Below are 72,089 nucleotides of genomic sequence, written 5' to 3' on the forward strand. Positions count from 1 at the left end.
TATTCCACTGCTGGATATTTATCCAAAGAACATGAAAACACCAATGTGTAAAGATACATGCACCCCTGTGTTCATTGCAGCGTTATTCGCAATAGCCAAGATGTGGAAGCAACCTAAGTGCCCATCAAGGCACAAATGGATAAAGAAGATGTGGTATATATACACAATGGAATACGACTGAACCATAAGAAATGATAAAATCCAGCCATTTGTGACAACATGGATGGACATTGAGGATATTACGGTAAGCGAAATAAGTCAGAGGGAGAAGTTCAAATACCGTATGATCTCATTCATAAGTAGAAGATAAAAACAACAACAAACAAAACACACAGAGATAGGAATTGGATTGGTGGTTACCCAAGGGGAAGAGGTGAGGGGGGAGGGTTTAAGGGATGATTAGGCATATGTGCGTAGTGATGGATTATAATTAGTATTTCAGTGGTAAACACGATGTAATCTATGCAGAAATAGAAGCATAATGGTGTACACCTGAATTTTATACAATGTTATAAACCAATGTGACTGCAATAAAAAAATTAAAAAATTAAAAATTAACTTATCTTGAATGTCACAACCCCCATGAAACCTTCCTCCATTGTTCCCTACAGCAACTTGTAAATACCTCCTTGATAGCACTCATCATGTTGTTTTATTATGTTCTTTTCTAAAAATCACGAAACAATTTTATTCAACACAGCCAAGGAAAGATTCAGAAAACTTCAAGACAAGTCCATAGAAATTACCCAAACTGAAACACGGTGTGTGGGAGGGGACTAAAAAAGGAAAAAAATCCAGAAGTGAGCATACCAAAAAATTTAACATACATGTCTTTGGACTCTCAGAAGGGAGAGGAGAGAAAATAGGGCAGAAGAAATTTAAATTTCATTTAAATTGAAGAAATAATTTTCCGAAAATTAATGATAGACACCAATCCACCGAGAAGAGAAGCTCAGAGAACACCAAGCAGGGTAAATACAAACACAAACAAAACTTCTAAGAATATAATAATAAAACTGCTTCAAACAAGAGACAAAGAGAAAATCTTGAAGGCAGCCAAAGAAAAAAGACACACTATATACAGAAGAACAAAGATAAGATTCCCAGCACACTTTTTTTCAGGAAACTTGTGAGCCAGAAGGCAGTGAAGTAACACCTTTAAAGTGGTGAGATGTAAAAAAAAAGTCAACAAAGAATTCTGTGCTCAGTGAAAATACCTTTCAAAAATGAAGAAATCAAGACTTCCTGAGACAAATCAACACTGACAGAGTTCGTTGTAGCAGATCTACAATACAAGAAATGTTAAAGGAAACTCTTCAGGTGAAGGAGTATGACATCAAACAGAAACTGAAATCCACACAAAGAAGTAAAGAGAGCTTGAAATGCAGTAAATGAAGGTAAAGGAAAAAAAAAGACCGCACACCACAGAATTTAATTAATCATACTCCTTTGTTCATAACGCATAATCATTGGTCCATACATGTACATCTTTTACTTTATTTTGTTTATTTTACTATTTGTTTGCTTTTTTTTTGATGGGGAAGATTGGCCTTGAGCTGACATCCATTGTCAATCTTCCTCTTTTTGCTTGAGGAAGATTGTCCCTCAGCTAACATCTGTGTCAATCTTCCTCTATTTTGGATGTGGGATGCTGCCACAGCATGGTTTGATGAGTGGTGTGTAGGTCCGTGCCCAGGATCCAAACCTGCGAACTCCGGGCCACTGAAGCCAAGCATGTGAACTTAACCACTTTGCCACCAGGCAGGCCCCTTGTCTGCTTTTTAAAATGGTATTATAAACCCTCCATAATCCCACAACTTAGCCTAACAATGAAAATATTGCTAACAGCATGCATTTATCAACAGACTTCTCCTCATCCCAAACAATATCACTGCCAAATATTTCACGTTTTTTTTTAACCCACAAAATAAACACGAATTTTATTATATTAGTGTAATTTGGGTTTACCTACATTTAACCACTTATGCGTTAAACATTTCTTCTTGCAAATTAAATATCTTTGGGAGACTATTCTCCTTCTTCCTCAAGTACTCTCTGCGCTAAGTAGATTCCAAATGACTCTCAAAATGGAACATGCCACTGACAACAGACTTCCTCACAGAGATCTTTCATATTCCCCTCCAGATCTCAGTGCGTTAGAGACAATCTACTAGCATCACATGGAAACGTCCTGAAAAAGTATAGGATATACACAAGGGTCAGGCCTCCATCTCCTGTAGTGTCTTCAAAAATGCTGTTCATATTTTTACCTCACGGAATCTCAAGCTTACTCTGTGTGCCTCTGTCCTTTCACCTCCTCCACTCAATAGGGGGACTCCATTTTCTCCCGTTGTTGGGTGACTTACCTTGACAACTCAGAGCTAACCTAAAATAGAGAAGCCCCCACACATACCTGCATCTCCAAGATCAGTGTGGGGTGAGAAAAGTGAGTGAGAACGTAAGGAGAGGTAGAATCGTTAGAAACACGTGAGTGCTCTCTTTCCTTGAGTTTCAACGGGGAAAAAGACGATAGGCTTTTTAATTCATAACTCTTTTCCTTCATATATTTTACCATTGTCTTGTTCTTAGCTATTAGCCAAGGAGATAAGGAAATTACTGTTTACTGAGCTGTTACTATGAGCTAGGCATGATACATGAAATTTTCAAAATTTTACGTCTACATGACAGTTACTCCTCTACAATTTTGATAAATAATTCCATTTTTCTTGTAATTTGTCAATTCTTTAAAAGTATTTAACTATTGATACTCTAATTAGAAAACAATGCACTTTTACTTTGGAAAATATGAAAAGTTTTGAAAAGGATAAAAAGTCAATATCACCATAATCCTAAAGTGTTGTCTGTGGCTCTTTCTTTCGTATTCAAGAAAGTAAAAATAAAAATATATCCCCCCTTGGATACATATAGAAATATTTACAGATATTCCCTTGTACACAGCTTAGTACATGTGTGTACTAAAGCTCTGTCAACTGAGGGGGTCTAAAAGTAGCAACAGGCCAATAGCAATGAGCACATTCGCTGCCCAGAGCTTGGTTTCTAAGACCATTCTCCAATAAAAGGGACCAGTGCTACATGGAGAATTGTCTGATTCTAAGGCTGTGGCAGAGGAAATACAATATGAGCCTGAAATATCTTGTAGTGACAGAAAATAAGGAAGTACTCAAAAAAAAAAAAAAAAACCCACAGTGATGGGAGTATGTTAAAGGGACACAGGAGTCAAGTGAAAGATCTCCCAGTAGCTAAGGATGGAACAATTTGAGCAACGTAGTATTAGATTATAACCAAAATATTAAAATAAATACCCATTCATCCATACTGATATAAATAAATAATTAAATTAATGTGGGAGAATAGACAAGTCTCCCTTTCAGAAGAATTTCAAGTAATTTATGTAGAAACTGCACTTTCAATAAGGTGGAACATAACTGCCCACTTCTTAAATGTGGGCTGCACACAGTGACTCCCGTCTAAAGTATAGAAAGGGGAAAAACGTGGAGAAACCTGATAAATGCTGCCTAAGCCAAATGACCAAGCTTAATATCAACAGTGGTAAGTCATGTGGATAGTATATACTCTTAATATGATGTGATGACAATGGCCTTTACCTCTGTGGTCCTCATCCCAAAAACCCATAACCCTAATCTAACCATGAGAAAAACATCAGGTAAAACCAAATTGAGGGAAATTGTACAAAATATCTGACCAGTACAGCTCAGAGCTGCCAACATCATCAAAAACAACATTTGAGAAACTGTCACAATCAAGAGGAGCCTAAAGAGACACAAAATTAAATGTAATGTAGTCTGTTCCTGGATAAGATACTGGAATAGAAAATGGACATTAGGTAACAGCTAAGGAAATATGAATACTTATGGACTTTAGTTAATAATAATTTATCAGTATGGTTCAGTAATTGTGATAAATGTACCATACTAATGTAAAAGGTTAATAATAATGGAAACTGGGTGTGGAGTATATGGGAATGCTCTGTACTGTTTTTGCAACTTTTATGTACATCTAAAACTATTCTAAAATTAAAAGTTTAAAAAAACTTTCTCCTTCCCATCTCCAGTCTCATCATCCAGAGTAATCAATGTTGTGACCGGCATGGATCAGTTCATTCATAATAAGTGCCACAAAGTCCAAGGTGTTCTGAATATTTCTCCAGACTGTTCTGGTAAGTGGTGAGATGTTCTTACTCTAAGACCTAGGAAGATGCTTTAAGTCTTTAAAAATATTTAGAGTAAAATATCTAAAAAAATTAATTCTTTTCCAAAAAGACTGCTACCCCAAACTTAATTTTCATATTTCATTGTCTTTAAGAACATTTCTCGCTTTTTACTCTATCTCCTCTGTGATAGTTAATTTTGTGTCAATTTGGCTGGGCCACAGTGCCCAGATGTTTGGTCAAACTTCATTCTGGATATTTCTGTAAGGATGTTTTTGAATGAGATTAAATTGGTGGATTTACAGTAACGCAGATTGCCTTCCATAAAATGGGTAGGCCTCATCCAATCAGCTGAAGAACTGAATAGAACAATAGGCTGACCTCCCTCAAGCAAGAGGAATTCTGCCAGCATATTGCCTTTGGACTTCATATGCAACATCAGCTCTACCTGGTTCACCACCTGACTGCCTTTGGCCCTGAACTGCAACTCTTTCCTCTGTCTCCAGCTTGCTCAGCCTCCCCCATAAGATTTTGGACCCACCAACCCTCCACAATCACATGAGGCAATTCCTTAAAATAAATCTCATTCTATACATACACAGTCACGTGCCACATAATGACATTTCAGTCGACAACAGACTACATATAGGACGGTGGTCCCATAAGATTAGTACCATATAGACTAGGAGTGTAATAGGCTATACCATCTGGGGTTTGTTTAATCACGCTCTATGATAGTCACACAACGATGAAATCGCTTAACAACACATTTCTCAGAATGTATTTCTGCTGTTAAGCAACACATGACTGTATAAACATCCTATTGGTTCTGTTTCTCTGAAGAAGTCTGACTAATACACCCTCCTAAACAAGAGAAAGAAGAAGTTCCAGCACACTGTTGGAGCAAAAAAAAAAAAAAAGAAAATCCAAGACTGGATGCATTAAAGAGGGTAAAAGGAACAGTTGCATGTTACCCATGTCACCCCTCCCCAAGGTGGCACAGCTCAGTGTCAAGAGAGACCTTCTCAGCCTGCAATTTCTCCCACAGAGGAAAATAGGAGCATGTGAGTGATCACCTGGTTTCCCCAGCTATGTGGGGACACTGCCAAAGAGGCCCACTTCTTTCTTGCCCGGTCCAGAATACAAAGGTGTGCTGTATGACTGGGGGCAGGGAGGGGCTTGGAGAACAGTAGCCAGGTGCTCTCAGAGGGCATCAAAGGGAAACGGATCCCACTAACTACTTATCAGACTCCATCCATAAGTCAACCTTTGAGCCAATGGTGATGCCTCACCAGCCGATCCCCCTAACTGTAGAAAACTATAGGCTAATATTCCTGATGAACGTAGATACAAAAAACATCAACCAAACATTATCAAACTGAATTCAAGAGCACATTAAAAGGATTTTACACCATGATCAAATAGGATTTGTTCCAGGGTTGCAAGGATGTTTCAACGTCTGAAGATCAAAAAACATGCTATGTACCCCATTAACAAAGAGGATAGAAATCATATGATCAGCTCAATAGATGCAGAAAAAGAATTTGACAATATTCACATCCTTTCATGATAAAAACTCTCAAAAAATAAGATACAGAAGGAATGTACTTCAACACAATAGAGGCCATATATGATAAGCCCACAGCTAACATCACAGTCAATGGTGAAAACAGAAAGTTTTTCCTCTAAGAACAGGAACACGACAAGGGTACCCACTCTCACCACTACTATTCAAAATAGTTTTGGAAGTTCTAACCAGAACAATTAGGTAAGAAAAAGAACTAGAAGTCATCCAAATTGGAAAGGAAGAAGGAAAATTTTCTCTGTTTGCAGATGAGATGATCATATATATAGAAAATCCTAAATATTCCATCAAAAAACTATTAAACTAATAATGAATTCAATAAAGTTGCAGGATACAAAATCAGCATACAAATGTTAGTTGCTTTCCTATACACTAAGATCAAACTATCTGAAAAGAAAATTAAGAAAACAATTCCATTTACAACTGCATCAGAAACAACAAAATACTTAGAACTAAATTTAACCAAGGAGGTGAAAGACTTGTACACTGAAAACTATAAGACATTCATGAAAGAAATTGAGGAAGTCACAAATAAATGGTCAGATACCCCACGTTCATGGATCAGAAAAATTAATATTGTTAAAATGTCCATGCTACCCAAAGCTATCTACAGATTTAATGTAATTTTTCTCAAATTCAAATGGCATTTTTCACAGGTATAGATTTTAAAAGTCCTAAAATTTGTATGGAACCATATAAGACCCCAAATAGTCAAAGCAACCTTGAGAAAGAAAAACAAAGAGGAAAGCATCACATTTCCTGATTTCAAACTGTATCACAAAGCTATAGTAATCAAAACAGTATGGCAGTGGCATAAAAATAGACAGACCAATAGAACAGAATCAAGAGCCCGAAAATAAACTCATGCATATATGGTCAACTAATCTTTGACAAGGGCACCAGGAGTACTCAATAGGGAAAGGATAGTCTGTTTGATATATGGTGCTGGGAAAACTAGATATCCACATGGAAAAGAACAAAAATAAACCTCTATCTTACACCACTCACAAATATTAATTCGAAATAGATTATGGACTTAAACATAAGACCTAAAACCATAAAACTCCTAGAAGAAAACGTAGAGGAAAAGCTCTTTGATTTGGTCTTGGAAATGATTTTTTGGATATGACATCAAAAGCACAAACAAAAAGAGAAAAAATAAACAAGTGGGACTATAAAACTTAAAAGTTTCTGTACATTAAAAGAAACAAGCAACAAAAAGAAGAGGCAACCTACAGAATTGGAGAAAATATTCACAAACCATACATTTGATGTTGGGTTGATATCCAAAATATGTGAGGAACTTATCCAACTCAATAGCAAAAAACCAAATAATCCAATTAAAAAATTGAACACAGCACCTAAACAGACATTTTTCCAAAGAAGACATACAATTGGCCAACAGGTACATGAAAAGATGCTCAACATCACTAATTATCAGGGAAACACAAATCAAACCCACAATGAGATATCTCCTCACACCTGTTAGAATGACTATTATCAAAAGACAACAGATAAGTGTTGGTGAGGATGTGGAGAAAAAGGATCCCTTGTACACTGTCGGTGGGAATGTAATTGGTACAGCCATTATGGAAAACAGTACACAGGTTCCTCAAAGAATTAAAAATAGCACTACCATATGATCTGGCAATTCCAATTCTGAGTATATATTTGAAGGAAATGAAATTAGTATCTTGAAGAGATACCTGCATTTGATGTTCATTATAGCATGATTCACAACAGCAAAGATGGAAACAACCTAAATGTCCATCAACAAATGAATGGCTAAAGAAGATGTGGTACATATATGCAACAGAATATATGCCATGAGAAAGAAGGAGATCTTGCCATTTACAACAACATGAATGAATAAAGGGAACATTATGTTAAGTGAAATTAGCCAGACAGAGAAAGACAAACACTTTACGATCTCGTTAATACATGGAATCTAAAAAAAAAAGAAAAAGACAAACTCATAGAAACAGAGACTAGAGTAGTGGTTACTGGGGCCCGGGGGTGGGGGAGATGGGGAGATACTGGTCAAAAGGTACAAGTCTTCAGTTATAGGATGAACAAGCTCTGGGGATCTAATGTACAGCATGATGACTTTCATTAATGATACTCTGTTGTGTACTTGAAATTTGTTGAGAGTAGATCGTCAAAGTTTTCACCAGAAAAAAAAAAAAGGTAACTATGTGAAGTGATGGATGTGTTAATTAAACTGGTTGTGGTAATAATTTCACAAAGTATATGTACATAAAATCATCACGTCATAAATTTTAAATAGATAAAATTTTATTTTTCGATTATAACTCAATAAAGCTGAAAAAGAAAGAAGGAAGGAATGGGGAAAGGGAGAGAGGAAGGAAAAGAAAACACAAGACACCCAGGAGTCCTCATCCAAGGGTTTCCAGTAAGATTTCAAAGTCAAGTTCTGAAGCCAACATGGGAGATAATCTCCTGTGTTCTTACAAACTGCAACTTTCCTAATTAACTCATGTAATTTTGTCTTCAGGCTGTAACTCCAGGGAATAAAGGGCGTTGGTCCATCTTTTTCTTGAGCTCTCAGGTTTACCCAGCCAGTAAGCTAAGTGCATGAACACTACTTGCTTTTCTGAGAGGTTAGAGCTGAGATTCACTCTCTTGCCTGTTTGGTTGAGCACAATATTTACAGTCACAGAGGAAACTAAATGAGGAGATACCATTCAGCTGGGCCTGAGACCATCTGAGAGAAATCTCTCACCAAATTCTACTTATTGAGGATTTGAGGATCTTCTCACTGTGGTCAATGGAGACACGGATGACCAAGACTTCAGGACAATCTAGATCTAGGACATTCTGTCTTCCTTTCCTCATTGTGAGTCCCAACTGGAAAAATAAAAGTTGCTCTTTTTCCTAGAGTTATTTCACTGAAGTGTTGGTTCTTAGGGACCACAGATAAATTCTTCTACCTGGAAAAAGGCCAGCGCCTCAAAATGTCTTCTGTACCAGAAAAATACAAAAGCGTGGTAATATTTTCTATTATTTTTCTGAAAGTGTTTCCCAAATCCTTTCCAGTCACTTTACAGTTTTATTAACATCTCCTTGTCAGACCTTCTCTCTCTGGATCTCCGAGACACCTCTTCTCACTTTCTCACTTCACTTTCCACATAGTAGAGAGTAAACCTTTGCATCTTGGGACTCCCTAAACTGTGTCTGTATTTCTTATTATGTTCCAGTGGGCTTTTGTCCTCGTGTTCTCTGGTTATCTAATGAGAAGGTCAGTGTTTACTTATGAATAATGTTAATCTTTGGGAAGGGGGACTCCTTGAGTTTCAGCAGAAAATATTGTTGTCCTAAGTTATGCTCTCTTTTTCCAGGTCCTCAATCATATATGTGCAGAAAATTCATTTTTCTGCTATTATTACTCATTCCCAATCTGATCCCTGCTGAAATAATTAATGTAAGGAACAGTGGGAGATCTATTTATAACCATTCATTCTGGTCACCAGTCCCCTCCTGTAAGTACCGAAGCATTTCAGCTTCCTCTCTTCCTAACCTCACTTATCTATCTATTAATTCGTTTAAGACCTTAACATTTTCTGAGTAGCTATAGCAGGACAAGTTTTAGGCACCCACAGAAGTAAATCTCATATTCTGATTATTGGTCCTTGACTACTTGTCACCTTGGAAGGCATCGATGGTCTCATTAGACCTAAAGACTTGATACTTAACTGTCTAAATGTACAACTCTTACCAAAACTGGTTGATTTTACACTGGCACATACTTACTCTGGTAAAAGCAATCTCCAGTGTTGAAACTTGAGTGGAAAGGAAGATGGTGATTATTTGATGATAGTTGATTTCAACTTTATATTCCACTTCTGTCAAAATGGTCTTTGAAAAAAAACATGTGAAATGCTGAATGAGTTTCTGTTTTTGTTCTGTGTGCAGTTCAAGGAAAATTGGTAAAGTAAACAGCTTTGGGGGAATCCCTTGGGCTCCTCTTTCTACCTCTACCATCTCAGGAATTACCCCATGACGATTTTTAGATATGGAACCACTCACTCAAACTTTGAGCTGAATTGAATTCATTGTGTTTCTTCTTAGAGGTAAGTGAGAAGATTTTAGTATTAGCATTTAGCCATTTCTTTAAAAATTAACATAAACACATTGTCCTCCCTTAAAAAAAGGTATTATTAGTCAGAAGGTCTGTGCTTGGGATCTGGAGTGAGATGGATCATAAAGTCACATAATGTAGCTGTCTCACTGACAGATTATGGTGCTTCTATTTCAGGATAAAAGTGTTCAGGTTTTGGATTCATAATAAATAGCTTCTCTAATATCTTCTGAAGATTCTAGAGTGTTTTCAGGCTAAGAATTGGTCCTCAGGGCCAGGTATATATTACAGAGTAAATGTGAAAGAACTGGACCAATTTCTCTGACTAATTTGGATACGAAATTCCAAATTCTTAAAAATTTTCACATTCTTGACAAGAATGACTTTTGTTTGCTACATTACTTTGTTAGTACAAAATCCAGAGAAGTTTTTTCAAAAGTATTTTATAGATTCAGAGATAAAACTGACTTTTGCAGGCAGTGGTTCTTCATTGCTGAATCTTCATTAGTTTGGACCAAGCCCCTGGACTACAGATTATACACTGGACAAAACCATAGGTAATTCAGATATATATTCTAAATAAGGGCTTAAAGTTTGGGAGTTATGTGAGTGTTTGATAGGCATAGTGGCAGGGGTGGGGTAGGGTAGAGAGGAAGTTCAAGGACTGGGAAATTTACCTTCTGATCAGGATCATACTTTTTATTGCAAGTCCTATGAGAGACACCAAAATTAATTTTGACTGGAAGACACTAAAGCTGGAAATCTCAGGAAAGATTCAGAGTTCAAGGAGTAGATCAGAGTTACTGTAATAAGTAGCCAAGCAGACACGTGGGCCCCAGGAAAGGCTGAGACTGAATGTATAACCACAGGTCAGGGTTCCATCTGATGATGAGGAAACAGGCTAGGGGGATTGGTCACAGCTAGATAATGGAAAATAGTCGCTCACTAAGTGCATTCACACAACAGTACAAAAAAAGTACAGTGCAGAACTGTCTTCAACTACATATACAACACAGTACATAACAGTGAACAGAGACACAAAAATGTTTGTTAAATAACTTTATGGATGGATGGATGGGTGGATGAATGGAGGCTGTATGTTTAAGCAAAGCGTGGGGTGATCCCTCTGAAGCAGGAATCTATAGGTGTTGGTGATTTCAGAATGAATGAGACCTCTGTCAGTGTACTATAGCAAAAAGTAGATAAGCATTCCACCTCCTCCCTTTCTCTCCTAATTTCAGGACCCCTAATGCTTTGCCCTTGACTGTAACTTGAAGTTGACCTTCTGAGCCTGGAGATAATCCCCAAGAGTTTTACTACATAATCTGTCTAAATGTCTTAATTTTTGTCTTTATTTATTTAACAATAATTGATTGAGGGTCCATTATATATTGATCAGTGTGTGTGAGAGAGTATGTTTGTAGGCATAGAAAGTAATAGCCAGATTCCTGCCCTCCATGAAACTGCACTCTCATTGTAGAGACAAGAAATGACACTCACACATATCACTAAATGATAAAGCAAGATGGTAACACAAATGATGGCAAAACTTACAGTGTGCTGATGGATTGTTAACACAGCAAAGGGAAGAAGACAAGGTTTTAAGTCCATAGAATAGAAAGAGATGAATTAGAATCTTGAATTAGCTTATTTAGCTTTATTTTCATCATCTGAAAAAATGAGGTTAATAATAATTTTCCCAGAGATTCACGTGAGAACATAGAAGGGATTGATCAAAGAATTCACAGAATAGGTAGTAAATAAGGTGAGAATTTCAAATAAGGTGTAAATCAATTAATAGGAGCACAAAATATATCAGCCTGAACCAAGTCAGAGAAAATGGGAAGGTTCATAGGGAGATCAGGAACAAGCAAAGCTATCTGGCCTCTGGAGCAGGGCATCTAGGGAATCTTAGGAGATTAACGCTTTGAAATACAAAATAAGTAGTTTGGCTTTTTCTCTAAGCAGGTGGTATGGTAGAAATGCTCTTGTTTTCAATCAAATGAGGCAGATTCAAATCCTTACTGCTCAAAGAACCGATCAGTGTGGGGATCTAGACAAGTCATATAATCACTGGGCTTAAATTTTCTCACCTGTAAAATCAGTTCGGTCTCTTCCTTCACCATCCACTACACATACACACACACACAGTGGAAAATGTGTGAAAGTCATTTGTACAAGATAAACTGCTACACAAGCACCATGTGCCATCATTAGTCAGCTAAAGAACCATCAGAGGGTTTTGAATAGGGGAGTCAAGACCAGGTAATGGAGGTGAGCAGAGATCTGCATCAGCCTCTCCAGGATGTCTGCTGGAATTCCTAAAAGATGATGATGAATCCAAGGGCGCAGCTAAAGGACATGGCATAATTTAGTCATGGACAGTTCTCCAGTAGGCCTGTACAGTCGATGATGCCATTCTATATGGGCATTATTAGAAAAAAAGTCTGTTGGGGCTGATCCAGAGCTCAGAGATGGCACAGCAGAGAGCCAGGGAAGAGAAGGACTCCATGGAATGACTGAAGGAAGATATGAGGGCTATGAAAGTGAAGATGGGACCAGGCAGGAAGGAATATATAGGGAAAAAGAACAGAGCGATGCCTTCTGGCAACTGCTGTGGAAAGAAGTGATTTTAGTCCTTTTCCTAATTTTTCTCTAAAGAACAGTGACCGTAAATGGCCTCAGGAAATCACAGCAGCATCACAGAGTTCATCCTCCTCGGGCTGTCTGCCGACCCCCAGGTCCAGGCTCTGCTCTTTGCTCTGTTCCTGATGATTTACCTCCTGACTCTGCTGGGGAACCTGCTGATGATACTCATGATCCATACAGATTCTAACCTGCACACACCCATGTATTTCTTCCTGAGCCATCTCTCCTTTCAAGACCTCTTCTATTCTTCAGTCACTGTACCCAGGATGCTTGAGAACCTCCTGTCTCAGAGGAAAGCCATCTCAGTAAAGGGCTGTCTGGCTCAAGTCTTCTTTGTGTTTGCCACTACAGGGATTGAGGGCTGTCTGCTCTCAGTGATGGCCTATGACCGCTATGTTGCCATCTGCCACCCTCTGCTCTACAGACAGGTGATGGGTAAACAACTATGTCTGAGGTTGGTGTGGGGCTCTTGGGTCGTGGCCTTTCTGGATGCACTCATCAACATCCTCCTTGCTTTGAGTTTGGACTTCTGTGAGGTTCAAACCATCCACCACTACTCCTGCGAGCTGCCTTCCCTCTTCCCTCTCTCCTGCTCTGATGTCTCCAGTAACTCTGCAATGCTGCTCTGCTCTGTCCTCGTGCATGCCATTGGGACCTGCCTCCTGATCTTCTTCTCTTATGCCCGTATTGTGTCCACCATCCTGAGCATCAGCTCCACCACAGGCAGAAGCAAGGCCTTCTCCACCTGCTCCTCCCACCTCACTGCAGTGATCCTATTCTATGGCTCAGCCATTCTTCGCTATCTCATGCCAACCTCAGGTTCACCTCTGGAGTTGATCCTCTCCATACAGTACAGTGTAATCACTCCCCTAGTGAATCCTCTCATCTACAGCTTGAAGAACAAGGAGGTGAAAGCAGCTCTGAGAAGAATAATGCTAAAATATTTACAATGTCTCAGATAGCACAGAAGAGAGATAGCATGAAGGAAACATAGAACAGAACCGCAGCAAGAAATCTAATGATTGACATTAAGTTCCTGATTTCCTATTTTGTCACATGTTGCAATATTCCTTGCCATCTCCCTTTGTTAAAAATTATCAAGAAAAGTGCTAGGAGCTATTTTGCTTGCTGTGAATCAATCCGAGCAATTTTATTGCTCAGAATCAATCCTATTCAGAGACAGAGCAAATGAGTCAGAAAACTTTCTCAGTTTCATAGATTTAGTTAATAACATGTCAATTCATGATTCACATTTTTGAAAATCATTCAAATTAGAATGGACGCTGAAATATTTTGTGTGCTGAATTTTTTATTTGAATTAATGTAACTGGGAAAAGTTTTTCTAGGAATAAAAGATTCTGGGTCTCTGAAGAAGGGAAGACAAAGAGTTGGGCTTATGGGCTGGAGGAAAGGGTATGGGAGGTGGTAAGGTCTCTGGAGACAGGTAGAAATAGATAAATGTGATCAATAGAGGGAAGTCGCAACTTGCCAGGTATGCTGATTCTCTATTGCTGTCATAATAAATTACCACAAATTTAGCCAATTAAAATCACACCCATTTATTACCTTACAGTTCTCTAGGTCAGAAATTTGGGTGGACTCTATTGGGTTCTCTATTTAGGGTCTCACAAGACTGAAAGCAAGGTGATGGCTGGTTTGGGCTCTCATCTAGAGGCTTTGGGGAAGAATCTGCTTCCGAGCTCATTCAGCTTGTTAGCAGAATTCAATTTCTTGAAACTGTGTGGTTTCTCTGGTCCCTGTGTACTTGTTGGCTGTCTGCTAGGGATCACTCTGTGCTTATAGAGGCTCCTTCACATCTTCTCACGTGGCCCTCTCCATTTTCAAAACAGCAATGGTATATTACGTACTTCTCATGTTCCAAAGGCTCCTGTGATTAGATCAGGCCCACTCGTGTAATCCCATATCTTAACATCAACTGAATTGGGACTTTAATTTACATCTAAGAAACCCCTTTGCAGAATGGCAATGGGGGGTTGGGTCTTTAGAATTCTGTCTTTCACACCAAGCAAACATATAAACTTGACACTGCTACTACAAGAATAGAACATAAAGGGACTAAGGCTAGAGCGATGAGCAGAGAAGGAATGTGAGAAGGATGTGAGATGTGGAAGGGGAAAGGATTCCATAAGAAGCTCATAGTGTTAAACAGTGTTAGCAAAAGAGTCAGTCATGAGAAGGAGATAATTGAAAAGCTGTCAGATGCAGAACTTCTTTTTGTCCCAGAATAAGTATGGATCTAAGGAATTCACTGCACCAATGCTTGCGATTGATAATGAAGAAAGATTTTAGCCTTGGACTTTATAATGAAACAAAATACAGACATATGTTTCTACACAAGGCCTGCGATAACTTCTCTCAAATTATGGGACCTTGAGAACTCTGGGAAGCCCTGTGGTCCTTCTTCTCTTTCTGCGCGTCTCCCACCCCTTTGTGTCCCTGTGCCCACCTGGTGCCTTCGAACTACCTTCTGCAGGACTCTTTTCACTTCACCTAAAGGATGTTTGTCTGAATGCCATTTTTGCCAATTATCAATTCTTCTTGTAAAACACTTTCTTAAAATCTATAATTATCAAACTTTAGATTTTCATGTAAGATAAAGATGTTTCAGCCCATTTCAACATTTTGTTTCATTTTCAATCTATTTCCCTGTTTTGCTTCTTTGGGGAGATTTTGGCTAATCTATCTCTCACTTTTTTTTTGTGAGGAAGATCAGCCCTGAGCTAACATACATGCCCATCCTCCTCTTTTTTCGCTGAGGAAAACTGGCCCTGGGCCAACATCCGTGCCCATCTTCCTCCACTCTACGTGGGACGCTGCCACAGCACGGCCTGACAAGCGATGCGTCCGTGCATACCCGGGATCTGAACCGGGCCGCCAGCAGCGGAGCCCGCGTGCACTTAACCCCTACGCCCTGGGGCGGCCCCAATAACTCTCACTTCTATTGGCACTTTATTTTTCACTCTTTTAAATTATAAATAATCATTGAGTCATACAAATTAACACTACTTGGCATTTTTGACATGTAAATAAATATTTAAATAAGGAAATATTAAAAAGAGATCACCTAAATAAAGCTAGTAACAGAAATAATTACATTTCTATCTTTCCAAATTCATTACAGAAAATGTTTTTGTATGTATTCTTTGATGTATTTATTGGCACATACCATTTGAATTGACATGAGTGAAGCCCTGATGGCTGCTCCGTGACCCTCAGAAACCATCTGCACTGAAAAAATACAAAGCGATTGCTTATGATGGGAACTGGCCCTTCTCCCACAATGCAAACTGCAATTGTTTATGTCTCAAAACTCGAGGAATGTCAGGAGCAAACACAGACTGGCCATCTGTGTTGGCTCTGGACGATTACCAGGAGTCACAGTGCACATACACACTAGGTAACACCTAACATCTGAAGAAAAGAAACACCAGATGTTCCCATATGGGCCCTCGATGAAATCCTAAATAAAACCCCTCGCCTAGCGTTGCCTGGGCGGGAGTCTCACCTGCGGAGGAGGCGCCTTGCCCAGCATCCTTTCTCTCAACCGGCACTCCCCGCCTGGCGGTGCTGTCGGGACTTCCCCGGCTGAAGGCATGGATGTTGTGAGTACTTTCATTTTCCCATTCTTGTATTCTCATATTTTACTGATTTTCTTTTGCTGTAGCTATTTCACCCTAATTTTGTATATCTCTATTAATAAACAATCATTGCTTACTTATTAGATATTTCCTCTGAGTGGTCCTTTGGGCAGGAAAGACGCTATTCTTTGACCGATCTGATCCCTTTTGCCCGGTTAGAACACCATTATATCAAGAATGATATCATAAACATTTTCCCATTAATTCCAATTTTCAAAAACCTAATTTTCAACTATCATCCAGTGTCCTTAAGCACACACTCCAAATTTGATGTAAAAATCCCACTATATTAGACGTGTTTTCCGCCTTTTACCAGGATACCAATTTCTTTCTTTCTTTATTCCTTAGGTTGTTCCAAATTGTATCTAACAGGACAGAGTTTCACTGTGATAAACAATACTGCATAAACAATTTTGAGCGTGAACTTCTCCCTATTTAGGATTATTCCCAGAGCTAAGTAACTGGGTCAAATGTTATGAACACCATTAAGATTCTTGATACTGCTCTATTTAAATGAGCCAGGCCTCAAACTCTCTAAGGAATAAATCCAACAGATTCATGGATTTTGTTTTTATCTCCAGCATGTGAGAGAAGAAAGAAGTTCCAATTATCCTCTTCTGTCTTAAGAAATGAATATCAAAAACTTATATAACTTTCAAAAGCAGAACGTCACTCTAAATTTTATTTCTGAGACAACAAACCCCTAACTAAAACAGCCTACCGAAATTACAGACTTTTCGAGATTAAAGTTTACATTCATACACCAGAGCAGCAATCTCTCAAGTTCTGCAGCCTTGCAAGGACACGTTTGACATAGAATAGTGCCTGTTTTTCTGCGGCTGTAAGGTAAGCACCATCTTCTGCTTTTCATCTCCCTGAGATTTCTTTCACCAACTGGAAGGCCTGGAGTTTTTAAAGTGTTGAAATTACTTTAGTTAAAGCCAAGAATAGGATTACTTACAAAATGAATATGAGCCATGCAACAGTACAATAGTGCTGCTTCTTAGATACACATCTTATATTTGAATCTGCATGATATCTCATCTCCTGTACACATGATTTCCTTTTACATTGTGCACTAGTGTTTAAAATTCGGGTTAGAGAGTTTGTAATTCACCTCTTTTTCGTTACAAATTATACAACATTTTTAAAACATTATTGCTAAATATGAAATTTATTTCTAGAATCACCTCAAATCCTTATAAAACGTTTCCCCTAAATTCCCATGTCAGCGTGCTCTCTGTTTTCAGTGTACTTCCTCTTGTCAACTTCCTTTTGGATGTGCTTTATCATGGAGGACTAACGCTTCGTCAGGAACATAGATTGAATACCTCTAGTTGTTAAGATCACTACCCCTCCTCTGCTAGCTAACGTGAAATCTAGAGCCCTGTGAACCTATAGGACTGTATTTCTAATCATCAATGGCTCTCAGCAGTAAACAGGCTTAGGGAATGGTGAAATAGTTACTGACTAGTTCTAAAGGGTTAACCGGGTCTTTGAGCTCTCCGATAGGACATGCGACTTCATTTCTTAGGAACTTTATTTCCCCAAATCAAGATGCTTCTCTCATGTCAAGGATATTTGTACTTATCCTTCTGTGAGCGTTAGTAAATGATGCATGACGGTGGTGACAACCTCCCGTGTTGCAAAAGCCATGCCAACTGCGTGACGACCATAGGTATCATAAGGTTCCACAAATGAGAAAGGAGCCTCTATAACTTACCATACCTTCTTCCTTAGAGATGCAAATTTCACCCAGATATACAGTGATATTAAAATCATACCTAATTGTGACTTATTATCCTCTTTATTAGCATGTTCCAGCCTATGGGTTACACAAGCAAAGTAGGGGAACAAATCTATAGATTGATGATTTCAGTCTTAAACTTGCTAAGACTTGTAGTGTGACCTAACATATGATCTATGCTGGAGAATGTTCCATGTGCAATGGAGAAGAATGTGTATTCTGTTGCTGTTGAATGGAATGTTCTTTGTATATCTGTTAGATCCATTGGTTTAAAGTATAGTTCAACTCCAACTTTTTTTGGCTGGATTTTCTGGCTGGATATTCTATCTTTTGTTGAAAGCGGGGTATTGAGATCTTCTACTGTTATTGTGTTGTTTTCTATTTCTCCTTTCAGAACCATTAGTTTTGCTTAATATATTTAGGTTTTCAAATGTTGGGTGCATATATGTTTACAATTGTTATATATTCTTGGTAAATTGACCCCCTTGTCATTATGTAATGACCTTCTTTGTCTTTTGATAGAGTTTTTGACTTCAAGTCCGTTTGTCTGATATAAGTATAGCTACCCCTGCTCTCTTTGGATGGGGCTAGAGACTGTACTCTGTGTTTCAGCAGGGATGCCGTCTGGGCTTCCTCATCAAGTGAGGTTACAGGCTGTGTTCAGAAATTGGGCAAAACTGCAGGCTGCACTCTTCTGTGAGGCAGGACTATAGGTTGGTCTCCACAGCTGGGTGGTACCATAGGCTGGGTTCCAGGGTTGTCCAGGGTCGCTTTTAATGCTCCCTGGTCACATCATGCCAGAGGCTATACTTAACAATTGGGCAGGACCTGGCTTGGTTCCCTGAACAAGCATGGCTGTAGGATGGGCTCTGTGGCTGCCTAGATTCTTGGTCAGGCTTCCTGGTTGGGTGGGACTCTAGGCTATACTCAGAAGTTGGATGGGGCTGTGAACTTGCTCCCTGCCTGGGCAGGACCATAGAGCAGGCTCCATGGCTGGTATGTCTCTGTGACTGAGGACCTGAATCAATTAGAACTGACACCAAGCTCCCTATCCAGAAGGGGCCACCAGCTTGGCTCTACAAATGGGCAGACCTTCTCATTAGAATCTCTGCTTTGGTGCTGCTGCCAGCAGGAATGTTGTCCACTAAGATCTGGGCACTGGTTGCTTAAGCCCTGGCCTTCTTCTCTGTCTCTATCTGATCCTTAGTGGTCAAGCTTTATGGATTGCCCCAGTGATCCTTGTGAGGCAAGACCTGAGTGGGCCACCCAGGAAGCATGCCTCAACACTGGAGGAGCTGGATATCCACCTTGGGCATTCTTTTTCCCAGTGGAGACATTGTAGGCCCAGGGGACCCTGTTGGTGTTATGTTTTGTTGGCCTCATGGAGGGCAACGTGGTCAGAGTGTAGTAGTTCCTTTTACTTTTCTAATTTAATTCTTCTTAGTCTCTGAGTTTCTCGGGGGTGCTTCAGTCTCACACCCAGGTTCTGGGATTTTCACAGTGAGTGTCTTGTCTATGCATAGTTGCTAGTTGGTCTTCTTGTGAGGGGGACAACTGTCAGGACAGACCTATGTTGCCATCTTAGTGACATCATTCTTGCTTTCATTTTGATTATTTCCAACTGTTTGCTTACTTCAGATTTAATTTGCTCTTCTTTTCTTTGTTTCTTAAGACTGAAGCTTAGATGATTTTTGTTTTCTAGTACAAATATTTAAAGCTATAGATTTCTCTGTAAGCACTGCTTTAACTCCTCTCCACATATTTTTATATGCTACAATTCAGTTGAAAACATTTTCTAATTTTTCTTATAATTTCTTCTGTGACCCATTTGTTATTTATGAGAGTGTGGTTCAATTTGCAAATATTTGGGAGATTTTCTGGATATCTTTCTCTTGTTGTGGTTTAGTTTATTTCTAGAATAAACTGTAATTTTTACTTGATGTCAGAAAACATACTTTATACCACTTCAACTCTTTTTTATTTGATGAGTTTGGTTTTCCTCTAGAATAAAACATCTTGGGGAGTGTTCCACGTGTTCTTGAAAAGAATGTGCGTTATGCTGTTGTTGGGGCGCTCTTCTCTAAATGTCACCTGGAACAATTTATTTTATAGTATCCTTTAGGTCCTTTCTACACTCGTTTCCTGTAGTCAAGCAACAGATTGTTTTTCTATTTTTACAAATGATTATTGAGAGAAGAGTGTTGCAATTTCCAGCTACAGTTGTGATTTTCTCTTTATATTTAACCTGTCAGTTTTTCCTTCATTGTTTTGAAGCTCTGTTTTTATGTGCGTATATTTTTAGAATTTTTATGTCTTCTTGACGTGTTAACCCATTCATACTTATGAAATGTCCCTATTTATCACAGATATTATTTCTTGTTCTGAAGCTGAATTCGTCTGATATTAATATAGTCACTTCAACCTTATTTTATTTAGTTTTCATTGTTTATTTTTTTCTCCTTTTACTTTTACTATATGTATGTGAAAACATATTTTTTTATTAAGACTTTAGTTTTTTAGAGCAGTTTTAGGTTCACAGAAAAATTGAGGCAAAAGTACAGAAAATTTCCGTATATTCCTTGTCACCACACATGCATAGCCTCCCCCTTTATCAACTTCACCACCAGAGTACTACTTTGTTACAACTGATGAACCTACATTGACACATCATAGTCACCCAAAGTCCATAGTTATTAACATATTTTCAAAAACCTTTTGTTCTGAAAATTTTAGAATCACATACAATTTGCAAAAATAGTACAAACACTTCTTGTGCACCTTTCACCTAGATTTCCTAAATGATATGATCTTGTATAGTCATAGTATAGTTATCAAAACCAGGAAAGTGACAGTGGTATAAAACTATCAAGCTACTTCTGGTTGGACCAGTTTTCACATGCACTCAGTTTTAGGGGTTTAGTTTATTTCTAATTAAAACCATTACACACTTATTAGAATGGCTAAAATTAAGGAAAAATACAATGCCATGTTCAGGCGATGTTGTGAGTAACTGAATCTCTCATACATTTCTGGTGGGAGTGTAAAATGATACAGACATTCTGGAAAACATCTCAGAAATTTGTTTTTATTAAGTTAAACCTACACTTGCCACATGCCACAACAAACCCTTTCCTGGGTATTTACACTCAAGAACTGAAAACTTATATTCACACAAAACCTGTATGTGAATGCTCTTAGTAGTTTTATTTGCAATAGCCAGAAACTGGAAATAACCCCAATGTTCTTAATCTGCTAATAGATAAGCAAACTGTGGAACAATCATACAATGGATTACTACTCAGCAATGAAAAGAAATATTTGTTTCTTTCATTCTTTTTTTTTTTTTGGTGAGGAAGATTAGCCCTGAGCTAACATCTGTTGCCAGTCCTCTTCTTTTTGCTGAGGAAGATTGGCTCTGGGCTGACATCCATGCCCATCTTCCTCTACTTTATATGGGAGACCATCACAGCATGGCTTGATAGGCCATGCGTCATTCCACACCTGGGATGTGAACTGGCAGAACCCGGGCCGCCAAAGCAGAGTGCCCGAACTTAACTGCTACACCACTGGGCCAGCCCCATTATTTCTTTCATTCTTGATATTGGTCTCTTGAGCACCTGGCTAGCTCTATGAATTTCTAAGACTCCTTTCTGCAATCATTATCTGAAGCAATCAGGAAATTCTCTGATTATCGCCAAACCGGAATATTTTACTCCAGTAGACTAATTCTCCATGGTCTTCTGACTGTGGTCAGCTACCTGAAATATTGGAGATATTTTGTAAAGGTCCTTCTCACAGCTGCTTTCACCTCATTGTTCTTCAAGCTATAGATGAGGGGATTCAGTAAGGGAGTGACCACACTGTACTGTACAGAGGAGATCAACACCAATGGTGAACCTGTGTTTGGCATGAAATAACGAAGGAAAGCTGAACCATAAAACAGGATCACTGCAGTGAGGTGGGAGGAGCAGGTGAAGAAGGCCTTGCTTCTACCTGAGGAAGAGCGGATACTCAGGATGGTGGAGACAATGACAGTATAGGAAAAAACAATTGGGACACAAGTTACAAGGGAATGCAGGAGGCTGGAACAGAGCAGAACAGTAAAATTGATAGAGACATCGGAGCAAGACAGAGGGAAGAGAGAGGGCAGCTCACAGCTGTAGTGGGGGATGGACTGATCCTCACAGAAGTCCAAGCTCATAGCTAGTAGGATATTGATGAATGCATCCAGAAACCCCAGGCCCCATGAGCCCCATGCTAGCCCTTTACAGAGCTTGTTGGTCATCTTCTGGCCATAGAGTAGAGGGTGGCAGATGGCAACATAGCGGTCATAGGCCATCACTGAGAGCAGGCAGCCTTCTGTGCCCCCAGTGTCAAACACAAAGAAGACTTGAGCCAGGCAACCTCTGACAGAAATGGTTTTCCTCTGAGACAGGAGATTCTCCAGCATCTTGGGCACTGTGGCAGAAGACAAACAAAGATCCAGGAAAGAGAGGTGACTCAGGAAGTAGTACATGGGTGTATGGAGATGAGAATCCATCCAGATCACCAGCAACATCATCAGGTTCCCCACCAGAGTCTGAAGGTAAATCACTAGGAACAACACAAAGAGCAGAGCCTGCACCTTGGGATCAGCAGAAAGTCCAAGGAGGATGAACTCGGTGATGGTGCTGTGGTTCCCCAAGGCCATTTAGAGAATCCTTTGTTCCTTTGAAATAAGAACAACTCGGTGATGGTGCTGTGGTTCCCCAAGGCCATTTAGAGAATCCTTTGTTCCTTTGAAATAAGAACAGGAAGTGGACTGAGCCATCCTGTGCCCCCTGCCAATGTCCCAGACATCTCCATCTTCTTCCTATATATTCCCCTCTCCTCAGTCTGCATGGTATTATCAGGATTTTAAAGCTGCGCTCACTGATCTCCTCTAGGCATTTTTCTTCCACCTCACAGGTCACGAACCCCTCTGATCAGTCATGCAAAATTTTGATTCTCATAATTATTCTACTCTAATAGCTATGTTAATTTATTACACCCTCCTAACTGGGTCCTTGCTTCTGTTCAGCTTCATCATCTCTTATACATTCTAGCACACTTCTGAAAGTGGCTGCCCCTTATCCTTTCCCTGCTCTTTCTTATCCTTCATTCTTTTTTTTTTTTTTTTTTGTGAGGAGATCAGCCCTGTGCTGACATCTGCCAATCCTCCTCTTTTTTTTTTTTTTGCCAAGGAAGACTGGCCCTGGGCTAACATCCGTGACCATCTTCTCCACTTTATATGGGACGCCACTACAGCATGGCTTGCCAAGCAGTGCGTCGGTGCGTGCCCGGGATCCGAACCAACGAACCCCGGGCTGCCACAGCGGAGCACGCGCACTCAACCGCTTGTGCCACCAGGCTGGCCCCAAATCCTTCATTCTTCAATTCTCTATTCAAACTTTTCCATAATTAATTAGTGATTAATAATTGCATGTTGTGTCATTCATATTCTGTTATTAACATGGCACTTTATACACAGTGTCTTTTTTAATCCTAGGGAAAAGATTGAGATGCTGGTGTGTATGATTATGTGTGTGGAGATGTGGGTCAGAATTTGGTAGGAATGAAAGAGAATGTCTATTTTACAGATGAGAATATTTGAGTTCCCTGAAAAAATATGTAATCTCTCACATTATTGGGTTTGCATTTATGTCATATCTCTGTGTGAAGAGATTTGTTTTTCATTAAAATGGCTCTCAGTCACTACCCATGGAATAAGTCAAACTTTCTGCTTGATATTTAAGAGCCTCCTCTATCTGACATTAAATGCATTTCCAGTCAGATCACCCACCACCCCTCAATGGCCTTACTGCCATCCCAAATAAGGGTGATTCAAAATAATCACCACTGACAATGTCTAAAATTCAGCCACTAGATGTTCATTCTATAAAAATAAGTGTCTACCTACAGATAAATTGAACCAACTGTGGGATACACAGCACGTGAATCTGGGTTTCAAATTTAACTCCTTTATGCACATGTGATTTAAATTTTTCCCAAGGTGACAGGTAGGTGAGGCTTCCTTCTGAGAAAATGAGAAATATAACAAGTGCTTGCTACTTGGTCTACTTCACTGCAATGACTCAGAAAGTGCTTAGTGCCTAAGTGGATGAATTGATAACTGAATAAGGGTCTGGAGGCTAAGGAGGATGAGAACACCACTGCTCACAGATGGAAGGACTAGATAGGTTGACCAGAATTGAGGTTTCTAGAGATGCAGTGCACATACCTAAGTTCATGGGGCAGGAAGCATAACGAAGAGACAGATGAGGAAACTGGTGATAAGATGCACAGAAGACAAAGTTTCATGCAATAGATTTCCAACCCCCCAAACCTACAGTAGCTCTTACACTCTTTCCTGTTCCCTCCTCCACCTACCTCAGCAGAGTCCATGGTGGAGGTGCAGTGGTAGTTTTGCAATAACATCAGAATTTGGGTTTTACAAAGAGGATAAGCGTAGGCCACCAAGAAACCACTATCTGTTCTGAAGTGTTCTCCCCTCTTTTTCTCAGAAAAGGAGTTGAGCTTCTGCATTTTAGCTTTCTCTAATCGTCCAGGGCCCCAGGCCAGGCAGAGTTTGTGTGCAGAATGCAGAATCTCTATTGCCAATGCTCATGACTACTCAGAAAAGAAAAGTAGTCTCTCTGGGCAGCTGAGTACAAGATCCCACCAAAGGGGAAAGGCAAGGAGCACTGATGCAGAGACAGATGGTAACAGGAGGCACAGCAGGGAAGAGATTCAAACTGAGAGGATATACCTTAGAGGAATGGGAAGAGAAGATCTGAAGAGGAGAGAGAAACAACTGGAAAAAAGCTGGAAAGACAGAGGAAAAACATTGAGAGAAATCATATCTGACCTACCAAGTTGCTGGCTTTTTTGGTATAGAACACTTCCGTTTCTCTCTCCTGTCCCTGATGAGCTTGTCTGAGGTCAGTAATTCTTCACACAAAAGAACCAGTTCTTCTAATGGGATATAGAAGCAGCACACAATATTTTTTTTTCTTGTAGAAAGCCACAAATAGGCAAGAAAATAGGGAAGGCGAAATTCTTGATATGCTCAGAGGAAAATCTTCATTATCCTTATCTTTGGGACACGTCCCCACAGTGAAAATAATAAGTGTAGAATTTCTCTCATTTGATCCTAAGCCCTGTCACTTAAACCTCTCTTCATTTATTTCTCATTGTACATCTATCTACAGTACTAAAGCAACATGAAAATGAGTGATTTTCAGATCTAGTCTTTTAGAATGACATCTATATGTAGAATGCCAGTGTGTTTGCCAGTGGAACCTGGCAATCTAAGAGACATCTGGCCAATGACTGTATTCCCTGAAGTCACAGCCTCAAGCCAGATTTTAACTCATTGTCTAAGTAAAGTTAACTTCTAAGCCACAGGGAATTCTTTAGCATGTGGGACTCTAGGATCTTCTGGGTTGACACAGTATTTTTAACTCTTGGATGAATGTTCCTGAGGGTCTGTTGCCCCTCAGAAAGGAGGCAGAGCTGGAGAATTTCCGCATTTGATACTTACTGGCTGGAAACCTTGTGTGTGAATTCCTGGGAGTTGTTCTGTGTACTATTCCTTGTTTCTGTAGATTTTCCTGTGGTCACTTGAGCTGCATTTCTGAACATAAACAATTTGATGATAAAATGAGTGAAACAACAGAAGAAAGAAAATTTTTTATGTGGATATTGTATTGGAGGAGTCTGTGAACCCTCAACCTACACAATGGGCCTGAAAAGGGCTAATGTGAAGACCGGCTTGAAGCTAACACACCTTTTCAGGTGCAGTTTTATCTCCAGATGAATTATCAAGAAAAAAATGCAACTACGTGGTCAGCATAAAATAAATTTCTAGAATTATTTTTGACGTGACTGTTTTGATGGCAGAAATGTCAAAATGCATTTTATATGATTCGTACATAGATCCATACATAATAATTAACACATAGAAGACCAGGTTACTGCATTACTTAAGAGAGAGAATGGAAGGTTAATTTTTTAAATATTAGCTAAAGAAACTTATATTTTCTTTCCTATCAATTCTTGGTACTGAGACATAGACCGGAGATTCTCAGTAAAATAAGATACACTTCTTGCTCCTGAAAAACTTACAATCTAGGCAGGAGTCTGACACACATCTCTAAAATGTTCTTCTTCATGAGAATAAATTCAGTCCCAATCTGCTGACTGTCTGACTTTATCTGATAGTATTGACTGAATGGATTAGCTCAAAATTTTTTCTATAAGTGGTCTTTTTAAAAAGTGCTGCCTTGCTGTGAATTTTACGTCATGTGATGATTATTAAGCTTTGGAGATGGGTACCACCTTTGTAAACTGTGCTATGCAAAAGGGCGATTCCTCTACAATCATTTTGGAAACTTTCAAAGGATTGAACTTGCTTACAGCATTGGCCTAGTCCAGCCAGGCCTGTTGAGTGAAGAACTGGCTCATAAGAACCTGGGAGGGATGTTTTGGAATATTGATGTAGTCATCTTCAGAGATGACCCAGTTCAACTTCTGTTCAAGTTATTCAAATAAATATCTTGGATCTAGAGAGAAGAAGAGAGACTGACTCTAAGTTATACAGAATTTATGACAGAGCTAGGACAACATTTTCTTACATTTTTCTTTCTAATTTTCAATATGCCCATTATATGCAAAGAACTATGCACAACATTTAGCTGCCTCCAGGTTTAACTCTGACACATTTGGATGTATAAAACTAGTCAAACATTTATAATGTTTTATTGTTATTGGTAAATATCACACTGATAGACACTAGAAGAAAGAGGGAAAGATTAGGTAAATATTTGAAACAGAATAGAGAACGTGTATGAGATATATAAACATATACACACAGACATATACATATATCTTTCAGTATATATATTATCCTTATGACACAAAAAATTATCTTTATCACAATTAAGATACTGAAGATAACGTCTGAAGTCTTCCTTAGATAGTAGATTTTGATAAAACTATTTGATTCGTAGACTTGAATAAACTCACAATGGGCACAAAGTCTTGATGGCTTATGTGTATACTAATGAGAGTTTAGTCAGAAGTCCTATCTAAATATTTGCGGTTACCATTTTATATTAAAATGTTAAACTACTGTATTAAGAAAACCGAAACTGGATTATAGATAGTGTAAAATTTTGCTTTAATAGCACTTTTTAATTCATTTGTTAATAGTTCTGCACTTTGTATATAGTTAGAGAATTTAACTTCTATTTAGAAACATAAAGATATATTTTTTGATTCATATATGTGAAAGCAATTTATTTTCCTATTTCCTGTGGCTGCCAGAATATTGCCCTGGGCTTCTGCTTATCAAAAGGCATTTTAAAAGCCCAGAACGAGCTACAAACATAATTATGACAATGATTATGGGAAAGTCGCTGGTCTACAGAGATTTTGGCCATCTAATGAGGGTCATATGTATGACAGGGCAGTGATGGAGCAATGTGCTTATGTACTGAAATGGCAGTGTGCCAAATGCAATATTGATGTAGATAGAAGACACCTCTTACCCAGCATGCTTGAAGGTGAGTGGTCAGGTGGGCAATTTGAATAAGTTAAAATATATGAAAAATAGCATAATTCTTCTGTAAAAAATCATGAATTTAGTGATTCAAAACTGAAATCCATTAGATATGAGACTCTAGAGGTAGATTATCAGTGGTTTTATATTTCACGCTAAATAAAGTAACCTGGATTTAACTTCTCCAAGCACTGGACTTAAGATTTTTAGCTTAAGGGCTTTAAGGGCTGAATTCCTTTGCTACTTAATTTTTTTCAAGCCCAACTTAAAACCTGACCATCACTGTGCACTCAGACCCTACTCCTCCATGAGCTGTCTTGTCTTACTTGGCAACTCCTTACAGTAATCTTGACCTGTCCAAATGAACTCTTAATCTACCCCAGTTCCCCCAGAGTTTACCTGATATGACAGTCTGACACTGGTCTTGCCAACAGCATTCACCATAACAAATTCCCTTCCTGCTGGGCCCATGAATGTCTCAGTTTCTGCTTTTCAAGGGTTTCCCCTCTTTCTCTTTTAAGTATTTAGTCAAGTTTCCATATTCCCAATTCTTATCAGAACCCAAATTCAAGTTACTTCTCAGTTTCGTCTGGTGTAATCTGCAGCCCAGGGTGGTGACTCAAAGTAATTCCCATTCTGCAGTGAAGAATGACCAGGTGAAGAAACCATTTTTTCTTAAATGTAAATTTGTAAAATTCTGTTGAAATAAACAGTTACTTTATATTCTTCTAGCAGAGAATTTTCTCTGCATTTGGAATTTACTGTCTGTTTTGGCCTAGATATTTGCTCCAATTTCTTCATATTTAACTTTCAATATAGACCTGGATATTATCCCCCCAGGAACCTGAGCACTCGGTGTAAGTAAACTCCAGCATGTGCAAAGGATATTGAAAAAGCTGTTATTTGAAATATTTTAAAACCTCTTTCCCATGCTAAAAGCCCGCACAACCAATCAACAAGGCAAGTGGAAGCCCAAGTTGTGAGATGCCATGATCTGCTAACCCTGGCCCCCAGGACAGATCCTCTGACTGGAGACACGTGAAGAGAGGGCTTCGTTTCAACCTTCCAATAAAAGGCACGCGCTAATTCCATTTTCTGCTCCCTTATTTTGCAGGAGGAAATACTGCTGCTTCAATATACATTGAAGTCAAATGCTTATTTCTAATTTTACAAAAAGGAAAGGAGAAGGGAAATTTGGTGCTTACATAGAGAAAAATAGATGAAAAGAAAGTGGAATCTAGTGAGATCATCTTACTAAGGTCTGTAATTTACCCATTAACTTGAGTAGCTGTGTTTGAGTACTTGTCAAACAGGTCACTTTTTGGTATCTTGTGTATGTCTGTGAGATACTGTATTAAAGAGAAGTAGAACAAGACATGGCATTTTCTAGATCATTTTTTTAAAAATCCCAAATAATAGTCACCGTTCATCCTATGATTTATATCTAAATTTATACTACTGTGAATTCATTCCTCTTAAATTAATATATGCCAAAATTTAAAATTCAATTATTTCTGAAGACAAAGCACATTTAATCCTTTTATAAATTATTAACTCCTTTAGATCCAATGATCTTATATAATTTCCATTAAAATTGGTAACTGAGAACACTCCACAAACAAGTATTTCACGATTTATCTATTCTATCTATTTGCAACCACACAGAAAATGTTAGTTAATTGCATAAATGACTGGATAGGTAGATTAATGAAAGGTAAGTCTAATGCTACAAGGCAGAAATGGTCTTGGTAACTGTTATGGGGACTTTAAGTCAGTCAGAAGAAGATAAAGACCCTGGGTATCCCAGGAACATCTGAAATGGGGAAATGGGCCACAACACTTGCTGCCTGTGTGTATGAAAACAAATTCCATATAACTCAATATTTTCCTTGGAAACTTGCCTGAAATGTACTCTTCCCCCTTCTCTTTTACGTCAATAATTTTGTTGGCCAGAGTTGATGGTGTGGTTAATAATAGCAGAAAAATAAACTATTTTTAGCTTGTGCATTTAGGGTCTAGAAGAGGAGGAGGACTCTAGGTTACTAAATCTCACTATCTACTCTGATGTGATTTTACTCACTCCTCCCAGACTGGGAACCTCTTAGCTCTCGGTCTCAGCTTCCCAGATCCATGCAGATTTTACAGTCAGTGTACGCTCAACACTTCTTAGAGAGCATAAAGTGGATTTATTTAATAGATTCCAAGAGCAGCTGAAGATAAGAGCCTCACAGTAGGTAAAGACCCATAAAGCCACTTAGCTGCCTTTGTGATTCCAAGTGCTGAACAAAGAATATCAATGAAGCAGGTGAGGTTCAGATATAATCTAGTGGAAAGGAAGCTAGTAATTTGGCTGACACAGCTCAGAAGCTCAAGAGAGCAGTATTCCCTGAAGTCACAGTCTGAAGCCAAACTTGAACCTCATTACTTGGAAGAATTGAGGTTTCTACTAGTCCTAGGGCATTCTCACAGATATAGGTTTTGCAACTTTAGGGTTGAAGCTCTAACTGTAAACCCTAGGGTCTGGTGGACTTTAAAGTAGGCAGGATGGATAGTATTTTCTTGTCATCCACTTTGGAAGGAGTCTTCATTTGGAAATTATCTAGGGAGGTGTGTAGTGAGATATGGTTTGCCAGGCAGGTTTGTTCCCCATATTCACATGAACCGTGTCTTTAAACACATTTGGTCTGAATAATCTGAGGATAAAATGAGTTTAAAAATCAGAAACGGTTATTTTTGTCTCTATCCAATTTACATCTGACACATTCGTGAGCCCTCATCCCACACAACTGTGTTGCAAAGAACAGTGTAGAGACTTCGGCAGTCACAGGATCCTGCTTTGAGTTAATGAATCTGCTTAGAGGAGGCAGCCTCATCTTTAGAAAAGAATTGTTTAATCAAAATGAGTATCTACTAAGGCAGTGTGAAATTTTTGTTTTAAAGGTTATTCCAAAAACAGAGACAGCACCGTTCACCTCTGTTGCAATAGGGAGAATGCCATAACATATTTTATATGATGACAAGTTTATTAATACACACAGAGGACTGGAGTCAGTGACTTTGGTCACTCAGAGGAAAACTTATTCAAAAGTCAAAAATATTTATTTACTTCTAGTACATTGTTGAATAGAAGTGGTAAAAGTGGGCATCCTTTTATTGCTCCTGATCTTAGAGGAAAAATTTCAGTCTTTCAACATTGAGTATGATGTTGCTGTGGCCTTTTCATATACGGGCTTTGTTATGTTGAGGCAGTTTCCATCTATTCCTGGATTGTTGAGCATTTGGGTTTTTTTTTTTTTACTCATGAAAGGGTGTTGAATTTTGTCAAATGATTGAATTTTGTTAAATTCTTTTACCACATCGGTTGAGAATATCACCCGCACTCCAAACCCTCCCGCCCAGTCGTTCTAGAATGTGTTGAATTGCGTTGATTGATTTCTGTATTTGAATGCAACTTGCCTTCCTGGGATACATCTTGCTTGATCATGTTGTATAGTTCTTTTGATAAGCTGCTGGATTCAGCATATTTGCTAGTATTTTATTGAGGATTTTTCCATATATTTATAAGGGATATTGTTCTGTAAGTTTGCTTTCTTGTGATGTCTTTGGCTTTGGTCTCAGGGTGATGCTGGCCTCATAGAATGAGTTAGCAAGTGTTCCCTCCTCTTTTATCTTTTTTAAGATTTTGCGAACGATTGGTGTTAACTGTTCTTTAAACATGTTGTAGAATTCACCAGTGAAGCCATCTGGTCCTGGGACTTTTTTAGTTGGGACTTTTTAATACTGATATAATCTCTTTGCTTGTTATAGGTTTGTTCAAATTTCTTATTTCTTTTTGAGTGAGTTTTGGTAGTTTGTGTGCTTCCAGGCAATTCTTCATTTTATGGCAGCTATCTAATTTGTTGGTATTCAGTTGTTCATAGTATTCTCTTATAATTTTTTAAATTTCTGTAGTATAATAGAAATGTCTCCACTTTCATCTGATTTTGTTGAGTCCTTTTTTTTAGATCATTGTAGCACAAGCCTTGTCAATTTCATTAATCTTTTCAAAGAGCCCACTTTTGTTCTCTTTGATTCTTCATATTGTTTTTCTATTTTTTATTTCATTTAGCTTCACTCTAATATTTATTATTTCCTTCCTTCTTGTAATTTTGGGTTTAGTTTGCTCTTTTACTTCCAGTTCCTTGAGAAGAAAAATTAGGTGATTCATTTGAGATCTTTTTTTCCTTATATGTAGGTATTTACAGATGTACAGTTCCCTCTGAGTATTACTTTTTTTTTGTGAGGAAGATCAGCCCTGAGCTAACATCCATGCCAATCTTCCTCCTTTTTGCTGAGGAAGACTGGCTCTGAGCTAACATCTATTGCCAATCCTCCTCCTTTTTTTTCCCCAAAGCCCCAGTAGATAGTTGTATGTCATAGTTGCACATCCTTCTAGTTGCTGTATGTGGGACGCGGCCTCAGCATGGCCGGAGAAGTGGTGCATAGGTGCGCGCCTGGGATCCGAACCTGGGCCACCAGTAGCGGAGTGTACATACTTAACCGCTAAGCCATGGGGCCGGCCCTGAGTTCTACTTTTATTGCATTCCGTGAGTTTGGTATGTTGTGTTTCTATCTTCATTCTTCTCAAAGTATTTTCTAATTTCCCTTATGTTTCTTCTTTGACCCATTGATTGTTCATGAGTGTGTAGTTTAATTTCCGTATATTTGTTAATTTTCCAGTTTCCTCTGTTACTGATTTATAGCTTCATTCCACTGTGGTAAGAGAAGATACAAAGTATCTCAAATTTATTGAGAGATGTCTTTTGGCCTAAAATATGCTTTATTCACAAATGGTCAACAGGTGCTCAGTCCTCATCAGAGAAATGCAAATCAAAGCCATAATGTGATATAACCTCATGCCTGTCAGAATGGCTATTATTAAAAAAACAAAGGACAACAAGTGTTGGTGAGAATGTGGAGAAATTTGAACCCCTGCAAACTGTTGGTGGGAATGCAAAATGGTTCAACTGCTATGGAAAACAGTATGGAAGGTCCTCAAAAAATTAAAACTAGAACTATAATACTATCCAGCAATCCCACTTTTGGATATTTTTTGAAAAGTGTTGATATCAGGATCTCAAAGAACATTAACTGTCCCACATTCATTGCAGCACTCTACAATAGCCAACATGTGGAAATAATTTAAACATTAATCTATGGATGAATGGACAAAGAAAATGTGATATGTGCATATAATGGACTACTATTCAGCATTTGGTTTTTTTGAATAATTTTATTTATTTATTTTTTCCCCCAAAGCCCCAGTAGATAGTTGTATGTCATAGCTGCACATCCTTCTAGTTGCTGTATGTGGGACGTGGCCTCAGCATGGCTGGACAAGCAGCGTGTCGGTGTGTGCCCGGGATCCGAACCCGGGCAGCCAGTAGCGGAGCGCGAGCACTTAGCCACTAAGCCACGGGGCTGACCCTATTCAGCATTTGAAAGAAGGAAATTCTGTAATATGCAGCAACATGGATGAACCTTGAGGACATTATGCTATGTGCAATAAGCCAGTCGCAGAAAGACAAATAGTGCGTGATTCCACTTATACGAGTTATCTAAAATAGTCAAATACGTAGAATCAAGAGTGGAATGGTGGTTCTAGGGGATGGTGGGAGAGGGAAATGGGTAGGCAAATGTCTAATCAATAGGCATAAATTTCCAGTTAAGCAAAAAGAATAAGCTTTAGAGATCTGCTGTGCAGTATTTTACCTATAGTGAACAATAACATATTGTACATTTACAAATCGTTAAGAGGGAAAATCTCATGTCAAGTATTCTTACAGTGATAAAATAAAACGTTAAAAAACTGTAAAAACACACTCAAACTTTAGTAATCAGGGAAATACAAATAAAAATTATAATTAAAAATCATACATGTATTCATATATAGGCAAAAATTTAAAACTGAAACTGCTAAGTGTTGAGGATATGAAGCAGTGAGAATCCTATGCTAGTTTATAAAAATATCTTGTCTGTTGTTTGACTCCTCTGATCCCCACAATTTGTAACCTAGGTATTTATATTCCTAAACTCATATGGATGGAGAAAAATAATTTAGAAGTAAGCTGTGGGACCATGCATGGCATCCCCGTGATCTCCTAAATGAAGTATCCAGCTCCTTACAGGTCCACAGGAAACTGTTACCCAGGCTTCCACCTTTCAAAGTCCACTAGACCTCCACGTAAGAGTCAAGTCCGTTGTTTTGATCCAAAAGTTCTGAGCACAACTTATCCTAAAGAATGCTCTATGGTTCTTACAAATCTCAACTCTTCTAGTTAATTAACATTTGGCGTTGATGATGACTTCAGGGAATTCAGGAAATGGGCTCATCTGTCTCCTGAGCCACCAAACTCAGTTGGCCAATTTACGATTGCCCTTCTGATGGGTTAGATCTGGAAATTGCTTTTTTCACTGATACTTTAGCCCAGTATTTAGAATCACAAAGGCAGCTAAGGAACAGATGCTCATGTGATTTCGTCTGGATCATTTGAGAGAAGTTTCTCTGAAGAATCTGAGTGTTTTCCGCTGTGGTGAGTTATTAAAAAAGGCCTACCCAAGTAATTTATTTGAAGCTCCATCATCAGAGACAGTCTATTTTCCTTCCATAACTGAGACTTCCAACTAAGAAAAAAAATTGTCTCCTGGTTCAATGATTGGGCTTTAGAAGTATTGGTTCTTGTGGCAAAATGAGCACCTGACTACAGATGGTTCTTTATTCTGTGGAAAGACCAGAGTAAAACGATGTTTTCTGGGCCAGGAAGTGTTAGGAGATGGGTATGTCTCCCATGGTTTTTGTAATGGTCTTCACCTGACTCCTACCCCCGCTGGAGACTTCCAGGTTATGTTTCTCTTCTCCTCCTGCCTTCTACTCCTGGCTCTCTCTTCTCATCTGCACCCTCTTATCACGATTTCCCTGTGATGCAGCTGAGCTCTGGACTCTAAGCACCAGTTACATCAGGGCTTTAAGGAATTTTTTCCACCAAGGGTTTTGTCATCAGCCACTCTTACTATCTACTCAAGAGTGCCTCTCTGTGCTTCCCGAGTATTGTTGAAAATTGATTTTGGTGATTTCTCATACTCTTGCTACAAAATTTGCCTTAATCTGGAAATTTCAGGTTTAAGGGAAGCGGAAACAAGCAGCTGAGAGGTTCCTATTGTGGACAGGTGTGGGGGGATCACATCAGAGTAGACAGGGAGTTCCTGGAGGCCTAGAATCCCCCTCCTCTTCTAAAAGTCTCATCACATATGCCAGAGAAGAGAGTTCACTTTTTAGCTTTTATTTACCTCCCTATCAATTCTAGCTGCCAATCATGTAGGTGGTAAAGCAGAAGGAGGAAAGGACAAAAGAATTTCAGGAAAACATACTGAGGTATGTGAAGTCTAAATTTCATGCACATTATTTCTCCCTATTTCGGGGGCCTCCCAGAATACCAGGAGCAGACAGGTTCTGCCTTCCTGAACGAGACCTCCTATCTTTCCTACTGTCCTCATTTCTCCATCTTCCCAGACATTTATTCAAATTACTAACATTTTCTGTGTAATTATACTGGGCAGATAAAGTGTTAGACATGGAGCAGGCCTCAGCTACCTATGTCTTTGGAAATAATAGGGTAAGACTATTAGAACTATAGGATTTAATAATTTATAAATAAAATAATGTGCTATGTCTCCCAGAGCTGATTGAATTTTAAATTTAGACACAAATTATTTTAAGAAATGTGAATTCCCAGTAGTGAAATTCCAGCCATAAATCATCTGATTTTTTTTTCTTAAAATGAATTAAATATTTTTCTTAAAGTGACTCAAAAAATCAACCTCATGCTTTACTTCTCTTTAAGATTGAATTTGAAAAAATGTAGACAAGATACTAATAAGTGACCGTCTGAGAAGTGCTCAAGCAGAGCTATTCCTGGAAAATTGGCAAAATAAGTATTATATTAAGAGGAAAGCCCTGGGCTCCAATTTTGGGCCTACCACTCTTCTCTGTAAGCAATGAAATGTGTCCCTCTTCCTTCTTTCCTGATTTTCAAAAATAGTCATTCAGAAGTCAGTGTGAACTGAATCCACTGTGTTCCCTCTTTAAAGGTAAGTGAGCAGAATTTGGAATTTGTGTTTATCTTTCACTATACAGTTAAAATAAGCCTTGTCCTCATTTTGCTACTAGAGGATCTGTGTTGGTGACTGGGGTGAGAAAGTCTGGAATCCCACAATATGGGCTTCTACCTCCTTTGCTGATGGGTTATGTGGATCTGTGCTGTAGTAGATCTAAATGTGATAGAATTGAAGCAATCATCAACTCAAAGCTAGGCAGCAAATTGAAAATGCTTAGAAGTTTTTCAATTGAATTGAATAGATTTAATTTGCTAATGTAGAAGTCAGAGAGAATGTTTATTTCAACAAGATTTTACAAGCACAGAGATGAGAAAAACACCCTAAAATTGTCTTTTCCTTTTGATTTTTATTCTTCACTGCAGAGTCTGAATTAACTAGGGCCACTAGCCTAGACCACACATTACCCCTTGGACACAACTGAGAGGTAATCTGGATCTGATATCTAACAAAGGCGTGGAAGATACCTAAATGCTATACAGCATGACTGAAGAAAGCCAGGAAGAGCAAGGACTAATTCATGGGCTGTCCCAGCAGAAATAGAACTTGTTAATTTGAGTCCTATGGGCAGTACCAACATCAGACAATTTCATATCAGGTGGAAGCCAAAGGATTCACAGTTTCAGTGGGCAAGTTAGGGTTACTGTAAGAAGTACCATTTCAGGCAAGAGGGACCTTGAAGGGGCAGAGTTTAAGTGTATAGTGACGGTCAGATTTCAACTTCGGTATGAAAAAAAAAGGCTAGCAAGGGAATTTAGCCCTGGATATTGGGAGAGTATTATTTGAAATCTAAGACAAATAAGTGCATTCAATCAATGGTTCATCAGAGGTTTATGCCAGGCTATCAATCAATTTATTTTAAGCACAGCACCCTGCACAATGTAATCTATACATACCTGTTGATTCCTGAGTGAATGAATGAATGAAAGTACAGATGAACAGATGGATGGATAGATAAATAGATGACTGAATGGGCAAATAGGATGAATGATGGAGTGGATAAGTGTAACATTAGATGGATAATTAATTAATGGACAAAAATGAATGAGTGAATAGATAGACGATCGAATGTTGTCGTTTTAAGCAATCTTCCTGATATGGACAGAAAGGAGATAGTATGTGTGATCTGCTCCCTGTGGATCAAGGTTCTGTAGGTGCTGTTTAGTTATCAGATGTCTTCTTAAGACCCTTTACAGCTAGAAGATGAGCTCCACACTCCTCCGCATTTATTTTCCTTTCCTGTCTCCTTCCTGGTTGGTTTGCTTTTGAAACTGGAATTCAAGTTGGGGATATTCCTAAAGGAGAGGCCTTACATTGTCTGTCTGATTTGCTTCATCCTTCCTATTCTTTCTACATTTAACAAAGCTTGATTAAGGACTCATCATGTGCCTCACACTGCAATGTGTGTTCAGAGTATTCAAAGTAATATAGAGCTTAATCCCTATCCTCAAGGAACATGCAGTTTAACCAAAAGAGAAGAAAAGAAAAACACCCATTATTAAATGCCAAACTAAGATAGATATCCATGTGAAGGCAAAAAAAAGTCCAGAGAATACATTACTGAAATAGGACATATTTGGAGAGAAGTAGATATGCTTAAGAAAATGGGAATCAGATAGCCAAGGCAGCAATCACAGATATTGTAGTTATGTACGGATGAAGGCTTATCCCCTCATTTCCTCTGTCAGTACCAGCAAGTTTCCACAACATTTTTTAGCTTCAGTTTCCTCATTTGTAAAAATCAGGACAATGCAACCATCCTAGTTTTTGTTGTGATAAATAAATAGGGGGAAGTTAAATATTTAACAATACCTAGAACATAAATGGCACTAAAGAAATAATAGATGTCATTATATTTCACAGTTTATATGATTCCATGTTTTTGCATTTCCAGAATAAAAAAAACAAATGTATAGTAATCAAAATCAGAATAGTAGTTTCATCTGACGGGGAGATGAAAAGGAACTTGATGAGATCTTTCTGGCATGATGGAAATGTTCTGTATCTTCATCAGTATGACAGTTAGAATGGTGTATACATTTTTCAAATTTAAAAATTTTTCAAAATATATACATTAAAAATTTTTGTATTGTAATGAATGTACATGTATAATGGTTTTCATTATTATTCACCCGTGTTGTTGTGTGTATCAATAGTTTGCTCATTTCTTGCTAAATAGAATTCCAGTGTAGGAATATACTACTGCTTTTTTTTTATCCATTGTTTATCCATTGTCCTTGATGTATGTTTGAGTTTTTTTCCCCAGGTTATGGCAATTGGGAAAAAAGGTGCTATGAACATTTTTGTACAAATCTTTTTGTCAAATATGCTGTCATTTTTCCAAGAGTGGAATTGCTGGGTCATAGAGTAAGTGGTTTACTCTTTTTTTTTTTTTTTTGATGAGGAAGATTAGCCCTGAGCTAACATCTGTTGCCAATCTTCTCTTTGCCGAGGAAGATTGGCCCTGAGCTAACATCTGTGCCCATCTTCCTCTATTTTATGTGGGATGTCTGCCACAGCGTGGCTTGATAAGCAGTGCGTAGGTCCCCACCTAGGATCTAAATCTGTGAAACCTGGGCCAATGAAGCAGAGCCTGTGAACCCAACCACTATGCCACTGGGCCAGCCCTACTCTTAGTAGTTGTAAGAAATCGCCCAACTTTCCAAAGTGATTATACTGTCTTACATTCCCACAAGAAAACCTCCAGTTGCTCCACACTTTTCACCAACACTGGCCAATTTTAGCCATTCTGATGAGTGTTTAGTGGTAGCTCATTGTGGTTTTATTTTACGTTTCCCTGATGACTATGTTGTGCAGCTCTTTATCAGCCTACTGGCCATTGTGACACTTTCCTTCATGAAGGCTTTGTTCTATTTATTTACCCACTGTTGTATTGGATTATTTTTCATTTTTATTATTGTAATATTTATTGACATTGACATATTTATTATTGCTTCACAGGTATTTGTTACATATATGTGTGCTTTATTTGATATTTTCTCCCAGGCTCTAGCTGTCTTTTCTCTTTTTTAATGGTTTCTTTTGATGAGCAACTCAGTTTTGTTTTACCTTTATTATTTTTAGCTTTACTTTTTAACTTTAAAAAGTAGGTTTAGCAACTTCCTCCCTATTTCAACTCTCCACCACACACAGCTTTCAAAGTAGTTTTTGGGATTAAATGTTCCAAATATGTGAAAGATATTAATAAAGAGGAAAAAGATATCACAAATAGTATATAATTAAGTAATCACGAACTAATACAGAGTTTCGAATGGGAGGTGCAAGACTGAAACTGAGATGAACAATAAAGATTAGAACACCTTCTGCAGAAAGTGAGCTCTTGACCAGAAGGTTCAAAATCAAGACCCAGTGTAAAGAGATAGAAAATTATTCAAGAGTCGGATTTGAAAAATTATGTGAATTTCTCTAGAGTTATTTGTATGGGAAGAGCAACAAATGCAAAGAGTTCAGAAGGGTCAGGGCTTGTGCACCAGGAAATCAACAAAGGAAAGGGTGCGCTTCAGGGGACTTCATGAGAGTTATGAGACAACTATGGCAATTATGGGCAGTTAGAGAAAAAAGAATGTGTACATAGAATGGGTGGAAACTCTGGGCTGCCAGAGGAGGCAGTGATGCTTCATTCCTCTTTCTGTTTTTTCCCAAAGCATTATCAGCTTTAAATGGCCTTGGGAAACCACAGCACCATCGTTGAGTTCCTCCTCCTTGGGCTGCCTGCTGATCATCACACCCAAGCCCTACTCTTTGTGCTTTTCCTGACAATTTACCTCCTCACTCTGTCAGGGAATCTGTTGATGATCCTGGTTATCAGGGCCAATTCTCACCTTCACACCCCCATGTACTTCTTCCTGAGTCACCTCTCCTTCCTGGATCTCTGTTACTCTTCAGTCACTGTGCCCAAGATGCTGGAGAACATCTTGTTTGAGAAGAAAACTGTCTCAGTGGAGGACTGTTTGACCCAAGCCTTCTTTGTGCTTGACTCTGGGAGAACAGAGCTCTGCCTCCTGGCAGTGATGGCCTATGACCGCTATGCCGCCATCTGCTACTCTCTGCTCTATGGTCAGATGATGAGCAATGAGCTGTGTGTGGGACTGGTGCTGGGATCTTGGGGCCTGGCCTTTTTGGATGCTTTCATCAACACCCTCCTAGCTTCGAATTTGGACTTCTGTGAGACTCAAGTCATCTCCAACTTCATTTGTGAGATACCTTCTCTATTCCCTCTCTCCTGTTCCAATAGCTCCAATAACTTTGCTGTCCTGCTCTGCTCTGTGCTCCTGCATGCCACTGGGACCTTTCTCCTGATTTTCTTCTCTTATGCCCACATTGTTTCCACCATCCTGAGCAGCAGCTCCACCTCAGGCAGAAGCAAGGCCTTCTCCACCTGCTCCTCCCACCTCACTGCAGTGACCTCATTTTGTCGCTCAGGCGTTCTTCGCTGTCTCATGCCAACCTCAGGTTCCCCGTGGGAGTTGGTTTTTTCCATGCAGGACAGTGTGATCACTCCCCTCGTGAATCCCCTTGTCTACAGCCTGAAGAACAAGGAAGTAAAAAAAGCTCTAAGAAATATGCTACAGAAAAGTTTACAGTATCTCAGGTAGCAAAGAACAGGCAGAGGATGATTGGGAAACAGGGCAGAATTACAGCAAGATACCCGAATAATAGACATTAAGGAAAATTTTCCTTTGCTCATAATGTCAGACATGACAAACTATGTTGAAAAGCCTCCTTTCTTGGAAATACACCAAAAACTAGCAGCAAAGTATTTACTTGGTTTAGTTCATATTTTATCTTTCTCAGAGGCAGAAAGAAATGCGTCAAATAGCTACATCAAATGGTTACAGACGTAGAGAGACATAATTCCTTTTGTTTGTGAAACATTAACAAAATGCTTAGCATTGGGAAAACTGTTTATGTCCTGAATTATTAAGTGGATTCCTGTGGGTATGAAATGAGGGGTAAAGCTTTGCTACAAAGTAAAAAGCCAGGGTCTCCAAAGGAAGAAAGACATGGGCTTGAGACTCACGGAGGAGTGAGTGGAAGGTGGGTTTAAGATGAGCTTGGACTGAAGAGGCCTTAGAGAGAAAGCAGATGCAACTGAAGGGGTCTGAGAGAGGAAGTCAGTTTGTAGGTATGAAGTCCAGGCTGACAGAAGTCTTCCACAAGCTCTGTGAAGTGTTATCTGGTGGAGAATTCCGTTCATTGTAGGGGAGAATAACATCCCTGTTTGTTACCCCTTCTGAGTTTTACTGGTGACTCCTTATCCTTCAGAGATCTTGTTCTGGAGAAAAATTTTAAAACATTATTGATTTCTGTACAGTACAAAGTAACAGACATCTTTTGCCTGATTGACAAAACTTTTCAATTTAGAGATTTTGAAAAATACGAAAAAAGATTCTGGTTCTCAATGAAAATTACTAACATTTAGTTCCATTTTTCTCCAAATTTTGTTGTGGAAAGATCTTTGGTATGCATTTTTAACCATAATTATAACCATATTATTATGCAATATTGTATCCAACATTTTAACTTATTATGAATAAATTCTTTTCCATATTTCAAAACATAATTTGCAAGTTCTATTATATTCCACTAAGCACATAGACATTGTGTATTTAATAACTCTCCTACTTTAAATATTTCTAATATTGACCTACTTTATTAATCATGCAATTGTTCCAAAGACAATATAAAGTCAGAGTTTCTGCCTTCCTTCCTTCCTTTCTTCCTTCGTTCATTTGTTTGTTTCTTCCTTCCTTCCATCTTTCCTTCCTTTTTTCTTTTTTTCTCCCATTTAGGACCTCATGTCACAGAATTATAACCATAATCTTTCATCCATAATATATTATATTGGTCCACACATGTATGTCTTTTATTTTATTTTGATTCTTTTTACTTTTTGTTTGCATATTTGTTTGTTTCTATTTAATAATAGTATAAACACTCCATGCCCCCACCACTTAGCCTAAAAACTAAACTATTGCTAACAAAATGCATCTTTGTGAGTTTCTCCTCCATCCCAAACAATAGTCACCAAATATTTCACAAGTGTTTTTCATCTGACAAAATTAACAATAAATTATCATATTAGTTTCAGTTTGGTTTTACCCTTATTTAACCATTTATGTGTTTACCATTTTTTCTTGCAACTTAAACATCTTTGGGATTATTTTCCTTCTTTCTCAAGTACATTCATTAGATGTCTTTTAGAACACATCACTAAACTGTAAACTTTTTCAGTTTTTGTTTATTTGTGAATATCTTTCTTTATTTCCCATTCATAAAAGATTTTTTTTGATGGATACATAATTTTAGGTGAACACTTGTTTTCTTTCCACATTTTGAAGTATTTTTCCTTGGTAGTCTTTCATTATTGCTGTTGAGAATCCACTTGTCATTCTGATCCTTTGGGGAATATCTTCCCTTTTTTTCTTGCTGTTTTAAAGACTTTTTCTTAGTCCTTGATATTATGTACTTTATGCAGTTTTTCACTTATTACTTTGATAAAAAGATAACCTTAAGAAATTCACTATTATAAGTAATATAATTTCAGACATTTTAGCCTTTTCTGTGTTTTGTATATCTTCCAGATGAGAATCACTACGTCAAAGAGTATGAGAAGACATCTCAGCCAAAGTGACTTGCAATGAGGATGGTAATAAATTACACTGAAATAGAAAACTATGAAATTGCCTTTTGCACCCCATCTGTAGTCACTAAATTAGATTTAACTTGTTTATGCAAATTGCAGTACCATGACAGTCAACTATATCATTGCAAATTTATTTTTTACTCATTTACTAGTGAAGTTGAATTTTTTCTGCATTTTCTTATCAATTACAATTTGAACCCATTATGTCCTAATTATACTATTTATGAAAATAGTTTGACACATTCTCCATCTATTGAGCTAATAAGGATTTAGTGAGTTTCTCGTAAGAGTTCTCTCTATAAAAGGACATTAATCATTACATCTATATTGGTTGCAAACATTTTTTCATGTCTCTTTTGTCCCTTTCTCTTAGCTTTTGTGTTTGTTTTCTTTGAAATTATCTCTTTATTGTGCAAACTAGTGATTTAAAATATATTTGAACAACTTACATCACTCACTTTCTTTTCTTGGTACCATTAATTCTGCATTGGTAGCCAAATCTCCTGAATGCTGGTATATAGGGAGGTTACATAGCTGTAGCAGCTTCAATTTTTCATGTAGTCCTTATTCTTTGATCAGAAATTTTCGTTTCCCAGTTACTTTTACATAACTTCATTTCATCTTATAATGATGGCGGTGTCTTGCACCATTGTAATGTAGAATGGAAGGTAACTTACTACATCCCCTAAAGAAGTAATCTGGTTTGGAGCTCATATCCATTATGACTTGAGACCACACTTGTTTCATAAACTTCAAATACTAAGCAACTAGTGAATATTTATCCAGGAGACTCTGGGTGTTGTGGTATTGAGACAGGGCTCCAGCCTCTTTTAGTAACTTGCATTCACCCAGTGAGACAGATATTCATTGTCACATTCACTTAGTATAGTATTTATGTAGTTGTAATGATTCTTTGTCCGTTATTCATAGCAGCAAGAAATGTCATATTCCTTTATTTCTCTAAATCAAGCAAAGCCTTCTCCCAGCACTACTCTTATGAGTGGAAGAAAATTTCTTCACTCACAAGTGGACTCCCTATACCCATCTCTGGGATCATATATGAATTCCAGGCCTTTGTGTTTTTATTTGGCCCCTCTTGTGTGGCGGGTAAAGAACCTGTGTATGTGTCGGGTAACAATTTGGTGGGCCAGCCAGTAGGCTCTTTGCCTGTGGCTCCACAGCCCCGGGCCAACTGGGATTTCCTGGGAAGCAGTCCAGCAGCTGCCTAGGTGATTTGCCCTAGGGACTGTTCCCAGTACTTTCTGTCTGACCTAGCACCGCTGACCCTAGGCACATTTTCTATGGCAAGGAAACAGTCTCTAGAATAGTTTAGTTATTTGTTTGTTTGTTTTTGCTCCTGCTGAGTCTAGGGACTTAATCTGCAATTGGGTAAGTAGCCTTGGGGATGCCCATGAACTTTCTTCCCCTCCATCTGGGGTCTCTTCTGTTCCTGGAGGGGCCATCTGGATGTGCATTCAGAGTGGGAACAGTTGTAGGACTTTCTACCTAAATCTGGGAACTGGTTCACTGGTGTCTGGTTTTTCTGTGTCTAGATCTGTGTGTCTGTCCATCTTTGTGTATGGGAATGGGGAATGTGCCATCTGTCCCCAAGTGGAGCTCATTGGGGCTGATCTGAGTAGATGGTCTAATTATAGTTATAAGCCAATGTCTAAAAAGAGATGATTTTCTTTTGTAACACCACATGGCCACAATAGTTTTTAGACTCTGGAGAAAAAATGGCCAAACAGTGGATCCTTAAATTGGAAAAGTTTTAGAGAGCTCTCATCGTAAACAACTGTTTTATTGGTGCCTATGAAAAGGAAATGCAATAACTAGTCTTAAAAAACTAAAACTCGGGGTTTTGGCTTCCTTTCATGGTCTTACAGATGCTAATGAAGGCATTGAGCTAACTGAGGAGTGAAGGGAAGCTAGGAGAATAAAAAAGGGACTCTTCTCAACAAGGTGGAAATTTTTAGAGGAGTTAAAAATAATAATAAGGTAAATAAGACGGTGGATTAAATCAGACAAATATTAAAGGGAGAAAAACGAAGAAAAATCAGAAAGGGAGGAATCACAGGACTCATCTCAGCAGGATGGAAATCTTTAGTTATTAAAAAGAAAATGGGATAAATGGAACAGTCATAAATGAAATCAAAACAAAGGTTTTAATAAAACACTGCCTAAGGTTGGATGAACTAAAAGGGACCCCCTATTGGCCTCCCAACATTAAAGGACCTCAGACAAGCCTGTTCTATTTACCCCAGCTTGAAAAATTTAAAAAGCCAGAAGGCAGAAATCACAATGAGAAACCTGACCAACAATTGTTTGCGGCAACAGTTAGGCTGCTCAGGTTAATATGATTATAAAAATTAAACTGTTTAAGCTAATATTATATGAAGAGATTATGTCAATTTTGCCTGATACCTTTTTGGAAATAAATATTATGTCTTGCTGGGAATGCTTCCCCTACACAGTATTGTAATAATGAAACTTGTTAATGGAATCCTAATAGAAGTTGCAATTAGAGTTATAAGAGTTGATAAAAGATGAAGTTTTGTAAAAGTTGGTATATTTAAATGGGCTTTATGTAAAATGATTACATCTTTTTTGTCTGATTGTATTATAGATTATATTATGGGATAGAATTGTGTCTCAGTGGGGAAAAGGAACATTTCCCCTGCCTGATATTGTAAGAGTATATAAATCCACCCTTCAGACAATGTTAATTAAACATGGTAAAGGAGATCTCATTTTAAAATGGCCAAAATGGGGCAATTTCAGTTTACTCAAACTGGTATATTTGCTTATGCAATTGGAAAAAGCCAGCTACAAGATTAAACAACCAATGGGAAGCCTATTTTAATCTTTTGAGGCTTCTAAATGAAATCAGGAATACTGTACTGCCTCTTTAAAAAAAAAATTAAATAAATAAATATGCCAGTAGCAGAAGCAGAATCTGCTGCTCCTCTCTCCTCTCCTGCTGAACTCCCCTACTTCAACTCCTCCAAAATTCCTGGATTAAAATTAAGCAAGTGAAAATGAATAAACTTTTGAAATAATTTGGAATTGTAATGGCTATTCTGGAGAACCTCTGTTTCAGAGGAGGCCATCTTAAGGGGATACTCTTAAAAGAGAGGATTCAAAACCTCTCACGATGGGATCCAATCTTTGATTAACATGCAGAAACTTCTAAAAGACAAAAAGATTTCAAAAGCAGCTGTAAAGAGGAGGCTTACAACAAAAAAGAATCTTTAGTAAATATTTTTGGTTATTTGAGCAGATCCACTTGCTAGAAAAATAGTTTGGATCTAACTATTCTTTTGAGTTTTGTACCTGAGACCTGGCTAAAATTTTGAAAATCTCTGTGTTTATCTGTCTCTACGTGTATTTGTTTGCCTCCAGACAGTACAGTCTCTAAAGGAACTCTATTAAATTGTCTTGAATAAGTTATTTCTGAATGTAATATAGTGACTCTGGGTTTCTTTTGGTTGGTCTTTCGTGGTATATTTTTCTCCATCACTTTTTTTCCCACCTATTTGTGTGTCATATATTTGAAATTGGTTTCTATAGTTAGGGCTTGCTTTTTAGTGAAATCTGACAATATCTGTGCTTTAATTTGTGTCTTTAGATGATTTATATTTAAAATGAGTTTTAGTATAGGTCAATTAAAATCTACCACCTTCTTAACTGTTTTCTATTTGTTCTGTTTCTTTTTTTTTCTTCTTTTTCTGGCTTCTCTTGGTGTAATTGTGTATTTTTAAGAATCCATCTTATCTCCTTTATTAACTTATTATTTACAACTCTTTTAAAAACTTTTTTTAAAGTGGTTACCCTAGAATTTAACCATGTAGATTTTTAAATAATCTGAATCTATCTTCAAAAATATTTTCCCCCTTCATGTGTAGTGTAAGGACCTAGTCACAGTTTATTCATAATTCTTCCTTCCTATCCTTTCGCCATTGTTGTCATACATTTCACCTTAACATCTACTATAAACACACAATACATTGTTACTAATATTGCTTTAAACAGTCAATCACATGTTAGAGAAGTTAAACATTTAAAAAGATTATATTTTGCCTTCTTTTATTCCATTTTTACACTCCGTTTCTTTGTGTAGATCCAAGTTTCTAATTTACATCATATTTCTTTTCCTGAAGGACTTCCTTGAACATTTTTTATAGAGTAGGTTTGATGGCAATGAATTCTCTCCTGTTTTGTTTGCTAATAAAGTCTTTGTTTACTTTTTATTCTTAAAGGTTGTTTTTGCTGGGTAGAGAATTCTCAATTGACTATTTCTTTTAGCATTTTAAAATTTTCGTTCCATTTTTTCATTACTCGCATGGTTTTTGACAAGAAGTCTTCTGAAATTCTTATCTTTCAACCTCTGTAGATAGTATATGTTTTTTTTTCTGACTGCCTGGCACATATCCTTGCCCTTTTCCCATAAATAGAGCTTTTTTTTCTTTTCCTCTCCCCCAGTTACAGTGGGTTTTCCCCAGTGTCCTTAGGTTACAGTTTTAATTCCTTTCTTCCTGCAGATTTTAACCCTCTTTAAAATTACATTTTCAAACCAATGACCTGAACTTTTACCATTATAGGTAACATACTTTATTTCTTGTAAAGTTATTTTTGCCATAATATTTGTTTTTTTCTAATATTGATATAATAATTTGGTCCATATTTGTCTCATGTCTTTTTCCATCCTTTGATTTTCAATCTTTCTTTGTTCTTAAGTTTTAGAACTACCTCCTGTAAACAATATGCATATTTTTTTCCACAGTGTAATAATTTTTGTCTTTTCACTATGGAATTAAGCCATTTATATCTATTATGAATACGGTAGTATCTGGGTTAATTTTTAATATCTTTTTTTGTACTTTCTGTTTATCCTCCTTCTTTCACTCTTTTGACCTAGATTGAACCATTCCCCTTCACTCATATCTTTTTACTCATGTCCTTGGTCTCGTTTTCTTTTCCTCATACTAGGTCTTATTCTTTCTATACTTTTCTTCTTGTAATAGGTAATTTACATGGTAAATTATGTATGTTGTTGCCTATATAATGCTTTGAATTTCAGTTTGTAAGAAATTTACTGAATGCATTACCAAGTAGCAGTTGGTAACAAATTACTCATTCATCCTCTCTGGCCGTGCATCTCTGCCTCAGGATGCTTGCATCTCCCTGGGCTGGTTCTCCTCTTACCCACAGGCATTTCTTCCCCAATTCAATGTCATTCCTAAACCTGAGATGTATCAGGCTTATCCTCTGATTCTTGGACTGGTGGTTTGACACCAGATGATTTTATTTCATGTTACTCAGTGAACTTCAGACATGTGAGTTGGAAAAGTTATCAGTGCCATCAAGAAACTACCCAGGCCAATTATCATACATTTCTCCCCTCCTTCCTTCCTCCCTCCCTTATCCAGATATCCAGTCATTCTTTTACCAATTCATTATTTGAATTGTATTGAGTATTGAATATTTCAAAAATTATTTATTGAGTTCTTGATGTGCAAGACACCACACAAAGCACACATAGGTCAGAGAGGTCTATATGCATTTGTTGAACTGATATGGAATTTAAAAAATGTAAAGAAAATCTATACAGTACTTAGTATGTGTCAGTCACTTCTAAATATTTTTCAAGTATTAACACATTTAATCCCCACTGAAATATCATATTATTATGGGATCACAGAAGGTTTAAAAAACCTGCTCAAGGTTACATGGCTCTAAGAGACAGAGCCTTAAACAAAACTCCAGAGTTTGTCTCTTAACCAGCACATTATGCTGCACCAGTATCCAGGTTTGTACACCCACGTCTTCATGCCAAGATTTAACCCTGCTCTGTAGCTCCAACTCAGGTTGGGCTCCTCTCCATGCTCTCACATTGGCAGGGAGCCTCTCAACAATATATTGACTTGTCTACTGAAACTTTAAGGCCTGTCTGTAGTACCAGCTTTGGCTTATAACACAAACTCTGAATCTTTGGACTCAAAATAACGAGTTCCAATCCTGCTAAGCCAGGCAATTTCTCAGTTCTTCCTTCCTTCCCATACAATTCCCATTAAATAGCCATCCAATGTCCTATCCTCTTCTTCTTTCATAGGTCCAGTAACATCTGCATTCTAACCAGAATGGCAATCTTCAGCCTCAGGAGTCAAATCCAAATAAAGTGTAATCAGGAACAGAGAAGAACAACCAGCTGGTTGATATTAAGGAACTATTTTAATCTCTGGGCTTCTCAAATTCTGTTGAATTCAGATGCTACAATATCAAAATAAAATAATGAATTAAGTTAATTCCTCTAAGAATCTGAAAATTTCCAAGCTGTTGGAATTTACCATCTGAATTATCCAGGTCATCATTTAAGTTCTTCTTCACTCCAGTGTAGTCTTGTCAGAAGGTGCATTTGGTCTCTAAATCTCTAACCTGAGAAAGGTGCCAAAGCTGTTGGTTAGGGACCCAAATCTGAAAACTTCTATATTAGGCCAAAGGGTATAGAATCCCTTAGTGAGTCAAGCAGCAGCCTATGTTAGTGATTTTAGGCACATCACAGCTGAGTGCCAAAACCAGAGCCTCTGAAGGGTAATAACTTCCTACAAGTGAAAAGAAGCAAGTCACAATAATATATATTTTATAATTTTATTTATTTAAAGTTCAGAAATAGGCAAAACTAAATTATATAAAAAAACCAAGGGAATAATTAACAAATTCAGAGTAGTGCTCAGTTTTGGGGAGGGGGGAGGGGTGGTAAAATGAATAATTTCTTAAACTGAGTAGTTGGCACATGGGCATTCATTTCAAAATCATTCTTTAACTGTACCTATGTGTTTTTTGTAAAGGCAATATTTTTTATAAGATAAAATGATAAAAGAAATAGAATAGATTGCAAGAGTTTTAATAGTAAAAAAGCAAAGAACATAATGAAACTAAGGTAAAATTGAAAAACTTAGCATGAACTGTCACCTTGCAAGTCTCTCTCGCTGGCATATTTGCTGCCTTTTTTGTCACCTGTCTTACAGAAAGAACCTTCAGGCCTGCTAAGGGAATGATATTCCTGGGAAATTAATACTGAGAATTTTCCCATATATTCAACCTCTCAATAATAAGCACTCGGGTATATGCTAGGATTGTTACCAGTTACTTATACTTCTTGGGAAGGCCAATATGCAGGCAGGGTCTTGCTGAATTTCTGGAGGCCAAAAGGGCATCAAAACCCTTGGGATAATGGTTAAGAAGAGCTTCTTTAAGGCCTTCTCTAAGGCTTTTCACTGATCAGCCACTATAGTAAGCAGTGGGGTAACATTGTGGGCATTGGGGGTAACATTGTGGGCATTGAAGTTCAAGGGTGTTGCTCCTCCAACAAGGAGAACACTGCTGAGCCTCTAGATTTGTAGGGAAGTTTTCACACAGTTATGATTTCATGTCTTTGACTTATACTAAAGGGAATTAGACTAAGTCTGTTGGTTTCTTCCTCTTAGTCGCTGTCATCTGGTGGTATCTGCTCACTGACTATAACCAGCCTTCATCCCAGGGTGTAGTTCCTTGTGCTCCCCTTCACCATAGGAAGCTTGACCTTAGAGGGTTAGCTGGTGTTTCACCTTAGATCAAAGAAACAAAAAAATATCCTGTTGTCTGTGGAGGGGGAAAATGCGTTCAGAGTTTTCTAGAATATCAATTGAGAAAAGGCTTCAACCGTGAGTTATCAGTGACCAGATGAGGATGAAAATCTTTTGTAACTGACAATTGGAACAAAGTGAGTTTATGAGAGAAGCTTGAGAAAAGTAAAAGTTAAATATTAAGTAAATTCAATAATTTGTACTTAGTTTTTACCCCTTTTCACTGAATTACAGTGAATTAGACAACTGTAAAATATAGATTAAACAATTCAGAAGCAATGTGAAATGGATTTATGTTGTATAGGTAAAAATGAATTATGTGTGCATGATGCAGTCCCTTAAAACCAGCAAACCACCAGCCCCTAAACAGCGACCAGTTGTTTGACAGCCAAAAGATGAAAGACAAAGATGGTTTCAGGATTCACTTGTGATGAGCTCAAAACCAGATTATTTGTCTAGGGCACATAGCCTGCACTCTATAAAGAAAAGAACACTGATGAGATCAGCTAATTGGAGAAATTATAAATCTGCAAGAAGACTATGTGAGAAATGAAGTTTCTAGAGCCACAGAACCTCCCTGCAGCCTCTCACACTGGAGATCTGGACACCACATGGCACATACAGAAAAGTTTCTGGAAATTTTATCTAAGTCTGAGCTCTCCCTCGATATGTTCATTGTCTCTCTGCAGAATTTTTAGTTTTTAATGCCTGTCTCTATGGCCACCCAGTTGAAATTCTTTGTCTTTCTCCCTATCTACCCTTCTCTATGACTATTCTCTCTTACAGATCCCGGACCCTACATTCTTATCAAATGCATGACTTTTAGTGTATTCCCCAAAGTTGATTAAAAATAATAATAGATTCATGAAATTGATACCAAACCTCTTAATCTCAAGTTTTTGTACCCGATGTGCAGCAAGCCAAACACTGAGACGTCGGTGCTTGGAGATGGAGAAAGGGTCCATTCGAGTTGACCAAGATGAGAAGGTGGGAGCATGGGTTCACTCAAATCTGCCCTAACCAGAGCAAAAAGCAGGAGGTTTTATAGAGCTAAGGGACTTGACAGGAAGAGCTTCGGAGAAACAAAGGGGTCATTCTGGATAAGCCTCTAGGCAATCAGCAACGGCTGCTGGGGGCCGGCCATCTGGTGATCGCAGTGTCCCAGACGGCATTCTCTTTCTTCTGCAAAACAAACTCACAAATCCTCGAGACCCAAGTTACTCCTCAATTTAAACAAGAAAACAGCAAATTGACAAGATTCATCTATGTCTGTGTTGGTAACAAGGTCAAAAGGCAATCATGTTCTTATTGAATATCTACAGCCACCCCCAGGTACTCACCTTCAAAACTAATGATTTTACTGAATGCAAAGCCCGAGGCAAATGTTTTAGAAGGAGAAAAATGAATCAATATGTTCATAGTGAAACTCTCTAGATTCATATTATTTAATAATTTCCTTTGCCTTTAAAAGGAATTAAAGTGAACCATCCTTCCTGTAATAACTTGATGACGTTCTCTCATGAACTTCTAATTTAGGTTGCAACATCTGACATCGTAAGTAGTCAAGAGTACCCCTGACTACTAAACTCACCTAATGTCCTTTTGTATGCAGATCTTTTCAATTATCCACCATCCTCTGTTTTGATTTCAGCACCTGATATGTTGTAAACACTTTTCCAAAGTTCTTTTCAGAGCTGCCTTCACCTCCTTGTTCTTCAGACTGTAAATGAGAGGATTCAGCATAGGAGTGACTACTGTATATTGCACAGAGAAGATTAACTCCATGAGGGAACCTAAATTTGGCATGAGATAGCAGAAAAACCCTGAGCCGTAGTACAATGTCACTGCAGTGAGGTGGGAGGAGCATGTGGAGAAGGTCTTGCTTCTGCCTGAGGTGGATCTGATGCTCAGGATGGTGGCGATAACACGGGCATAGGATAAGAAGACCAGAAGGAAGGTTCCCAGTCCATGCAGAAGAGTGGAGCAGAACAAGACAATGAGATTTCTGGAGATATCAGAGCAGGACAGAGGGAGGAGAGAGGGCATTTCACAGCCGTAGTGGGGATGATTTTGGCCTTGCAGAAGACCATGTTCATAGCTAGGAAGATGTTGATGAGTGCGTCCAGAAAGCCCAGTCCCCATGAGCCCCACACAAGCTGCATATGCAGCTGTTTAATCATGATCTGTCCATAGAGCAATGGGTGGCAGATGGCGACATAGCAGTCATAGGCCATCATTGAGAGCAGACAGGCTTCAGTCCCTGCAGCAACACGCACAAAGAAGGCCTGAACCAGGCAGCCCTCTACTGATATTGTTTTCCTTTGTGACAGAAGATTCTCCAACATCTTGGGCACAGTGACTGAAGAGAAGCAGATATCAACAAAAGAGAGGCGACTCAGAAAGAAGTACATGGGTGTGTGGAGGTGGGAATCAGCCCTGATCACCAGCAGCAGCATCAGGTTTCCCATTATGGTCAGGAGGTAAATCTCCAGGAACAGCACAAAGAGCAGAGCCTCGACATGGGGGTCAGTAGACAGCCCGAGGAGGATGAACTCCGTGATGGTGCTGTGGTTCCCCAAGGCCATTTACAAAGGTCTTTCACTGGAAATAATAAAAAAAGGCATGGGATCCAAAGGTCTATTGTCTTCCAAGGAAGTTTTTCATTGCATTGATTCTATTTTCATATCACTATCATTTAGTAAACATTTTTGCTTTCTCTTATGACCTATGTTTTGTGTCAGCCATTTAAAATAAGAAAATGATTAAGATATGGTCCTGGCTCTTAATTTTGCCCTTGAAGATGTGGGAGATCAAGATTTGGCCACCCTGAAATCTATCTCTTTACCTTGGTTGTTTTCTCTGAGGACATTTGACCTCCCCCACTAACTGCCTAAAGAATTTGACATGGTAGCTCCTTCCTGGAACAGATCTATCATGATGGCTATAAAGATAATGTAGGATAAATGTTACAATAGGAAAGGCACCAACAAGCCCATCTTATCGGAAGTTCTGTCTCTCTGACCACATTCTTTGGATGGCCCTGCAAGGAGTTACCAGACAATCATTTACATTTATAAGGGAAATCTCCATTTGTAAAGGTATCTCCCTCTCTGTTTTGAGAAGAGAGGGGGATGGCCTCATTTCTAGAGGCTTATCAATGTGAAAGTTGAGGCCTTAAATCTGCATAATAACCTTACTCTTGTTTACTGTGCTTTAGTGGTAATCTCCTGTAACTGACTCCCCCCACCCCCAAAATCCTCCTTTGTCATTGGCTGAACCTGGTATTTAAGACAAGAATTTCTGCTATTGTGTTGAGAAACGCAGTGTCCCTGCTTTCTCCCATGTATACATGTTATTAAACTTGGTATTATTTTCTCCTGCTAACCTGTCTTGTTAATTATTTGGCCAGCCATAAGAACCTTAAGGAAAAGGGCAGAGGGAGATTCTCCCTCTTCCCCCGACAAAGAACATGGATAGAAAGACAAAATATAACTGTAATAATGCAATGGGAGCTCAAATTGTGATTTAGGGAAAGTCAATAATGACACTACGTTGGATGAATTTGACAAAATTTTTAAGAAAGGGTATAGTTGCCCTTGGAAATGTGCTTCTGACAGCTATTTAGTTTGCATGAACAATGCATTCAAAGGCTCAGGACTGAGGAAAATCAAGCTATGATTGGTAAAACATGAGTAGTTTTGAAAAACTGATGCCTAGGGAATATGTGGGCATCAGGAATCAGTGGCTGAACATGAGGGCTCCTGCAACAGACTAGGTTCAAATTCCAGGTCTACTACTAATTAGCTATATGACTTAGCACAAGATACATTAAGCTCTTTGCCTTGATCTCCTTATGTGCAAATGCAGATAATAATAGTACCACAGAAAGTTTTTAGGATTAAATGTGAGATTATACACAAAGTTCTTCAAAAGCACCTACTCCTAACTATCTATTATTATTCTTGTTATTCTTGGAGATTAAAGTCAAAAGTCACCTATATTCTCACATAGAGTGAAGTGCTATCAAAGAATCAAAGTTGTTGCTGCTAATACTGCTGTTGTTATTACTTTATATGCCTTTATCAAGAGAAGTGTAAGAAATTCACATTGAAATCACTCACAGTAGCTGCCCTCCTCTGCTCATGATCCAAGCTGGAAGGCAAATTAGAAGTTTATTGTTATTTTGGAGTGGAGCTTGTCTCCACTTTGCTGTTACCATGGATGCTTTCACTCAGAAAGGAAGGCATGTAATTCTTGCAATAGGTACAGCTGCAAGACTGGAGAGATGACAAGGGGGAGGAAAAGTGGTTGGGACTCAATGTTGACCCCTGGGCTTTCCCTGCAGAGCATTACTAGGATGGATGTGTATCCCAGAACAGGCCAGAATCTCTAGAAAAGTAAGTGAGAGGAATGCCCAGCCTCAAAATCCTTCCCACACCCCAACACACATTACCTGTGTATCCTGTCCAGTTAGGCAATTTGCTGTCCAATTTGGCTGCAGCACTTTCATTTAGATTCATCTACTAAGAAGGAAGATGACCTGGAGAAAATGGCTTCTATGTCTTTTAGCATGGTAGAATTTATAAAATCCTATTGATGATGAAATATTTTATTGAATTCTACACTAATAAATTTAAATAGGCATAAGGCAGTTCCTTTTTTTCAAAAGATCTCAAACACTTTAGTTTTGTTTGTTTCTAAAATCATGTCTCAGTCACACATAGTATTGTTTGGGTTTAACCAGTCCACAGAGCAGCTACGTTTAGGCAGCTGATTGGTTTGATTTCTTGCCTGTGGCAGCCCAGGGCATGGTGAAGGCAACAGCTTTTGTGTTCTCTAGTCACAATCTGGAGTTGGATTTAGTTTTCAAGAACTATTTTCAACATCGAATTTTATAAGGATCAATAGGGATCTCTTATGTGTGGCCTTTGGAACAACTGAGTGATGAAATGACCTATAATCATTACTTCTACACTCTTCTGAGTCTAGTGGGAGTTGAAAGTGGAGAGTGGCCAAAGAGGTATTTGCCTGGCTCCCCAAGCAGGAAAGGAATAGTTTTCAGTTGACACTCTAAGGGATACGTCTTTTCTCTAGGACTGTCAGGCGAAACCAAATCCAGTTGAATTTGCTGTGTAAAAGTGATTTGTTGATCAAAATATAAGAAGACAAAAAAGTTAACAAGCACTGTAATTGCCTAACCTATTAATTCAAATTTATTTCTATTTAGATTTCTTTTCTTTTTTTGGGGGGTGGGGAGGAAGATCAGCCCTGAGCTAACATCCATGATAATCCTCCTCTTTTTGCTGAGGAAGACCTGCTCTGAGCTAACATCTATTGCCAATCTTCCTCCTTTTTGTCCCCAAAGCCCCAGTAGATAGTTGTATGTCATAGTTGCACATCCTTCTAGTTGCTGTATGTGGGAACACGACCTCAGCATGGCCGGAGAAGCAGTGTGTTGGTGCACGCCTGGGATCCGAACCCGGGCCGCCAGCAGTGGAGCCCGCGCACTTAACCGCTAAGCCATGGGGCCGACCCCCTATTTAGATTTCTACATGAGGCTCCGTTACAGGTTGAGTGCTCCCAATTTTGAAGTATTTAGTGAAGGATTTGTTTAAAAAGTTTATTGTAATCTTAAGTACAAAATGATTGTTATATAAATCAAAATTTCCATTTATTATTTACAATGAGCTATAGGTTTCAGTCAAATTAGACTGTTCTGGCATAATTTTTTTTGTCTTAATTAAATAAGGAACAAAAGGAACACAATTGAACTATGTTTGGAATAATTAAGTCCACATTTTTAGAATATTTGCTCTCTTTGTTAATCTCTATGGATTTAAAGCATTTTGTTTTTAATTATTTTATGATTATAACATTCTTTCATTCATGTATCTAAAAATTTATGCCTATATAAATTTGCATATTTAAGGATTTCGTGGTAAGAAATAACAGGGTTTTTGAAGGTTTATCTGAGTTTGCTCTCTGTCCCAATATACGAACTCATTTTCTTCAGCATCTTGAGTTCATTTTGCATATATCCAAGGGCAAATCAGTAGAAATTCATTATTCTCCTCCCATATGACCTAAAGTCTAACACTGATTTTACTCAACTGTCAAGAACCTTTACTTACTAGTGAAGTTATGGTTTTCGTTGAATTTCCTAAACTCAATTACAAATAATGATTTAAGACTCAAATTTTTCACCTAATAAGACGACCAAAGTGAATATTTGAGGAGTAGTGAGAATCAACACTTTCATTTCCATATTTTCTAAATTGAGATATAATGTATCCTACTATTTTCCCTCTATTTGTACTAAGCTAACACCCATATAATATCTTTGTATTCATTTCTTATACACTGTTAACTTATCTCTCAACATCTAGCATTGTGTAGACCTAAGAAGATCTTCTTAATGCTAACTCCCATAATGTCTGTCTAGTGTCATATATTCTACCAGTAACACGGTAAGTACTTTCCCAGTGTTCTTCTCACAGCTGCTTTCACCTTCTTATTCTTCAGGCTGTAGATGAGAGGATTCAGCATGGGAGTAACCATGCTGTACTGCACAGAGAAGATCAATTCCAGGGGGGGATCCTGAGGTTGGCATGAGATAGCGGAGAAAAGCAGATCCAAAGAAGAAGCTCACCACAATGATGTGGGAGGAGCAAGTGGAGAAGGCCTTGCTTCTGCCTGTGGTGGAGCTGATGCTCAGAAGGGTGGAGACAATGTAGGCATAGGATGAGGTGATTGGGAAGAAGGTTCCAAGCCCATGTAGAAGGCTGGAGCAGAGCAAGACTATGAAGTTGGTAGAAACATCAGAGCAGGACAGAGGGAAGAGAGAGGGCACCTCACAGCTATAGTGGCTGATGATATGGTTCTCACAGAAGCTCAAGTTGGCAGCTAGGAGGATGTTGATAAAAGCGTTCAAAAAACCCAAGCCCCATGAGCCCCACACTAGCTGCAAACACAGCTGTTTTCTCATCATCTGTCCATAGAGCAAAGGGTGGCAGACGGCAGCATAGCAGTCATAGGCCATCACTGAGAGCAGAAAGCCCTCAGTCCCAGCAGAGATAAACACAAAGAAGCCTTGTGCCAGGCAGCCCCTTACTGAGATGGTTTTTATCACAGATAGGAGGTCCTTCAGCATCTTGGGCATGGTGACTGAAGATAAACAAAGATCCAGGAAAGAGAGGTGACTCAGGAAGAAGTACATGGGTGTGTGGAGATGAGCATCAGCCTTGATCACCAGCAGCATCATCAGATTCCCCACGATTGTCAGAAGGTAAATATCCAGGAACAACACGAAGAACAGAGCCTGGATGTGGGGGTTGGCAGACAGTCCAAGGAGGGTGAACTCTGTGATGGTGCTGTGGTTCCCCAAGTCCATTTACAGCAGCCTTTCCCTAGAAATAATATGAAAAGACACGGCAGCAAAGTTCTACTATCCTTGAAGAATTTTCTCATTGCACTGATTCTCTTTTAATATTGTTACTATTCAGCAAACATTTTTTGCTTTCTACTAAGGCCTTAGACTTTGTGTCAGTCACTTGGAACATAAAAGTCATTGAGATGTGGTCCAAGCTCTTAAAATGCTCCCACTTGTGGTGACATCAGCAACATGGTATTGTAAGAAGTTTCTCCTTTTTATCTCCCTTTTTGATCAACAAATTAGATATCCATACATACACAAGAGCATCTTAGTGGGGATTTTCAGACTTTACGCCTTCCTCCAACTGACCCAAAAGAACCTTACCCATCAGTGCAGCTGATAGGAGAAAGACAAACCTCCATATGGGCTGTGGAACCAGTGGATCCAGGGACACTGCCTATAGGCCTCTTGCTGCTCTTGGGCAAGAATCGGGTGAGTGCTGAACTGGGCAGGCACTTACCCATGAGAGAGAACTTGCAGAAGTCCAGCCCTCCCAAAGGGAGAATCCAACCCACCAGTGGAGGAAAAAAGAAGAGCATGTGTTTGGATGCAGTGGATGTGAGTCTGGTCACAGTGGAGGTGGGTACCCCACTTCCTGGCACCCCACAAAAAGATGCTGCCGGGGCTTATTTATATGACAGAGGTGACCTCTCCCTTGGGCAAAGAGGAAGGTGGTGATAGAGAACCCAGCTATCCCAGCTAGGCTGGATTCAAGTGAATAAATCCATTTCTCTCTACCAGTGCCTGAAGTACTAGGGTGGGAGCTCTGCAACTGGGGGAGGGGAAGATATTGAGAAAGAGGCAGACAAGAATTTCAAACGGCCTTGAAGGGATTGTGCTCATCAGAAAGTCCACCTACATGCCTCTGGGAATGCCACCTCTGGGGATTTCTCTGTTGGCTCTGTGGGAGTCCCAAATGCACCAAGTGCTAGACCCACATTTCCCTCAATTCTGTAGCCATCTCCTTGTGCATGCTCCCAAGTGTGTCTGCCAGAGTGAACTCTGGTAGATAAGGACCACTCTCAAAATATAGGCCACGGTTGGTGGGCAAGGGAAAAACCACACATTTGAGCTATAGCACCACCTTCTGGAATACAAAAGAGAATTTCTAATAGCCAACCTGGTGAATTGCAAGAACCAATTAAGACATAAGAGCTTAGTTAAGGAGGTATCCACTACTTCAAATGTGAAAGCAGTAGCACATAGCTACAAACAATATGAAAAATCAAGGAAACATGGCATCACAAAAAGAAAATGATAGTTCTTCATCAACTGAACTCAAAGACATGGAATACTGTAATCTAACTGGCAAAGAATAGCTGTTATGAAGAAATTTAACAAGTTATGTGAAAACTCAGAAAGAGAATTCATTGGAATCAGAAAAAATTAATGAACAGAAGGAATTCTTTACCAAAGAGATTGAAATTATAAAAAAGAACCCAACAGAAATTCTGGAGCTGAAGGACTCAATGAATGAGATGAAAAATGCAATAGAGAGCATGTGTAGCAGGGCAGACCAGATAGAAGAAAGAATAGGTGACTTGAAAGATAGGAATATAGAAATAACACAGTTAGAAGAGGAGAGGGAACTAACATTTAAACAGAGTGAAGAAAGCCTACAAGACGTACCAGATTCTATCAGAAAGGCAAATATCCAAATAATTGCAGTTCTAGGAGAGGAGAAGGAGAAGAGGGAAAAGTTTATTTAAAGTAATAAAAGATGAGAACTTCCCAAACCTGAGGAAAGACTTGGACATATAAGTCCACAATGCTAACAGAACACCCCATTATCTCAATACAAAAAACCTTCTCCAAGACACATTATTACGAAACTGTAAAAAATTAATGACAAAGGAAGAATCTTAAAGGCAGCCAGAGAAAAAAGGAAAGTAACCTACAAAGGAATGCCCATTAGATTATCAGCGGATTTTTCAGCAGGAATTCTAAGTCCAGGAGAGAGTGGAGTGACATATTTAAATTGTTAAAAGATAAAAATTGTCAGCCTAGGGGCCAGCCCCGTGGCGTAGTGGTTAAGTTTCAGGCACTCTGCTTCAGCGGTCCAGGTTCATGGGTTCAGATCCCAGGCACGAGCCTACACTATTCAGCAGCCATGTTGTGGGGGTGACCCACATACAAAATAGAGGAAGATTGGCACAGATGTTAGCTCAGGGTGAATCTTCCTCAGCAAAACAAACAAACAAACAAAAAAACCTACCAGTTTAGAGTACTTTATCTGGCAAAATTATCCTTCAGATATGAAGGAGAAATAAAGGCTTTTCCAGACAAAAAAAAAGCTGAGGGTGTTCACCACCACTAGACCTGTCTTGCAGGATCTGCTGAAAGGAGTTCATCAAGCTGAAATGAAAAGACGCTAATCAGGGACATGAAAACATATGAAAACACGTAACACACTGGTAAAGGTGAAAAATAGACAGAATTAGGAAACCATAACTCTACATTAGGATGGTGTATTAACAGCTCAAGTATAGTATAAAAGAATATTAAAAATAACCATGGCTACTACAAACTTTTAGTGAATATATGACATAAGAAGATGTAAATTGTAACATCAATAATATAAAAAGGAGGAGTAAAAGAGTGAAGACTGTATAGACATTCATAGATAAGTTCCTATCAACCTAAAATGGACTGTTTATCTATAAGATGTTTTCTGTTATTCTCAAGGTAACAACAAAGCAAAAACCTAGAATAGATTCACAAAAGACAAAGAGAGGGGAAACAGAGCATACCACCAGGGACATTAACCAATTTACAAAGGTAGGCATAGACAGAGGGAAGAAGAAACAACGGAAATACAAAACAGTCAGAAAGCAATTAACAAGATGGCATTAGTGAGTCCTCCTACATCAATAAGTACTGTAGATGTAAATGGACTGAATTCACCAATCAAAAGGCAAAGAGTGGCTGGATGGATTAAAAAAACCAAACCCAGCTATATGATGCCTACAGAAGCCCCATTTCAGATTTAAGGAGACACATAGACTCAAAGTGAAGGGATGAAAAAAGATATTCCATGTAAGAAGAAATCAAAAGAAAGTGGGGGTAGGTATACTTATATCAGAAAAAATAGACTTTAAGCCAAAAAAGATGACAAGAGGCGAGGAAGGTCATTATATAATGATAAAGGGATCAATTCATCAAGAAAATATAACAATTGTAAATATATACACACCCAACATTGGAGTACCTAAATATTTTGAGAAAATACTAACAGATATGAAGAGAGAAATAGACAACACAATAATAATAGGGACCTCAATACCCCATTTTCAACAATGCATAGATCATCCAGACAGAAAATCAACAAGGAAATGATGCATTTGATCCATACATTAGACCAAATGGACCTTGCACACACTTATACACCATCCCATCCAACAGCAACAGAATATACATTCTTCTCAAGCACACAGAACTTTTCCAGAATAGATCATATGATAGGACACAAGACTTTGCTGAAAGAAATCAAAGAAGACATAGATAAATGGAACAACATCCTGTGTTCACGGATTGAAAGAGCTAATATTATCAAAATGTCTATGTTATCCAAAGCCATCTATGGATTCCATGTAATGCCTATCAAAACTCCAATGGCATTTTTCACAGAAATAGAAAAAACAATCCTAAAATTTGTATGGAACCACAAAAGACCTTGAATAATCAAGTCAATCCCGTGAATGAAGAACAATACCAGAGGCATCACATTTCCTGATTTCAAACTATACTACAAAGCTGTAGTAATTAAAACAGCATGATATTGGCATAAAAATAGACACACAGACCAATGAAACAGGGAGCCCAGAATTAAGCCTCCTGTATATGTGGTCTACTAATATTTGATAAGGGAGCCAGGAACATCCAGTGAGGAAAAGATATTCTCTTCAACAAATAGTCTTGGGAAAACTGGATAACCATATTCAGAAAAAGAAATTGGACCTCTGTCTCACACACACAAAAAATTGGACCCCACTCACAAAAATTAACTCAAAATGGATCAAAGACTTAAAACATAAGACCTGAAACTCTAAAACTCCTAGAGGAATAGATAGGGAAGAATCCCCTTTACATTGGTCTTGGCTGTGATTTTTTTTTTTTGATATAACAGCAAAAGCAAAACAACAAAAGAAAAAATCAATGAGTGGAAAAACACCATACTTAAAAACTTCTGTACAGCAAAAGGAGCCATCAACAAAATGAAAAGGCAACCTATGGAATGAGAGATATGTTTTACAATCCATGTATTGTATGAGGGGTTAACATCCAAAATATACAAAGAACTCATACAACTCAGTAACAAAAAAAATCTGATTTAAAAATGGGCAAGGAGCTCAATAGACATTTTTCCACAAAAGACATCCAAATGGCCAATAAGTACATGAAAAGATGCTCAACATCACTAATCATCAGGGAAATGCAAATCAAAATCACAATGAACTAGCACCTCACACCTGTAAGAATGGCTGTCATCCAGAAGACAAGAGTTAAGTTTTGGAACAGATATGGAGTAAAGGGAACACTTGTGCACTGTTTGTGAGATCATAAATTGGTTTAGCCACTATGATGAAGAGTATGGAGGTTCCTCAAAAAATTAAAAATAGAACTACCATACCATCCATCTATTCCACTTCTGGGTATATAGCCAAACGAAATGAAAACAGAGTATTAAACAGACATATGCTCTCTCATTTTTATTGCAGCAATATTCACAATAGCCAGGATGTGGAAACAACTTAAGTGTCCACCAAAGAATGAATGGATAAAGATGATGTGGTATATATACACAATAGAATAGTATTCATCCATGAGAAAAAAAGGCAATCCTGCCATTTGAGACAACATGAATGGACCGTGAGGACATTATGCTAAGTGAGATAAGATAGAGAAAGAAAATACCACGTGATATCTCTTATAAGTGGAATCTGAAAAAAACGAAATTGTAGAAGCAGAAAGTAAAATGGTGGTTACCAGAGGCCAGGGGACAGGGGAATGGGAGAGATGTTGTTTAAGGATACATACTTGCAACAAGTAGGTAAATAACTCCTGGAGGCATAATACATGGTACAGTGATTATAGACTACAAAACTGTTTATAAACATCAAACTTGCAAAAAAAGTTCCCACTCCATTGAAGAATGTGGATATGAAGAGAAGAAATTATAAAACAGTGTAATTAATGCAATGGGAGCACAAACTGTGATTTAGCAAGGATCAGTAATGATATTACATTGAGGAAACTTGAGAAAAATTTTAAAGAATGTATAAAATTGCTCTTGGAAAGCATGTTTCTTAGACACATCTATTTTGCATGAACAGTGTGTTCAAAGGCTCAGGACCTAGAAAAATCAAGTCAAGTTTGATAAAACATGGGTAGTTCTGAAAAGCTGAGGCCTAGGGAATAAGTGGGCATCATAGACAGGGGTTAAACATGGGTTCCTGCATTAGACTAGGTTCAAATCCCAGGTCTACCCCTAATTAGCTGTATGACTTGGAACAAGATATATGAAGCTCTGTGTCTCAATATCTTTGTGGATAAAATGTAGATAGTAACAGCAGTACAGAGGGTTTTTGCAATCAAATATGAAATTATACATAAAGCTCTTCAAAAGCACCTACTCCTAACTATCTGTTATTGTTATTATTATTATTGTTATTATTTTATTTAAGATTGTAAGTCTAGGCAAAAATCACCTGAATTCTCACATAAGGTGAAGCACTATCAAAGACCAAAGTTGTTGCTGCTAATGCTGCTTTTGTTGTTACTTTACATGCTTTTATCAAGACAGGTGTAAGAAAATCACATTGAAATCATGCACAGTAGCTGCCCTCCTCTGCTCATGATCCAAGCTGGAAGGCAAATTAGAAGTATAGAGTTATTTTGGAGTGGAGCCTGTCTCCACTTTGCTGTTACCGTGGGTGCTTTCACTCAGAAAGGAGGGCAGGTAATTCCTGCAATAGGCAGAGCTTCAAGACCGCAGAGATGACAAGGGGGAGAAAGAGTGGTTGGGACTCAGTGTAGACCCCTGGGCCTGCCCTGAAGAGCGTTACTAGGATGGATGTGTATCCTAGAACACCCCAGAATCTCTAGGAAAGTCAGCAGGAGGAATGCCTGAAAAGGTTTCATGCCAGGGAATGCTTGAATGGGTATCCTGGCTGTAGCAGCAGACAGGAGAGAGGACTCTGCTCAGTACTACACATTCTGGACCATACTCCCACACAGTATAGGAAACAAGTTTGGCAATCCATCCTGTAGGACACTGAGAGTTTGACTCAGAGATCCTACTTTCTGTTAGAGACAGCCACTGCTGCTAACCCCTGCCCCACAGGAGAAGGCTCCACCCACTAACTTTTTTCTGCTCATACTCAGAGGCCTGTCTAAAACAGGAATAGAACATTCAATCCTTTATATTCCTCCATCATACAGATATTTAGATTAACTTTCCGAATTTCATCCTGAGACACTGTCCTTACTCTTCATATCCCAAATTTCTCCTTCATGGCCAGATTGTGTTCACTTCCCTCAACTGTTTCTCCTAAGTTTTCAGGTCTGGGTTACAACCTTGCTCCATTTCCTAGAACACTGACTGCTTACCAGGACTCCCAGCTTTGGCCTTACACCCTAAAGTCTGACCTTGGGTCACCCACAGGACCTGTTTTGGTGGTTCAGTCAGTTTCCTGGTCCTGGCCATTCCCAGTAAGTCCAAAGCTCAGCCAAGAGGTAGTTCTAATTCCTTATTTATTAACTCTTCAGCCATAAACTCAGCCTCATAATTCTTCCCACATCCCAAACACACATTACCTGTATATCCTGTCCAATAATGCAATCTCTCTCCAGTTTGGCTGCAAGACTTTCATTTAGATTCAACTACTAAGAAGTAAGATGACCTGAAGAAAGTGGCTTCTAAGTCTTGTATCATGGTAGAATTTATAAAATCCCATCGATTTTACTGAATTCTACACTAATAAATTGAAATAGCCATAGGGCAGTTTCTTTTTTCAAAGCATATCAAATACTTTAGCTTTCGTTGTTTCTAATATTATGTCTTGGTCACACAAAGTATTGTTCGGATTTAACCTGTCTGCAGAGCAGCTATATTTAGGCAGCTGGTTGCTTTGATTCCTTGTCCTTGGCAGCCCAAGGCCTGGTGAGGGCAACAGCTCTTATATTCTATAGTCACAATCTGAAGTCAGATTTAGTTTTCAAGAAGTATTTTTAACAGTGAATTCTAGAAGGATCAATAGGGATCTCTTAAGTATGGACTTTGGAACGTCTGGATGACGCAATGACCTATAATCATTAATTCTAAACTCTTCTGAGTCTAGTGGGAGTTGAAAGTAGAGAGTGGCCAAAGGGGTATTTGCCTGGGTCCCCAAGCAGGAAAGGAATAGTTCTCAACCGACACTCTAAGGGCTGTATCTTCTCTCTGGTACTTCTCAGCTGAAATCACCTCCAGTTAAATTTGCTGTGTAAAATGATTTGTTGGTCAAATAAGTAAAAGACAAAAAAAAAAAAAAAATTAACCAGCACAGCTTTTTGCCTAAACCATCTATTCAAATCCATTTGGCTTACGGATCCATTTAGAGTCCTACACAGGGCCTTGTCACAGTTTTATTACTCACAGATTTGGGATTATTTAGGGAAGCATGTGTTTAAAGGTTATTATAGGCTTAAGTACGACTAGACTACTATAAAAATCAAAATTTCCATTTATTTATTTACAACGAGCTATTAGGTTTTCAGTCAAGCTAGACTGTTCTGGCATAGTATTTTCCCTACTGTTACTTATCAAATAAATAAGCAAAAAAAATACAGTTCAAGGATGTTTTAGAAAAATCAAGTTCACTTTTTTAGAGTATTTGCTTTCTTGTTTATCTATATGGATTTTAAAGTTTTTTGTTTTTAATTATTATTACAATTATAACATTCATTCACATATGTCTAAAAATTTATACATATATGAATGTGCATATTTAAGGGTTCCTTGGAAGCATCATGGCAAGAAACAATGAAGTGTTTGAAAGATTTATTTGAGTCTGTCCTCTGTCTCAATATACAAACAGTTTCTTTAGCATCTTCAGGTCCTTTTGACTATATGCAAGGGCCACTCAGTTCGAGTTCATGATTCTCCTGCTGTGTAGCTGAAGTCTATTACTGTTTTTACTCAACCATCCAGAACTTTTACTTGAGTGTGAATTTGTGGCTTCCATTGACTTTTCCTAAAGTCTATTACTAATAATGGTCAAAGACAAATATTTTACCTAATAAGAAGATCAAAGTGATTATTTGGGGGGTATTGGGAATAATGAATTAACACTTTCATGACCACATTTTCTAAATTGAGATAGTCATTTAACCCATTGTTTTCCCTCTGTTTGGATTAAATGAACACATTTCTGATACCTCTGTGTTCATTTTTTTATGGGCTGCTTATTTATTTTGTAACATCTGACATTGTATAGAGCCAGGAAGTTTTTCTTAATGTCAACTCACTCATGTGCCCCTAGTACCATATTATGCTGATTCTCCACTATCCTTTAGCTCTATTTTTCCCCTGGGAACGTGGCAAATACTTTCCCAGTGTTCTTCTCACAGCTGCCTTCACTTCCTTGTTCTTCACGCTGTAGATGAGAGGATTCAGCATGGGAGTAACCAAGCTGTACTGCACAGAGAAGATCAATTCCAGGGTGGATCCCGAGGTTGGCATGAGATAGCGGAGAAAACCTGAGCCATAGAAGCAGCTCACTGCAGTGAGGTGTGAGGAGCAGGTAGAGAAGGCCTTGCTTCTGCCTGTGGTGGAGCTGATGCTCAGGATGGTGGAGACAATGTTGGCATAGGATGAGATGATCGGGAGGAGGGTCCCAAGGCCATGCAGCAAGGTGGAGCAAAATAGGACTGTGAGGTTGATGGAGATATCAGAGCAGGACAGAGGGAAGAGAGAGGGCACCTCACAGCTGTAGTGGCTGATGGTATGGTTCTCACAGAAATCCAAATTGGCAGCTAGGAAGATGTTAATAAAAGCATTCAAAAAACCCAAGACCCATGAGCTCCACACAAGCTGCACACACAGCTGTTTCCTTATCATCTGTCCATAGAGCAGAGGGTGACAGATGGCAGCATAGCGGTCATAGGCCATCACTGAGAGCAGAAAGCCCTCAGTCCCTGCAGTGATAAACACAAAGAAGCCTTGTGCCAGGCAGCCCCCTACTGAGATGGTTTTTATCACAGATAGGAGGTCCTTCAGCATCTTGGGCATGGTGACTGAAGATAAACAAAGATCCAGGAAAGAGAGGTGACTCAGGAAGAAGTACATGGGTGTGTGGAGGTGGGAATCAGCCCTGATCACCAGCAGCATCATCAGATTCCCCATTATGGTCAGGAGGTAAATGTCCAGGAAGAGCACAAAGAGCACGGACTGGATGTGGGGGTCAGCAGACAGCCCGAGGAGGAGGAATTCAGTGATGCTGCTGTGGTTCCTCAAGGCCATTTACGTAGAATCCTCCCTAGAAATAATGTAAAAAGACATGGCAGCAAAGTTCTACTATCCCCCAATGATTTTCTCATTGCATTGATTCTCTTTTCCTATCACTCTTATTCAATAAACATTTTTTTTTTTTTTTTTTTTTTTTGTGAGGAGATCAGCCCTGAGCTAACATCCGCCAATCCTCCTCTTTTTTTGCTGAGGAAGACGGCCCTGGGCTAACATCGGTGCCTATCTTCCTCCACTTTATATGGGACGCCGCCACAGCATGGCTTACCAAGCAGTACTTCGGTGCGTGCCCGGGATCCGAACCAGCGAACCCCGGGCCGCCGCAGCAGAGCGCGCGCACTTAACTGCTTGCGCCACCGGGCCGGCCCCTCAATAAACATTTTTACTCTCTACTATGGCCTAGGTTTGTATGAGTCACTTGGAACATAAATATCATTAAGTTGTGGTTCTTGCTCTTAAAATGCTCCCATTCAATCAAATAATGTGGATATAAAGCCGAGAAATAATAGCACCATATGATTTACACAGTGGGTGCTGTAATTGTGATTTAGAGAGAGCTCAGCAGTGACATAACATTGAGGATATTTGAGCAAAATTTTTAAGAAAGCATATGATTGCTTTTGGAAAATGTTTATCAGAGACACATTTAGTTTGCATGAACAATGTGTTCAAATGCTCAGAACTGAGAAAAATCAAGCCATGCTTGGTAAAACATGGGTAGTTCTGAAAAGCTGATGTAAAGTGTGAGTGGGCATCATGGATTTATGGCTAAACATGTGGGCTCCTGCTTCAAACTAGGTTCAAATCCCAGCTCTACCACTAATTAGCTATATGACTTTGTATAAAATACATAAAGCCCTGTGCCTCATTTTCTTTATGTATAAATGCACATAATAACAGTACCACAGAGAGGTTTTAAGATTAAATATTAAATTATACATAAAGCTCTTCAAAATCACTTATTCCTAACTATTCAATAGAAATTTTGAGAGGTGTATATATATACTATATGTATTATATATAATGGAATACTATTTAGCCTTAAAATGTATATATATAAATGATTTATATACATATATTTATTTATATATAAACATATATAATGGAATATTATTTAGCCTTGAAAAAGCAGGAGATCCTGCCATTTGGCAAAATGGAAGAACCAGGAAGACATTAATGCTAAGTGAAATATGTCAGACACAGAAAGAAGAATACTGTATGCTCTAATTTATTTGTGGAATCTAAAAAGGTCAAATCAGAAGAAGCAGAAAGTAGAAGGGGTTTACCAGGGTCAGGGAGGTGGGGGAAATGGGGAGATGTTGGTCAAAGGATACAGGTTAGAATTATGTAGGATGAAAAACTCTTGCACTCCAATGGGCAGCATGATGAATATAGTTAATAATACTGGACTGTATACTGGAAAAGAAAATGATGAAGAAGAGATTGGTTTAACATTCGTGGTTGATGTCCCTGTCTGCCAATATAAGTGAAGAATTGAGCCAAAAAGGGAAGTAGAGACAGTTGGCAGGGCACAGAGATTGGGGTAGGGGTGGAGTGACAACAGAGGAGACGCCGGCAGCCCAAGACAGGGTGTTCTAAAGAAGTGCGAGTATCTGGTGCATGAAATGGACCCCTAGAAGGTACCTGGGCTTGAACAGGTATACCTCACAGACAGAAGATTAAACTCACACCAGTGTGTAAACACTCTTATGCTACTCTCTTTTCCTTCCCCAGCAACAGAGGATCTATGGCTTAGAAGTGGGAGAAGGAAAAGGTGTCTGAGAGACAGAGGAGGCTGCTTGTCTATATTTCAGGTGCTGAAGTGGGATGAGGAGTAGAAGAGTGGAAACCCTCCTGCCCACTGCAGTTCCCCAGAGGCACAGGTCAAACCTATGCTGGATTCAATGTACACTGAGTTTGAGATTAAAATATTTGAGTGCACAGACTTTTAATAACTGAAAGTGATTGGGAAGTTGTGAAATAATCCCAAGAGATCATTAAGGGATGGAAAAGGAACATTGGGTACAGCAAGGGGGAAAACAGAAATTAGAAAAAAAAAGTTTTGAGTTAAGACTTGTTTGATACACCGGTCACACAAATAAATATATGTATCTCCTACCCACTCCCTCCACACACATACACCATGCTTGTTTTGAAAACATTTGGTATTACTTTGCTTTTTATTTTATATCATTCTGCAACTTTTATTTTATTTTTAATCATATGCATGTATTATTTTGTAGGTTAAAGTGCAACTTTCATGGAAAAATTCATTATTGTTCTTATAGTATTATTTCTTGAGATTGAAAGTCCAGGCAAAAGTCACCGAAATTCTCACATAGGGTGAAGCACTATCAAAGATCAGTTATTGCTCCTAATGCTGCTGTTTTGTTATTACTTTATATGCCTTTATCAAGAGAGGTGTAAGAAAATCACACTGAAATCACTCATGGTAGCCGCCCTCCTCTGCTCACGATGCCAGTTATAAGGTAAGTTGCAAGTTTAGGCTTATTTTGGAGTGGAGCCTGTCTCCACTTTGCTGTTACTGTGGGTGCTTTCACTCAGAAAGGAGGGCAGGTAATTCCTGCAGTACGTGCAGCTGCAAGACTGCAGAGATGACAAGAGAGAGAGAAAGTGGTTGTGACTCAGTGTAGACCCCTGGACTTTCTTTGAAGAGCATTACTAGGATGGACATGTATCCCAGAACAGGCCAGCATCTCTAAAAAGTAAGCAAAAACAAAAAAAAAGTAATACTTGAAAGGTTTCATGCCAGGGAATACTTGAATGGTATCCTGGCTGTAGCAGCAGCCAGGAGAGAGGACTCTGCCTGGTACTACACATTCTGGACCATGCTCCCAGACAGTATAGGAAACAAGTTTGGGAATTCATCCTGTAAGACAGTGAGAGTTTGACTCAGAGCTCCCAGTTTCTGTGAGAAGCAGCCACTGCTGCTAATCCCTGCCCAACAGGAGAAGGCTCTACCCACTAACTTTTCTCTGCTCGTACTCAGAGGCCTGTCTAAAACAGGAATAGAACATTCAATCCTTTATACGTATTCCTCTGTCATACAGATATTTAGATTAACTTTCTGACTTTTATCCTGAGACGTTGTCCTCAGTCTTCATATCCCAAATTTCTCTTTCATGGCCAGATGATGCTCATGTCCCTCAACTCTGTTTCTCATAAGTCTTCAGGTCTGGGTTACAACATAGTTCTATTTCCTAGAACACTGACTGCTTACCCTGACTTCCAACTTTGGACTTACGTCCTAAAGTCTCACTTTGGGTCACTCATAGGACCCATTATAGTGGCTCATTCAATTTCCTGGTTCTGGCCATTCCCAGTAAGTCCAAATTCCAGCAAAGGGGTAGTTCTAATTCCTTACTTATTAACCCTTTAGCCATAAAGTCAGCCTCAAAATTCTCCCCATATCTCAAACACAAATTACCTGTATATCCTGTCCAGTAAGGCAATCTGATCTCCAATTTGGCTGCAAGACTTTCATTTAGATTCATCTAATGAGAAGGAAGATGACCTGGAGAAAGTGGCTTCTAAGTCATTCAGCATGGTAGAATTTATAAAATCCTATCAATGATTAAATGTTTTACTGAATTCTACACTAATATATTTAAATAGGCAGAGTGCAGTTCCTTTTTTCAAAGGGTCTCAAATAGTTTAGTTTTCCTTTTTTCTAACATCACGTCTGAGTCACACATAGTATTGTTTGGGTTTAACCAGTCCACAGAGCAGTTATGTTTAGCCAGCTGATTGGTTTTATTCCTCGTGCTTGGCAGCCCAGGGTATATCGAGGGCAACAGTTTTTATATTCTATAGTCACAACTTGAAGTTGGCCTTAGTTGTCAAGAACTTTAACAACACTGACTTTTTTGAGGACAAGTGGGGATCTCTTATGGGTGTGATCTTTGTACTGTCTGGGTGATGCAATGACCTATAATTATTATTTTTGAACTCTTCTGAGTCTAGCGGGAGTTGAAAGTAGAGAGAGTAGCCAAAGGGGCATTTGCCTGGCTCCCCAAGCAGGAAAGGAATAGTTTTCAATTTTCACTCTAAGGGCTGTGTCTTCTCTGTGGGACTTAGGTGAAAACACCTCCAGTGAAATTTCCTGTGTAAAAGTGATTTTTTGATCAAAGAAGTAAAATGAAAAAAATATGTTAACCCAAACAGTCTTCTGCCTAAACTGTCTAATCAAATCTATTTGCTTCGATGGATCCAATTAGATTCCTCCACAAGGCCCTGTTATAATTTGTGTGCTCCCAGCTTTGGGTGCATTTAGGGAAGCGTTTGTTTGGTAAGTTTGTTATAGTCATATGTAGAAATAGACTGTTTTACAAATAAAAATTTCTATTTATTTATTACAATGAGCTATAAGGTTTTCAGTCAAACTCGACTTTTCTGGCATAATATTTTTTGCCCACTGTCACTTGACAATTAAAAAAGTAAACAATAGTAATACAATTAAAAGATGTTTGGAATAGTCAAGTCCACTTTTCTAGATATTTTCTTTCTTTTTTAAGTATATGGAATTGTGAAGTATTTGATTTCTATTTATTTTTCTGATTATAATAGTAATTTATTCATCTAACTAAGGATTTATACATGCACATAGGTGTATATTTAAGGGTTTCCTGAAAGTCTGATATAACTATTTGTCCTTTAAGAAAATTATATGAATGCATCTTTGATTATATGTAGATATGTGTGTGTCCAAAAGAGAAAAATGTATATTCAAAGAGTTATGGTATCTTTGGTATAGTAAACCGTGATGAATGACATTTATTATGCATTTCTTTGCAGTTATTTCCTTAGACAAAAGATTGGTTAATTGAGCTACACTAAAATTAAAATTAAGAATTTCTGTTAATTGAATGACAACATTAAGAAAGTGAAAATAAACCACCAATTGAGAGAATATAAATACAGTACATGTATGTGATAAGGAGATGTATATAGCATATAAAAAGATCTCCTTCAAATAAATAATAAAGTGTCAAACAGCCAATTTAAAATTAGGCAAAAGAGTTAAACTGTCCTTTCACAAAAGAGGATTTCAAAATAATCAATAAACAAAATAACATATACTGAACATTGCTAAGGAGATGCAGTTTAAATCACAATGAGATATTGTTACATATGCCCCATACTCTATCATTTGCCCATTTAAAAATTATTACTTAAACTGT

The 72,089-nt window shown here is 38.4% G+C and overlaps 6 protein-coding genes across 6 annotated transcripts; 2 read left to right on the forward strand and 4 right to left on the reverse strand.

Annotated features, from left to right (window-relative positions):
* The first annotated feature begins 12,548 nt into the window (after positions 1-12,548).
* Positions 12,549-13,484, forward strand: LOC131415737 (olfactory receptor 8S1-like). Its single transcript, XM_058557557.1, has one exon. The coding sequence runs from the start codon at positions 12,549-12,551 to the stop codon at positions 13,482-13,484; it is 936 nt and encodes a 311-aa protein (XP_058413540.1).
* Positions 13,485-21,682: 8,198 nt separating this feature from the next.
* Positions 21,683-22,618, reverse strand: LOC131415738 (olfactory receptor 8S1-like). The gene has a single exon (XM_058557558.1). It carries the CDS (start codon positions 22,616-22,618, stop codon positions 21,683-21,685), a length of 936 nt encoding a protein of 311 aa, XP_058413541.1.
* Positions 22,619-39,339: 16,721 nt separating this feature from the next.
* Positions 39,340-40,275, forward strand: LOC131415739 (olfactory receptor 8S1-like). Its single transcript, XM_058557559.1, has one exon. The coding sequence runs from the start codon at positions 39,340-39,342 to the stop codon at positions 40,273-40,275; it is 936 nt and encodes a 311-aa protein (XP_058413542.1).
* Positions 40,276-51,598: 11,323 nt separating this feature from the next.
* LOC131415544 (olfactory receptor 8S1-like) lies at positions 51,599-52,536 on the reverse strand. Its single transcript, XM_058557392.1, is given in 2 exon segments — positions 51,599-52,014; positions 52,017-52,536. Coding segments are annotated over 2 exon segments (936 nt in total).
* A 3,868-nt stretch (positions 52,537-56,404) lies between these two features.
* LOC131415545 (olfactory receptor 8S1-like) lies at positions 56,405-57,341 on the reverse strand. Its single transcript, XM_058557393.1, is given in 2 exon segments — positions 56,405-56,542; positions 56,544-57,341. Coding segments are annotated over 2 exon segments (936 nt in total).
* Positions 57,342-65,928: 8,587 nt separating this feature from the next.
* Positions 65,929-66,885, reverse strand: LOC131415740 (olfactory receptor 8S1-like). The gene has a single exon (XM_058557560.1). The coding sequence runs from the start codon at positions 66,883-66,885 to the stop codon at positions 65,929-65,931; it is 957 nt and encodes a 318-aa protein (XP_058413543.1).
* Positions 66,886-72,089: the final 5,204 nt, after the last annotated feature.

Source organism: Diceros bicornis, chromosome 17 (assembly GCF_020826845.1).
Source record: "Diceros bicornis minor isolate mBicDic1 chromosome 17, mDicBic1.mat.cur, whole genome shotgun sequence".
Classification (NCBI taxonomy): domain Eukaryota; kingdom Metazoa; phylum Chordata; class Mammalia; order Perissodactyla; family Rhinocerotidae; genus Diceros; species Diceros bicornis.

Excerpts from the sequence above, each read along its gene's own strand:
- LOC131415737 (XM_058557557.1), top strand. The coding sequence starts at position 12,549 with ATGGCCTCAGGAAATCACAGCAGCATCACAGAGTTCATCCTCCTCGGG.
- LOC131415738 (XM_058557558.1), bottom strand. The coding sequence starts at position 22,618 with ATGGCCTTGGGGAACCACAGCACCATCACCGAGTTCATCCTCCTTGGA.
- LOC131415739 (XM_058557559.1), top strand. The coding sequence starts at position 39,340 with ATGGCCTTGGGAAACCACAGCACCATCGTTGAGTTCCTCCTCCTTGGG.
- LOC131415740 (XM_058557560.1), bottom strand. The coding sequence starts at position 66,885 with ATGGCCTTGAGGAACCACAGCAGCATCACTGAATTCCTCCTCCTCGGG.